This window comes from Diplotaxodon limnothrissa, linkage group LG3, assembly GCF_057381915.1.
Source record: "Diplotaxodon limnothrissa isolate DT_005_m linkage group LG3, D_limnothrissa_male_GT1.1, whole genome shotgun sequence".
Classification (NCBI taxonomy): Eukaryota; Metazoa; Chordata; class Actinopteri; order Cichliformes; family Cichlidae; genus Diplotaxodon; species Diplotaxodon limnothrissa.
Window position 1 is genome coordinate 45,130,863 of NC_140598.1, and position 60,948 is coordinate 45,191,810.

The window sequence follows — 60,948 nt, forward strand, 5'->3', positions numbered from 1 at the left end:
TAAACTTTTTCTTAAATGAATAGTATCACCAAATGGATTTTAGTTGAACAGTGTCAAAGTATTTCTGGGTGGATTTTCCCCTCAGAGTCCAGACTAGGCCGGACCCCAAGTGAAGCGGTGGCTGCCCTCCTGATTTAGCCTGTTGAACACAAAGTGGGACCACTGCATCTATCAGACCTGAACCATGAGCATTTTGTCAGGCAAGGGGAGGCAGTTGTACTCACTGCTATGACCTGTGGGTAATGGTCTTTCAGTGTTAAATTGAGTGAAATTATCGGCCATGAATGTTTAATCGCCACTTACCATTTCCTGTGAAGAGATCTTTTTTTTTTTTTTTTTGGCATGTGTTTCCACTGTTGTTCAAAAAAAGTCAGCAAACGAAGATTAGAAGATTTTTTTTTCTCTTTATTTATTTTTCAACTGCTTTTTCAACAGCAGTTTGTGGATTTAGATGTATGTGACTAAGTGGCTTTTGTTTTTTTCCTCACTCTCAGAATTTAAGTAAGCAATGGAAATAAAACTATGTGGTAGTTTGTTAGTAGTTTGAAATAAAAAAATCAAACTGTCTGATGTTCTAGCTCCTGATTATAGCTTAATTTAAATGTTTTAATTGAGGTTATTCATAGTCAGCAACCGAAATGTTGCTGTGCTGCACCCTTTTGTTGTTTTTGTGCTTTGTTTTTTTCTTTTCCCTTAGCTTTTTCCTTTGTAGCCACCGGCACATAGTATTTTAACATATCAGTCACAAATGATGTCAGATTTGGATTTCCATGTACCAAGTGCATATCAACTTACTAAATGCTGCAAAAGTTTTAGCCTACTAAAATACTTGTCTATTTATGGAAAATTCACAATTATATACATTAGTATGAGTGAGCTCAGAAAAGAGGTGGACATTGTGAAAGTTTTCAGCATGAAATGCTAACAGTCAATTAAAATTTATTCAAGAAACTTTTTCCCTTTAGGACTTATTTTTTTTTGTCTCTCTCTCTTTTATTTTAATAGGTTGTAAATATGTATTTTGAATATATATCACTGTGTTGGGATTTAAATTGATTAATTTATTCAATGCCTATATATTGTTGTTGTTTTTACATATCCTGATTTTGTTTTACTAACTGGAAACAAACCAAGGGGATGAACACATTGTGCTTAGTTAAGGAGATCACGCATCAACGTTTTTTTTTTTCTAATTCGTGTTATTCTCTTCATTTATGTTTTGCTGTTACAGCTTTGGGTGAAGTTTTTATATATTAAAAAGTGATATTCATTTAATTGTATTTACTGATATGTAACATTATGTTTTACTGTGTTGTAATTGATCAGGTGTGTTGTGGTCACTGCTTGTAAAATAATTGGATTCAGAGAGTTTCCAAATCATGACAAAAGACAAAGGTCACAGTATCACATTCTGCCATTTTGTTCACGTGAGGTATGTTGTCACTTCGAAGTTGCAACACGAGCAGGACATATAAAAGGTGCGGACATATGTAAATGTAGGTGTATACAAATTTTACAAATGTAGACCCGAGTTTTGTGAGTTATCCTCTCATGAGGGAAGTAGAATGAAGCTAATTAGCCCAGCAACTTACCTAGATCTACTATTTGGTTTAACCAATCAAATTGTTCTTTGTGATATTATTTAATTCTACTCACAAAAAGCAAACAAAAAAAAAACTTGGTGTGAAAAACAGCTGAAAACTGTCATCAGAACAAACAGCAGCTACTGTAGTTTTTTATGCAATTGGCTCGATCAGAATTCCTGTTTCTGCCATAGCCAATGAAAATTGACTACATTTAACAGCTCTGTGTAACAACCTGGTGACATATGATTGGCTGCAAGGGAATTTTAAGCAAAGATTTCTATAAATATAATGAGTCAAAAGATATATAACATCATGATGAGGTGATAATGTATGTTACATTCATATTTTATACAACGTAGTTTTTCATTTATATCAAATAATGGTCTGTTAACCTATTTAATGTTCACCATGTGAGGCTCCTGAGTTTTATTTCCTTTTTTATGTTTAAAGTCAAGTTTTAATGAAGGGTTAAAGGTGCTTTTGTGGGGTGATAGATGGAGAAGGTGCACAGTAGTTAGTGTAAGTAGTGAGGAGTAGCTTGGTGGTTTGTAGCTGTTTAAGATAAAATGCAGAAGTGTGAGCACATCTAAATATGTAGGTTCATATTTGATGAAGCATCTCGGGGGGAGGGTGTGCAACTCATGTCCACATCTAGTTCTATCAGATCACTCTGAATGTGGCACGTGTTGCACAAGAATGCTGTACAGAGGTGAGATGTCGTTAATGACAATGAGGCTGTTGTTACTGTAGGAATGCTGAATGTACGGTGAGTGATGTAATGAAGTTGTGCAGCAATGTTTTCTTTGTTGTTGTTTTCCATTGTACCTTTGAACTGTCACTAGAAGAATGAGTTGCATTAAGTTTGGCTTTCCTGAAAACTGTGCTTAAGTTTTGTTTTTTGTTTTTAACCTCGTGTGCTGCATTTCTCTAGAGCTGCACAACAAAAACATGTTATTGCTTTTGTTGAGACAAATAAAGTTTACATTTCATGCATAAAAATGTTCCCATCTTAGGTAAAAGTGCCAACTTGATTCAGTTGCAAACTGCTGGAGTGAATGAACTTGAAATTGTGACGTGACTTTGAGCAATTTTCCATGATGTTCATCCTGAACAATCATTATCTCTAGGCATGTGTGTTTTGTAGTAGCAGACAATGGAGGTTAAGCACTGAAGTAATGGAGTCCTTTCCTGCTCCACTGTGGGTAAAGGTCTAACTTACAGCTAAGAAAGCTTCCTACGGTTTTAGTTTGGCTTTTGTAGGCTTCTAACAGTTCAAGCTGACATGAAAGGTTTTGGCATTTTTTATTTTTATTTTTTACAAATTCTATCAGTAGTGTCATACCTTTAACTTATTATTAACCTCCATAATAAATATTCATTTCTCCAGGTATCTAGTTTGGATCCATTACCACAGGAAGAAAATGTAAACATTTAAATTGATGTGTTTCTCAGTTAATTGTTGGGCTCTGTGAGTTGCCTGTGTGTTACTGCCTTTTGAGTCAGTCGGTCTGTCAGTGGGATGTTTTGTCTCATATTCTGCATTTATCTAATTTTTGTAAAGTGCATAGTTCTTACTTGATGTTACAAGTGGCAGGTGTGGCTGTTTCATAGTTGATCTAATTCATTACATTTGTCAAGAACTGTTGCTCTTTAATAGATACGATTAAGAGTTCTGCCTGTTATGTGAGACATTGAAGTGATCTAGTGTGACACTGACCTTAAGAGTGCAGTGAGGAGCATCATTACAACCATTAAATATTTCAGCTCACATAAGTAACCCTGTTGGATCCTATGGGCTCAATGCTGTTAGACACTTTTGCTAAGGATTTCCTCTCATGGGGCAAGGAGTACTTCAGGATTCATGATTTATTTTGCAATGACTGCAGCAAAACATCATGAGGTATTCAAACACATATAAAGGTGTGGCTTTTTGTCATGATTTAAATGAGACTGAACTGAAATTATGCCATTTTGTCATTGTGCTAAAATGAATATACTATTATATATTAAAATATATTTGCTAACCAACTCTGTGTTGCCCGGACGTCTCCTTCAAAGACAACTAAGAAGTTATAAAATCTGAAGATGGAGAGGTGAAAATGTCACTGGACTAGTACCAAATGCTTTATTTGTCTTCATGCTGAGTGCAAATAATCCTCAGCAACTTGTAATTTCTGTTACCACAATCCAATTTTAGGATGAATACATGTCCATCCTAGAGATTTTTAATGATAAAACCTGTAGACTTTTGTCTGTAAATATTGACTGTTGAGACAGTCAGCAGCAGTGTTAGTGTTACGGCTGGGCACCCGGTGTGTTTGAAGAGCAGACCCAACCCCAGATGCAAAACTGAAGTGTAACGAAAAGCGAGCTGTTTATGCAGGATAATAGCAAAAAACAAAACAAAGGCAAAGACTAAATGATAACCTAAACTGGGAATAACTAGAACAAAACATGGAAACTATGACATGAACATGAACCTGAACATTATGAAACTATAACATGAGCACAACATGAGCATATCTAAACCTGAGACTCTAAGTGACATGAGAATCCATGGACATGAAGCGAGATAGACAGATAACCTGACACTGAACCAAGGAAGACAGAGAACTTGAATACACACAAGGATAATGAGAGAAGTGGAAACAACTGGGGAAACACAGCTGACACAAATGAACCACAGGAGAAATACAACTAAACACACTGAACATGGCAACACAAGACTTTCAAAAAAAAAACAGGAAACATGGTGAGACGTAGGCATAACAGCACAAATTTGACTATAGGATTTGGAACACACAGACATGAAATACACGACAGACTGGGGAAACAGAAAGGAATACAAGGAGAGGAACATGGCTACAGCTAAGGGCTGCAAGACACAGACATAACTAAAAGTTATACATAGAGGACAAGACAGAAATGACACATAAACCAGAGAGCATGAATGACAATGTTAACTAGACTAAACCTACTAATAATAACACTAGAACTGAACATTATCCACAATACATCATAAGAAATCAAAAATGCAAAATAACTCAATAGGCTGAGTCTCAGGCGCTGACAGGTAGGTTTCATTATGAGAATGAAGGAGAGCTTAAATACCTTACAGTAACTATGCTAATAGCACTTTCTTCTTTCACATGGTATTTGGCCTGTTGCCAGTGAGTTCATATAGGGGGTGAATGTCCAACCTTTCCAGTAAAACGATACTGCTGGATCAAAATAAGAAAAAACTGACCCAAAATATTGTATACAAGGAGGGATATTAGAAGGGGTTTATGACCCGCACATGTCACGTGATTAAAAAAACTGTTAAAATTTATGGCATGCCATACAGCTGTAATAATTAATTAATAACTAATTAAAAACTAATTAGAGTTTTGGATTATAATTCAAACGATAAGTATTTAAGAACTAAATGGATATAAATGTAAGATTATATTTGAGTTATGTAATATTTTGTTCAGAAATTGGATAAATCATTAATGTTTTTTAGAATTTATATGTGTGTGTGTGTTGTTAATATGTTATTTATAATTAAGTGAGAGTGTGATATACTTGTCGACTATACTTAATGGAAATCTCTATTTCATTTTACTTGTGTATGTTTAATATGAAAAAAATCACAATCAGAAAGAAGGTCTCACTTCTTCTTGTTCGACGTCGTCACCATTGTCATTGGCGTGAGTGAACATATTGCTGTCAGATTTCTTGATAACTTAGTTTTGAATTTCAAGGTGGATGATGTGGTGAGATTTACATCCAGAGTTAGAGATGACAAATAAAAACGCTGATGAACTTTACACTAAAAATGAATAAATTCCTCGCATGCCCCTGTTTGTAAACTTCAAAATTACAAAAGTAAAGTTATTAAGTGCAATTTTTACAAGGAAGAAAACTTGCCGATGGAGACATCAGAGGAAGAAATGAAAAAGAAGGATTTGTGACTGAGCCACTCGAACAATAACCTAAATAACTGAAGTACTTGGCCATTTCTTGATATTACTCTCCTGCTTGGTCCAGTGGCTTCCAAAAAGGTAGCCTAAACCCATCTGCAGCAGTTATATTTAAATACATTTTGGAGACATTTTCAGCATTACGTTTTTTCTTGGAATAGTATTGTTTGGTTCTTCTGGCAACTAAGCAATCCTAAAAACATCCTCCAGTTTGCCTCCAGGACCTAAACAAAAACCTCTGTCAGTACCAGAAAACCCAGCAGGCAGGTTTACAGGTTAACAGTAAGAACTGAAAGTGAAGAAATGCAGTTATAGGTTTTGTTATGACAATGAAAGAAAGTCAAAGAAATTAAATAAAAGTAGAAAAAACATGTTTTAATAACATGGAAAAATGAAACTTTACTTCACTGAGTATTTTTTTTCTTTTTCTTTTTTTTTTTTTTACAGTTACAGTGTTACAAATATTAACATTTCCATGGCCTCTTGTCAGTAACATTTCTCTTCAAATGAATTCACTTCAACCTTTTACGGGTTAATCACCAACCTTGTCAGTACACAAGATTTATTGTAACTGATAAAACCAGACAGACAGGCCTACAGAGACAGTCAGAATCAGTGTTGAAGAAATGATAGGTTTCATTATGAGAGAGAACAAAAATATTAAATTCCTTACAACAAACATGTTAATAGAACTTTTTTTTTCAATTTAGTCGTAGTTTCAAATGAATTTACTAGTTGACCTTCATTTTTTACACTGTACTTACTGTGTTACAAAGTTATGGGTAAAGAATGTAACTGGCCTGTTGCCAGTAAAATTTCTGTTCATATGAACTCACCCCACCCTTTACCAGAAATGTCCAAACTTTGCAGTAAAAAGAGACTGCTGCAAGAAAGTGAGAAAACAATAGCCTAAGTCAATGTAGACATTCTTCCTCATGAAGTTCGAGGGACATCAAGTATACAATATTATACTCTTAACATAGTCCCTAATTTTTCTTTATTAGCTTCATTCTTAATTTTCTTCCATCTAAATATCTTAAATATACCCCATTCCCATTTACCTTTTTATGTGACCATATATATTACCTAAAATGATTCCTTCTAATATTTTGATCATAGCATACTACTCACTTTGATTTTCACATTCTACGGGTCTTTTGGTGGGTGTATACATATACCCACAAACGTTTCCTGGGTGTGGCATGTGGCTGTATACTATATATAGCAGCTACCTGGTACAAGAAAAATCTGTATGAATTTTCATCTGCAACAATGTTAAACTTTTTATGAATGTGATGCTGTAAATGTATATCTTGACATAAAGAGTGCTGCAGATAGTACGGTCACTCTGTAGTTGCACATGGAATAATTCCAGGGTTTAGGAGATTCCTAAAGATTTTATAAATACAACAATGCATTGAGATATTGCCATATGATTAGCTGACAAGATGTTCATTTTAACAAGCAGTTGAACAGGTGTACCTGAAAATCCAGTCAGTGAGTGAATGTTTTGTGTATGAAGGTAAATTTAGGGGTTGATATTGTGGCTTCATATACAAGTGCTTCACATTTCATAGGGTCAATGTGCAACCCCAGCATACAAAACTCTTATTAATGTTGTGTCTGCTACTATCTAGACTACTCCTTTAGGATCAAATAACAGTTCAAACTAAATTACTTTCATTTTCTAAAACTTATTACAGCACAGGACAGCTAAAGCTAAAGATGGCAAACGGACCAGCCCTGTCCACTGCTAAAGGTGGGGAAGTATATGTACGGAGTGAATTCAGAGATTCCTGCACAATGTTGCATGTTCTCCATGCAAATCAGTTTGAAGGAGAAATTTTTGATCCAGCACTCACTGGGAAGACAGAAGAGAATTTTTACAGAGGGGCCCCACCTCAGTGGTTAAACTTCTACATCAGTGAACAGGCAGAGTCCCTTGGGACTGCTTTTATCAAAAGAGATGGATATGAGAAACTCAGGGAACAAATTCAGAAAAAGAGAACATTTCCAGGGATATCAGCTGTAAAACTGACACACCAACCAGGATGTGGGGGAACTACAATGGCCATGCAGGTGATGTGGGATTTGAGAAAAACCTTCAGGTGTGCTGTTTTAACTGGCTCCACCTCAGACATGGCAAAAGTTGCAAAAGAGGTTGTCCAACTTTTCACAGCAGGCAGTCGAAACAACCAGAACACTGTGCTGTTGTTAGTGAATGAAAAGAAAATCCTGGAAGATCTTGAAATCAACATTATGATGACAGTTGCTGAGCAGAAGATAGTTACTCGTATGCCTGTAGTCATTTTCCTCAGCTGTGTGAGAAACAATGCACCTCAACAGAGTGACCACGTTGTCCTAAAGAACACACTCTCAGACAATGAGAAGAAAAATTTTGATAAGAAGAAGGAAGAGCTTCAAAAGAGGTACAAAGATAAATGTGAACAATTTCATGGCTTTAACATAATGCAAAGTAATTTCTCTCAGGACTACGTCAGGGAGGCATGTGCTGCATTAGAAAACAGCAAAAAAACAAATCAGTCACTGAAGCTTGCTGCCTTCCTGTGTCTGCTGAACGCCTACGTACCAGGTTCATATCTCCTGGAGTCTCAGTGCCTGGACTTCCTCAGACATGAAGACTACGATGACCTTTCACTGGAGGATCAAATGCAGCCTTTCAGTCATCTCATCATCACATTCCAAGAAGATGGAAGAGCTGAGAAAAAGGTCCACATGGCTCACACTATGATAGCACAATATTGTACTGAACTGTTGGCAAAGGCAGGTGTGACCAGAAGTGACACAACAAGAAACTTCGTGAACACTTTTTGCAGAGATCCGATTCCTCTGTGGTTGCTTGGTTTTGTCAAAGAGATGTTAACCAAAAGAGAAATGAAACAAGAAGTGGACCAAGTCAACAGCACAGACATCAAACAGAAAAAGTTTTCTAGACTGATTCTAGACATTGAAATGATGGAGGGGAAAGAGCAGTGTGCAACAGTTTTAGAAGTGGCCTCAAATACATTTGGTCAAAATCCATTTTTTCCACAAGCTCTTGCTCGTTTTTATTATATAGAACTAAAAGACTACAATCAGGCAGAAATGTGGGCACAGAGAGCAATAGAAAGAGATCCTCAAAATTCATTTGTTGCTGACACACTTGGCCAAGTCCATAAAAACCACCTAATGAACAATGAGGTTTCTGAACCAAGAGACATTTTGAGACTGGCCAAAAAAGCCATTAAAGCTTTTGAAGATGAAGAAAAACTTGCTGAAGATGAAGATGGACCAGACATGAAAAAACATGGCAATATAAAAGTTTCACCTTTTTATAACTTCAGAGGGCAGTTTGGTTACCTGCAGGTCTGCAAAACTCTGCATAAGAAACTTGTCAGTCAAAATGAAACCTGGGAAAAAGTTCTCACCAAAAAAGTATCGATGGGCTCTGTCCTCGAATTACTTGGAGACAACAAACTCCAAAGATTCAATGATCTCATATTAAGCCTGCAAGATGACATTGAGAGAAAATGCATGTTTTTGGAAAAATTTCAGACTTACTCAAAGCCTAAAATGGAGAAAGATGATCCTGAATATATATCTGAAGACACCTCAGAGTGCTACCAGAAGTATGTTGACAACACAACTGCAAAACAACTCATCCAGATGTTTCAGGAGGGAAACCTAGATGACCAGTCTGTGGAAGTGCTGTCATTTCTTGTCAAACAATACACTCAATCAGAGCTCGAAGACATATCTACAAAGTGTAGAGAAATGTGTCCAAGTGCAGATTCAGAAGCAGCTCTGGTCAACAACATCCTCACACTATTTATAGGGAAAATGCCATCGAGCAAGAAAGACCCACCTGAGCTGCACATGTTCTCCCTCCTCTGGTACTGGGCTGGAAATCAAGGCCAATGTGATTATGACCTCAGTGAGTTAACTCAGCAAATGTACAAGTCTTATGAAAATACATATAAGAAGTACTTTCGAAACAGATACCTCCTTCCTGTGTTTTTCATTGGGAAAGGTGAAGGTGTGAAGAGAATTGTTCACAGAAATGTTATTGAGAAACATCTGAAAGTGATTGAAGCAGATTGGAGCGATAACTGGAAGAAAGAAGAAATCTTCAGAAATCCTGCTGTTCAAGAGCTCCTTCTCAGACTTGATGGAGAAGTAAGAAACTACAAAGTGTATACAAGAGTTGGTGGCAAAGAGATTGAGATCGATGCCAATGTGAGAAACAAAATTTGGAAACCACGCTCAGTTACCTTTTACCTTGGATTCACCATCAGAGGTCCTGTGGCCTTTGACATTCAGCGCAAAACTGCAGACACAGGTAAGAAAGCATAACAGTTGAAACTACAGTGAACTGTAGCTGCTTGTTATTAGTTTATAGTTCTATAGTGATCGTGTTTGTATTATGGTCTTGAAGACATCATTTTTCAGGTTGAAAAATTATTTTCGAAACACATTTTGTAAAACTACCAGTTTAACCAACATCATGTATTTATTTGCAAAACAACCAGCAAGTCCAGGAAATTACTCTTCTTATGAATATTGGTACATATAAAATAAAAGTCCTGTCCCCTCGCCATTAGTGTTTTGTTGCTCTTAATAGCAATAATATATGTTTGGAAGGAAACATATACCAAACAGACAACTTTTTATATATCAGCAGAAAGACACCTTGGACGTAACAGCAAGTTCTAAATATTAACATGCAAATATGTTTACTAACACATTATATCTACTAAGATTACAACATCAGCTTGTATACACCTTAGTTTCTGTTGTGGAATAAGATTTTTTTAACATCCATTATTGTGTTTTTCAACTTATTTTATTTTTACTGATTGCCTCAGATCACAGCGTCATGGATCTCAGTGGAACAGCCCTGACCAACGATGTGAAAGACACCAAAGATAATGAGGGACATTAAAGTTTGTGCTCAGTTACCCCATGGGAAGGTGATTCTGAGACTTTTCTTTGTGTTTATGTGTTTACATGTAGGGGCAAAAACGAAAGGAAAGGGCTCTGTAATGTTTAAAACCAATGCAAAAGAAGTATGTGTTATGGTCATTTTTCCTGCTGCCACAGTTTTAGTCATAAATATATTATTTCTGCTAACACCTTAGATTAAACAACAGACAAACAACAAAAAGTTGAGTTCCTAAAACTTTTTTGCCAAGTGTCTATTTAATACTTTGTTAGTGGATTTGTCACATCTATGTAAGCTTTTATGTAGTGAAGTTTAGAAACTTTGTGAAGAAACGTCTCAAATGATTTTTTACATTGTTGTTTAATTGTTTTAATTGGAAGTTTTAAAAACATGATATTACAGAATTGTTTTGTCATTTATAACATGACACGAGTGAAGCATAACCAATGAAAATGTTTGACATATTTTAGTTGCTGCTTGATATATTGTACTGTTTTGATTTTTTTTCTAAAACAGTAGATTTATGAGATATAAGTTTATTTGTTGTTTTATTTGTGCATTAAAATGCAGTTCCGTGCATGTGCTATTACCTTCATGGATTTATTAGGGATTTATGCAATTTTAAAAATAGAAAATAGGGTTTCTTTGTTCTTATTGTGTTGCATTGTGTTGTGAGGTTTTTTTTTCACATTTTTAATCAGACCTTTGTAGTTTTATCTTTGTTTAAATTAAGATGAGTATTGCTGAATTTATCATTACTCAGTAGGTAATGTTTTGTTTCTGCAGCACAGAATCCATTTGAAAATTTGCATACTCAAATTTGATTATGTGAATCAATATTAAAGTTAGGGTTAGGTACAAAAGATGATCCTGAATATATATCTGAAGACACCTCAGAGTGCTACCAGAAGTATGTTGGAGACACAACTGCAAAACAACTCATCCAGATGTTTCAGGAGGGAAACCTAGATGACCAGTCTGTGGAAGTGCTGTCATTTCTTGTCAAACAATACACTCAATCAGAGCTCGAATACATATCTACAAAGTGTAGAGAAATGCATCCAAGTGCAGATTCAGAAACGTCTCTTGTCAACAACATCCTCACACTATTTAGACGGAAAATGCCCCCAAGTGACACAGACCCACCTGAGCTGCACATGTTCACCCTTCTCTTGTACTGGCCTGAAAATGAAGGCCAGTGTGTTTATGACATCAGTCAAATAATTCAGCAAATGCAGAACACTTACGAAAATGCATATAAGAAGTACTTTCGTGCCAGGTATCTTCTTCCTGTGTTTTTCATTGGAAAAGGTGAAGGTGTGAAAAGAATTGTTCACAGAACAATTATTGAAAATCATCTGAAAGCAAAACCAGATTGGAGCGATAACTGGAAGAAAGAAGAAATCTTCAGAAGTCCTGATGTCCAAGAGCTCCTTCTTAGACTTGATGGAGTAGTAAGAGACTACGGAGTATATACAGGAGTTGGTGGTAAAGAGACTAAGATCAATGCCAATCTGCAAAACAGCTGTTGGAAAAAACGTCAAGTTACCTTCTACCTTGGATTTACTATCAGAGGTCCTGTGGCCTTTGGCATTCAGAATAAAACTGCAGACACAGGTAAGATAACATAACAGTAACATTGCAATGAAGTAAAATCCTTAACAAGGTAATAGAACAACTACAAACTTGTTTTTTGTTTTGTTTTTTTGTTTCTTTGTTTCTTTCTTTCAAGCTACAGGAATAGGCAGAGAAAGCTATTCTTCTTGCATTTTTGCAAAACAAAGCACTTGGACAGTGATGTCCAAACCAGGCACACTTTACAATGCTTAAAAATGATTTGCATCTATTATTAGCACTTGGATTTCAGTTCATATCATTGCCTTATTTAATATTATATTGTATGAGTGCTACTTCCAACCTATTGTTTCCACCTAAATTCAGTGAGGTGAGAACCAATCTTTAAATAATCTGTTTCCATCCATCAGCGCTACAGTAAAGCAACATAGGTACTTCTGCAGTCAGCATCCTGGAAAGAGAAAAACATGCTTAACTTTTTGGTTTTTAACTATATTGACTATATTTCTTTCCACAATGATTAATATGTTTCAAATGAAAACTAGTTCAATTGCAGCATGGTGTATACAGTCTGCAGTGAGCATCTCTTACCCGTCTTCTCCATAGTTTCCAACTAACGCTGAAAGACACTGCCATTTTTATCACTTTGCCAGCTGAGTTTGAAATCAGCCACCCCTTGATCTCTCAGGATGGTCTCCAACTTGAAGAAAAACATTATAAAAGAAAAGAGCTGTTTTTCATACTTGTTAGATTTACCACACATAGCTTTATGTCCCTGTTATGCAGGTAATAATCATATTTAAATGTTTTTAAATCATGTTAAAAGGGAAATTTCGTTATGTTTTGGAACAAAATAAAAAACTTTTGCTACTTTTCTTTACCTCTAATATTTTTTTCTGTAGATATTTTGTGTTTGTTGTGATGTGTTTGGTGTTTACTGTTGTTTTACGAACTCTTGCTGCACAACCTGTTTTCCATAATGCGACAGTAAAGATACAAGGAACCTAGAATCTACGTTTGTACCTTCATTAGGATTTGACCGGAGGCAGCGGAGTCAGTGAGACCCACATCAGACTTCACCTTCATCCTTATGACCATCTTTTTTAGTTTGGCATCTGTAGAACACAAATAAAGAAATATGTCAGAGAGATACTCCCATACAGCTTATGACAAAATTTGATCCGATGTGATTGATGGCCCTAATCATGACCTTTTGACCTCCCCCCCTCCCCCCCGGAAGTGTATAATTTAATCCCCTAAGCGTGACGAATTGCATCCGGGTTAGGGAGGAGTGGGAAACCCCCAGCATCCGGAGAAGGGGGGTGAACCCCGGAAGCGCGCCACCTGTCCCTAAGCATGTCGAATTGCATCCTGAGATGGGAGGGGTGGGAAACCCCCGTCATCCGGAGAAGGGAGGGGAAGCCTCCGGAAGCACGCCACCTGTTGTTGGGAAAAAAAGTTTTTTAGAGGGAGGGACTGCGGCAGGGGAGGGGAATAAAAAGCAGAGAGGAGGCGTCACAATTTCTAAGTCACAGACACACAAGATGGATCCTTTCATTCTGCAGCCCAGCAGCAGTTGACTCTGTGCTGTATAGAGAGACAGAGCGGCAGTTAGTTTTCCGCAAACTCATAGTTTGAATTCTGTTTCAATATTATGACAATTTTCTCTGTATTTTTTTTTTTTTTTTACAATAGCGGATGTAATTTTACTTTCTTAAGCTGCACCGGCGCTTGTAATGGGAATAAAGAGTGACTTCCTGTAGAGAACCGTTTCTTTCAATAGTATTTTATTTTCCTATAATACAGACGCAGTAAAAAACCTTTAAGATGATCAGCCTAGCAACAAATTGCATTTTTAGGCTACACCATAGCTTGTGATGAAAAGAAGAACTTTCTATCCGCTTGTAACCTACAGGCTGCCTACCCCGTATGTGTAAAAATGAATAAATATCCCTTAGTGAATACTTTTCTTTGAATACTACTTTTCCTTTTGAGAGTCCCTTTTACAAGGGACTGAAAAACAAACCATAATTACCGTGACAGGCGATCTTGTTTCACACACACACACACACACACACACACACACACACACACACACACCGCGGGTCAAGGAGGAATGAGACAGCGGTAGAGTTTTTTTCTTCAATACTTTTACAATGGGTTTTCTCAATAGACAGAAAATGATGACGCTGAGGAGTCAACAGTCGATATTATCGTTGCTTGTAACCCGGTAAATAATTTCGTACATCTCCCCATAAAATAAGCCTTAGTGGAAAAAAGCTCATATTCGAATAAGTTTATTCCCCTCTGTGGGAAAGAGTTTTTTTCTCAGAGTCAACCATGAGGCGAGTTTTGTCAACAGCAAGAACAACTGTTGCCCATAAAGTAAAACAAATATCCGCCTCTAAGTCGTATTTTACCGTTGCAGAATGTGGAAAACAGACAGCCCTCACAGGAGGCACCCAGGGGCCCACCTCACACACCATAGTTAAAATATTTAAATTTCAACTAAATTTGTAGTAATGATCGGATTTCCTCACTTATCTACACCACACTCCTTGTCCTTGATTTCTTATCGTTTCTTATCGTTCCTCTGTCCCTTAATAGAAACCACATATATAGAAACTATCCTCCCTTTCAGTTGTCTTTTGCACTTCCATATCGCAAAGCAGTTACTGTAGGTTATTTTCTGCTTATGCATTAATGTAATTAATTAACTTATTTATCCTTAAGTAAGGTAATGACTTGAGTTCTAATGCTTTTTGTCTCTTGAGTTAGCTGTCAATGTGGGATTTTTTTCCCCTTTTGTTCAGTTAAAGCTGCCTTTCATTCTTCAACACAGCTTAAACTCTAATAGGTAAGCTTTCTTGTAATTTCTTAGTTCTGCAGGCTTCTTGAAAGACATCCGAGACTCTTCTTTGGATGCTGGCTGCCTTTTGTTTTGTTTTCTGTCAAGATGATCCCACACTGCTTCGATTATCTTGAGGTTCGAACCCTGGAGAGATCAATCCATGACTGATGCGTTGTTTCATCCAGGCATACTTTGACTACATTGGCAGTATGTTTGCGATCATTGTCGTACTGAAAAATGAAGTTGAAGCCAATCAGACACTACGTGGTATTACATGGTCGATCAAAATCTGGTGGAACTTTTCTACATTCATAATTTGATTAATTTGGATAAGAGCTCCAACAACACTGGCTGAAATCCAGCCTCAAAGCACGGTAGAGTATCCACGCTGTGTTAAAGACGGCTATAGACATTCACTGTTGTATCTCTCTTCGGACCTCTTCCATGCATATTTCAAATTTGGATTCATTACTCCATAAGACATATTACAGCTGATTTCTTTTTCCAGTCAATTTCTTGTGTAATTTGGCACACCTCAGCCTTATTTTTCTCTGTTCTCCTTCCTTAAGAATGGCTTATTAACAGCCACCCTTCCAACTCAGATAACTTTTGATGAGGTTTCATGAAATGTTTACAGCACTTGAGTTACTCGCCACGGCCATCCTAAATGCTAAAAACACTAAACTTTAATTCTAAATTACGTAATTAACGTTAACCAGAAAAAACAAGCCAAAGTCGAAATGTTGCTGAGCTGACCTGTGGTCATGGATTGATTGATCTCAAAGAACAAAGACAAGGACAAAGAAATTACAAGAAAGCTTACCTATTAGAGTTTAAGCTGTGTTGAAGAATGAAAGGCAGCTTTAACTGAACAAAAGGGGAAAAAAATCCCACATTGACAGCTAACTCAAGAGACAAAAAGCATTAGAACTCAAGTCATTACCTTACTTAAGGATAAATAAGTTAATTAATTACATTAATGCATAAGCAGAAAATAACCTACAGTAACTGCTTTGCGATATGGAAGTGCAAAAGACAACTGAAAGGGAGGATAGTTTCTATATATGTGGTTTCTATTAAGGGACAGAGGAACGATAAGAAACGATAAGAAATCAAGGACAAGGAGTGTGGTGTAGATAAGTGAGGAAATCCGATCATTACTACAAATTTAGTTGAAATTTAAATATTTTAACTATGGTGTGTGAGGTGGGCCCCTGGGTGCCTCCTGTGAGGGCTGTCTGTTTTCCACATTCTGCAACGGTAAAATACGACTTAGAGGCGGATATTTGTTTTACTTTATGGGCAACAGTTGTTCTTGCTGTTGACAAAACTCGCCTCATGGTTGACTCTGAGAAAAAAACTCTTTCCCACAGAGGGGAATAAACTTATTCGAATATGAGCTTTTTTCCACTAAGGCTTATTTTATGGGGAGATGTACGAAATTATTTACCGGGTTACAAGCAACGATAATATCGACTGTTGACTCCTCAGCGTCATCATTTTCTGTCTATTGAGAAAACCCATTGTAAAAGTATTGAAGAAAAAAACTCTACCGCTGTCTCATTCCTCCTTGACCCGCGGTGTGTGTGTGTGTGTGTGTGTGTGTGTGAAACAAGATCGCCTGTCACGGTAATTATGGTTTGTTTTTCAGTCCCTTGTAAAAGGGACTCTCAAAAGGAAAAGTAGTATTCAAAGAAAAGTATTCACTAAGGGATATTTATTCATTTTTACACATACGGGGTAGGCAGCCTGTAGGTTACAAGCGGATAGAAAGTTCTTCTTTTCATCACAAGCTATGGTGTAGCCTAAAAATGCAATTTGTTGCTAGGCTGATCATCTTAAAGGTTTTTTACTGCGTCTGTATTATAGGAAAATAAAATACTATTGAAAGAAACGGTTCTCTACAGGAAGTCACTCTTTATTCCCATTACAAGCGCCGGTGCAGCTTAAGAAAGTAAAATTACATCCGCTATTGTAAAAAAAAAAAAAAAATACAGAGAAAATTGTCATAATATTGAAACAGAATTCAAACTATGAGTTTGCGGAAAACTAACTGCCGCTCTGTCTCTCTATACAGCACAGAGTCAACTGCTGCTGGGCTGCAGAATGAAAGGATCCATCTTGTGTGTCTGTGACTTAGAAATTGTGACGCCTCCTCTCTGCTTTTTATTCCCCTCCCCTGCCGCAGTCCCTCCCTCTAAAAAACTTTTTTTCCCAACAACAGGTGGCGCGCTTCCGGGGTTCACCCCCCTTCTCCGGATGCTGGGGGTTTCCCACCCCTCCCTAACCCGGATGCAATTCGTCACGCTTAGGGGATTAAATTATACACTTCCGGGGGGGGAGGGGGGGAGGTCAAAAGGTCATGATTAGGGCCATCAATCACATCGGATCAAATTTTGTCATAAGCTGTATGGGAGTATCTCTCTTATGTCATTTATTGTTGTGATAATTATTATTATTATTTTTTAACCCACGTTTTGATGCTTTAATGAAAACAACAGTTGTATCACACTTATAAAGAAATTGATTTATTACTTGTCCATTTAAGGAACTTACCTCCTTGACAGATAAATGTTGCTTTCTTGTTACAGTCAGCTGGTATCCAGCGTCCCGTCTGTGATCCTTCCACAGAAACACAGTTTCCACTATAACTTCCGCCTCTTTTCCAGTACCTGAAGGAGGTCTTTGTTCCATCTGACCAAACCCAAGCATCTTTAAACAGACCAATCCACGCTTTGTTGGTAACTGCGGCAATCGCTGCATTTTCCTTGTCTGTAAGCACACATGCCAGATCAGTGTGCTTCTGCCTGCACAGATCTTGACTGCTCTGCCAGGTTTGCCCCTGTGTGTAAACCACATACTTCTTGCTGCCATCCTGCTGAACTAGAGACACACAAGGGGAGAGGAGTAAAAAGGAGTTAGACTTATTTTTTCTGCCAAGAAAAATAGTCAGGTAAGTGATTTAGAGCCAAATTGCTAACAGCAGAGCCATGATGTTTCTGGTCATAAACACTTGGACCTGTTGTCCATATATGTGGACATCACATTTTGGGGTTGTCTAGACCAAAATCTTGTTTTTTTTTTATACAAGGGCCTGTTATCCACTTACGAGGACATTATACTGCCACAGTTTTATCAAACTTTAAAATGAATCAGGCCCTTGAAGAGCAAAATCAGGTTAAAAGATAATTCTTTGTTTTTACATTCATCAAGTCCCAATCAGCCCAAATAGCAAGGAGAAATTAAAAATGCATGCCATGAAAGAGTTCAGGTCTTAGGAGGTTAAAATATAAAGTGCCTTGAAGCAACTTTTTTTTAATGATTTGTTGCTATATAAATGAAATTAAATTTAACTGAAGTACAACTTAGGCTTGACCTGTATTATTTTGGTCAGTAGATCATTTGCTCTTTCATTAAGTCTGTTTGGCCACTGTAAGAGCCAATTAAAGGCTAGTTCACTGGTTCTGGTAAAAGGGGTTAAAAGGAGAAATATACATTTTTTGTTGTTAAGTATAATTTTCAGATGATTTTCAAATACTGTTATGTTAAAAGCATATAATACAGAAATGTGAAATTCTGATGCGCTTTTTGGTAATTATGTGCTTAGATAGTTGGAAGTCGGATAAACTGGAAGCAACACAGTTTTTTCACCAAGTCTTGCAGTGTTAATTTACAGTTTCATTAAACATCTCCTTTGAAAGAAAAGTACCTGGTCTTGCCCATGTTTCAAATGCCTGTTGCTGGACTGACTTCTAAAAGAAGATGAGTGAAAAGGAGCCGGAGTGCCACCATTGTAGCCACTAATCTACTGGTTTGCTCAGCCATTGTTTGGACGATGTTTGTCATTACTGAAATAAACTTGCTGTATCTTTGTTACATTAAAAATATTTTATATTTATTTTATTTTGGTTTTTTTTTACTGGAATTCATCCTAAAGTTCACGCAAAAGCGCTGAGATGAACCTGAGGAGAAAATACAGACCTACCCAGAGAACAGCCAGAGTTGGTGGGATATTTTACATCCTTTTGGAAACATAGCTGTTGAGTTACTTCAGTCTGGACCACAACTGTTCGAATCAGCACAGTGAGTTCTCATAATCTCACCGCTAGCAAATTATCATTTTGTGTGCTAGTCACTCGGTCACGTTTTCATTTTTGTTTTTAAATATTATATAGATTAAATTGATTATCATCAATAAAAATTTCATATTAAAATTATGATCAATTATGATCACTCACAACAGTTTCAACTGTAATTGCAATTTACTCACTTTCATAACACACATAAGCTCTGGTTAAGTCACATGGAATATCATTCCAGAGGCCGTCATCTTGTATCTCTGCACACGACTCTTTCCCATTATAGTTGTCTGGTTGATCAAGGCTCCATTTGGTGAAGTCTGCTCTGCCACTCCCATCAGACCACAGCCACCTGTCGTTCTGTCCGTTGTAAAGTCCGATCCATGTGGCGGTCTTGTGACTGTCCAGTGTACTGACCAGCTGGTTTTCTTCATCCATGTTGTTTATGGTTGCCAGGTCAGTGTATTTTAATCTGCAGAAGCTCTGAGCCTCATACCAGGTTAGGGATTCATTGATAAAGTGGAACTGCACTAAAACACAAGATTATCCAGTCTTACACACAGACGCCAAGAAATAATTCCCAATTTGTTCCAATGACTTTATGTCATCATGGTCTTATTAAATAATTTTTTTTCTGAAAACATTTTCGAGTGTTGCCATATTTGTGCCAACGCAACTTTGAGAGATGAAGATAATGATGTAACCTGTACTTCCCTCAGGGGAAGTACAGGTTACGTCACCCTGGACAGGTTGCCACTCCATCATAGAGACACACCTAACCATTCATGCTTAAGTTGGCCAATTTTGTATGTCTGTGGATTGTGGGAGAAATCCAGAGTACCCAAAGACAGTACACACAAGCACAAGGTCAAACATGAACACAAATTTTCATATAACAGAGAGCCCCAAGTGCCTGGGGATTCAAATCCAAAAACCTCTTGACGTGAAGCAATAGTAGTAACTGCTGTCTGCTTATCTAATCAGCCAATCACGTGTGTGTATCTCAATGCATTTAGACATGCAGAAATGGTCAAAATGACCGGCTGAAGTTCAACCTGAACATCAGAAAGAAGAAAAGGGGGATTATGTAACTTTGAATTTTGCATGGTTGTTGATGCCACGTATTTCAGAAGCTGCTGATCTACTGAGATTGTCCCAAAGAACCATCTCTACTGTTTAACAGAGAATGATTAAAAAAAGAAAACAAAATTCAGTGGGACAAAGTTTTCTGCTGGGAAAATGCCTTGTTGATACGAGAGTTCAGAAGACAAAGGCCAGACTGCCCACAAAAACATTGAATGCTGAATACTGACCTGAAATACATGTATACTAAAATATTAACTGTATCAATGATTGAAAAATGCAAAATGCAATGACAACAAAATAAAAAGCAAACAAAAACACCAAAAACAAACAATGATCATGTGTGCTTATTTACCTGTTTTACTGGACCCTGTTGAAACCAGTGCCATCCTGGTGGTAGTCATCAAAAGCATTAGGAAACTTCCTGCAGCCCAAAACATGCAGAATAATAACTTGCTGTCATCCACTGAATGCACAAATATGTCATATGTTTTGGTTATGTATAATAAGGTGTACTATAAAGTTACAGAAGCAGTAGAAGCTGGCTAAATTATTTTAAAAGCAAAATAGGTAAACTTCCATCCCAATGACACAACTATAACTCTCTGTTGATATTAATGACGCCAGTTAATTGGACAACTTTAACATTTCCATAAAAGAAAAATATAGAAACAGACATTATATAATTTTTTCTATAGTTATGGTATTAAGGCTTTGGTATTATCTTTATTATCTGCCTGAGTGCAAACTATCATATCAATTCTGTCGTCCACTCATGCCTGCTTGTTTGTTTCCCAGGTTGTTTCCCAAGATGCTTTTTTTGACAGGTCATTTAAATATACGAATTGCAATTGATTCATTTATTCTTGGATGAATTTAAAAAAAAGTGATTTTGAGTTCACTAAATTTCTTCTTCATATACAAGATTTTGTATATGTAGACAAATTAGTCTGGAAACAAGAAATACACAAGCACTTTTTTCAATATACCAACTTTGAAATAAAGGCATACAGATTGGTTTTACTAAATTATATAAAAAATGATACATAGAGTTAAACTAGTGCCTGATGTGTTCCACTGTATCTGGTGTAGTTGATCTATGCACCTACTGTAGATCTGAAGGTCCATTTACTTGTACATTATGCAAAGCAGTTTTGGAGAAACTGAAATGCATTTGGTTAAAAGTGCGTCATAGGAGATTTAAAGAACCACTGACAGTCATCAGGTGAGTCTAAGTGGAATGTAAGACATTAAGAAAATGTTACTACTATTTGGCTGAGGGTAATTGTACATTCAATTATACATTCAAAAGTCATTAGGATTCTTAAACCTGCTATATAAAGTTTACATACACAATGCTTAGACCACCTGTAATGCAACAAAAGTCCATTTCTATAAAAATGCCTTTAAAATGTATATACTCAATGCTCAGTATAATAGATATATGCATTAGCGGTTCGCTCGCTAACACGCTAATGAGCTAAAGGTGCTAACGCATTGACACTGTGCAGCCCCATGCACAGGGCGATCTGCGCTAACCCATTAACGGAGATTTACCATTAATGCGGTTATGGCGTTAATGTCATTTTAATGAGATTAATGCCGACAACACTAATGCATACATAACTTGGATTTAAGTCTTTAAGTCCTTTGACAAACCAAGTACACCCTATGATTTAATAAAATGGTCTGGCACTGATACGGCACCGTTCTAAATGATTTACGACAATCTATGCTGTGGAGCCATAGTCTAAATTAATCTATCTTGCACTCAGCTGTTATGTTATACTGGATTATCTCAACGACATCTCTGCACTGCCTGCACACAAGAGCTTGCCTGGTGTGATAGACAAAAGCATCCATCTATCTTGTGCTCAGAGCTAATTCTAAGCACCATTTTTAGGATTCCATGATGGTTCTTCTACTTGCTCCTCTTCTTTTTTACTGCTTCCAAGGTATTCATTAAGCATGTGGTCAGTTGTGGCCATGATATTTCATCCTGGATACTGTTCTGACACTCACTAGTCCTAGGCCTCCTTCCTTCTGCTGAGCATAGTCTCAGGGTGATGGATTTAGGATGAAACCATCCAAGGACTTTTCTTGCCTTGATGGCCTCTAATGTTGTTTTCCACTTTCACATGGAATTCCCGGTGAAGTTTCTTAGTGTCCTAAAGCTCTTGTACATTTCCAGGCATTCCAGAATCCAAGTGCGTCCTGTATGACTGGGATTTTATCTGAATCAGTTTGCAGGTGCATCAGTCTAAGCCAAGTTGCCAAGAACTTTTTCTTCTGGAAACAAAGAAGTGTTTCGTTGCTTATCTAGAGTAACTTGTTTTTTAACTATAGTGATTTTGATTAATAAAACAAATAACAAAGTTGGGCTGTACCGAATTGGGTCACTACCTGCAATCATTGGAGCCTTGCTACTCATTAGCCATTCGTGACACTTTTCCAGCAATCAGTCATTCTTAATTTGCCCTGCTTGGTTTCATTAAACTTGAATGTCTGCTGCCATATGATATTCAGCTGAGTCATCAACACATTATATTTTTGAAAGACTTAGTCTTAAAGGCCATAGGGGGTGTAACTGTACTCAGTTACCTGTTGAATGTGACATTGTGGTCTCTGGAGTCAAAAGCCCAAAGAACATTCCTGCAATTCACAGAAAGAATTTAAATATGGCTGAAGTCAAATGCAAGAATTTCTTTGAATGGAAAATTATCCTTATTTGTTTACTCTCAAAGCCTACCAGGCAGATAATTGTTGTGTCATGCATTGCACCTACTATATTTACTTAAAATATAACTATGAATAAATTCACAAAAATATGTGGTCATTTATTATTTGATAATAAAATGGTTTACAAAAGCACCATAAAAACAATGAAGCCAGCTTCAGTAAATTTCCGTTGTTTACATGTTGTGATCAGCGACTGGTTGCTCTTTGTAGATTTACACAACTGAATTCAGGAGGTTTCATAGATATCTTGGCTGATTTCCATTACTCTAACAGTATACTGTATAGAAAGACAGTATACAGCTGGCATAAAAGTGAATTCCACTTATGTCCGTAATAATATCTGTAACCATCAAATTAATCTACTACAGTTGATGTAAACCACCACTGACCATGGGCACCACAGTCACTGTTACAATAAATTCACCACAGTACAACAAGCTAAGCTCTTTCCACCCGTACAAACTACCGAGTAGTTTCAGGCAGAATTTGAGTAACACATAGATATTATAGCCGAATTTGTTTTGCAGGAATAGCTACTATGTGATCAGTTCATTTCAATTCCACTTTATTTATACAGCGCTAATTCACCAAAATAATAAATACAGAGAAAAACCCAACAGTCAAAATGATGACATTACATATAAGGTTTAAATTTGCAGTTTATCAAGCGTCACTCAGCTGTCCTTTCCTCTCTCTCCTATCCTGTCTTTTCTCAAATCTCCCTGTGTACAGCAGCTGGACCTTAAGCTGACAACACACTGTGCAACAAACTACACACAACAGTTTGTGTGTTTGCTAATATTTGTTAAAATGTTACATTTGAAATGACCTGACACTTAAAAAAAAGGTGACTCCCTATATGCGCCCTCCTCTTCTGTAGGGTGGGCTAGATTCTGAATTTACAGATGCCTGCACTCTTTCTGGCCCACTTTGAGTCCCAAATATAAACGTTATAAACGAACCTAAAGTTACAAGTTGATTTTAAAAATACAAGAAGTAAAAAAATACTTGTTTAAAAGTGTAGGGAGTAAAGGCAAAAAGTTGTCAGAAAAATAAATACTCAAGTAAAGTACAGGTACCTGAAAAGTCGACAGTATTGAAGTACTTGTACTTCTGAGTATAATTATAATTGTGGGTTTATGTTCTAAAAACCTTACGAGAATACGTTCCAATTTTGAAAGCCAACAATTAAAGTAAAACATTAAAACTAAAAACAACTATTACTACCAGTAAAGCAACTAATAGAAATAAATAAATATTTGTACATGTAAAATTTGAATTTATAATCAAAGTTTAGAAAGTACCTGATCTGATGTGTTGTGTACTCTGTGGCTTCCCTGTAACATCTGTGGTGCAACGTGCCAAAACATTCACACCGTATGGAAATCCATCACAGTGAGATGGATTTGCATACTCTGGTCTGGTGAGGTGATGTTGTTGGCACGTGCATTGTCTGGTAACCACTAAACTAAAGGTTTAGTGGTACATCTGCTGTGTTTTGCCTGTGAATCCTTCTGTGTAACTAAAGGTCCATTTATTCGTACGCAATGCAAAACAATTATAGAGAAGAGTTAAGGGAATTTGGTTACCACTTCCTGGCCGAGTTGTTGTCATTCCTAATTGCTTCCACTTTATTACAATACTACTAACTACAGGGGTTTTACCTTAAAATATAAAGCAGCTTTAGGTGGCTGTTGGTGGTATATAAATAAAACTGAACTGAATTTCATTTAATTAAATTTCACTGAACAATTGACTATGGAATATTTAGTAGTGACCAGTGTTGCTCAAGTTACTTGAAAAAGTAATCAGTAACTAATTACTGATTACTTCCCCAAAAAGTAATCCCTTTAATTTACTGATTACTTATTTTCAAAAGTAATTAGTTACTTAGTTAGTTTTTAAAAACATGATTTACTACTTGAATAGGTAATAAAGCGATAGATCTTTCAGCTCAATTCGACTTTACTACTTTCTACTACTTTCTGCATAATCCATTATATAAAATGCAATCAAATGAAAAAAAAGTCTAAAATTTTTTTATTAGTTTAAATCTTAACTTTATGCATCAAGCAAAAATCAAATTATATGCAACATTCTCTGACCGGAAGAAATTTGTTTAACATTTAAACCTATTTTCTGCACATTCCAGCACATAAAATAAAATATTTTTTGTGTTTACACTCAGTCTTTCAAATAGATGCAAGTAAAACACAGCAGAAAATAAATAAAATCAAAGACTCAGCGGTCCTGTTGCTCTGTTTTCACCTGTATAGCAGGCGGAGGTTTGTCCTGTAAAAAGAAGTTTTCTTCGCACGCAGTGAACAGCAGACACTAATGTTTTTGTCACTTTTTACGGAATCAAACTCAAAGTAAGGTCAGTACTTCCACGCTTTAAACATGGCATGGTCATACTCTCTCTAGCACTCAATATATGATCTATTGTTGATCTGCACACAGCTGTTGTCACGCACGTCGCACTTGCTTACATCATTGTCATGAGACACTCACAAAAGAATCATGGTTTTAGTAACGTAGTAATGCAGCATGCTTACGGGTAAGTAACGGTAATTTAATTACCGTTTTTGCAATAGTAATCCCTAACTTTACTCATTACTTGAAAAAAGTAATCAGATTACACTAACACGTTACCGCGTACTGTATTTTCAACCCCTCATAGTACCATATGAACCCAATGAAGCACTTTGCTCTCAGACTGCAGGATTACTTGTGGTTTCTGGGGTATTTAAAAGTAGAATGGGAGGCCAAACCAGTTCCCAGTTTGGATTTGGGAGATAGACATCCTCTCTACTTTTAAGATTTGGCTCAAAACTTCTTTTTTTTTAAATACATATATTTTGAGTCGGATCAGCTGACCTCCCTTAATTAAGCTGCAGTACACCTTCCACTCTATATGTGTTTATACAACACTCTGCATTTAATCATTGTGTGCCTTTTGGCCTTACTCCCTCCCCTCACCCCAACCAGTCGCTGCTCCTGCCTGAGGCTTCTTCCCGTTAAAAGGGACTTTTTCCTTCCAACTGTCGTAAAGTGCTTGGTCATAGGAGGTTGTTTGTTTGTTGGGGTTTTCTCTCTATTATTATAGGGTCTATTAGATGCATTGAGGCCAATACTGTAGTACTGTTGTGATCTGACACTATAGAAATAAAAAAGGAATTGACCCATATTTACTTTATTCTCCTGTTTTAACTTTAAGTAAGAGAATGATAAAGCTCAAGAAAATGCACTTATTTACATGTAAGTCCTTATTTGCAAATGCAAATTTGAAAATGCTTAAGATTACGAGAATCTCCAAAGTGTTTCTAGTGTGTTGTTATTCTGCCTTTCTTTCATCTTGTCATTTCCCTGTGTATAAACAATTAAAGACCAAAGTGAGTTTATGAACCCCTTTTAAACTAGAGGTACATGTTTAATTGAACTTAATCTTCTGTTTTAACTTTCAGCAAGAGGATGATCAAGCTTAAGATAATACTTTTATTTACATGCAAGTCCTTATTTGCAAATGCAAAAGTTTAATATTTAGATTTATTGCAAGTGACTATTAAGATTACTTGATTGTCAAAAGTGTTTTTATTGTTATTCTGCTTTTTTCCCCCCATGTCGTTACTCTTCAGTGTGCAAAGTCAAGCTGAGTTCTTGAAACCACTTTAGAGGCTGATGTATATATACATCAGCCTCTAAAGTGGTCTAACCACACTTGGATATGCATTTTCATACATGTAAAAAGGACCACGCACACACACACACGCACACACAGGTGACTGCCTCCATCTAGTGGTGAATAATGAAACACCGGTGTAGAAAATCATAACAGTCTTTTTTTCTCTTCTTTACTACTGTCACAAAACCCTGCACGTTCATTATATTTCAGTATGACAAAAATTAATTTCTAAGCCAAAATTATGCAGCAGCTCAGAACAACCTCCATAATATTTTTCACTTAATTTTTATTCTGAGGATCATCAATACCTGCATTACACACTGTGAGAAGAATTTAGATTTCAGTCAGATCTGAGAAAAGCCACACAAACAGTGCATGGGATTAATGAGTATAGTGATGAGTTTACACTATACTGTGGTCAAATCTTCTCTTTGGTCCTCTTTTAGAGTAATTTGCTGTTCTCCACACATGTGTCTGCCAGAGGAAGAAAGAGATGTGTGAACCTGGTTAGAGATACACTGAAATCCAAACAGTCTAACTTCTAATTTCGACCAGACAACTTACATACTGTTTAGCTGTTTTGTTTTTATATCTTAAAGAAAACAGGACCTGATATTACGAGATTATTTATGTTTTTTTCTCTTAAAATAGGTTGTAAAACCGTAAAAAGTCCCCTCTCCCTGGCCTCAAGGATTAATCATCACTTGTTAATGTCAGATAGGATATTTGTGCATTCTTAACAGATCTGTAGCTCAAAATGAAGATTAGACACTGAATTAATCAAAACATAAAACTGGTCCAAAGACATGCAGCTTGTGGGGATAGGTTAATTGGATAATCCAAATTGCCACTAGGTGTGAATGTGCGAGTGAATGTGAGTGTGAATAGTGTCTGTCCCTGTGTGTTAGCCCTGCGACAGACTGGCGACCTGTCCAGGGTGTACCCTGCCTCTCGCACTATGACAGCTGGGATAGACTCCAGCGCCCCCCGCGACCCTGAAAAGGATAAGCGGAAGCGAATGGATGGATGGATAAAACTGGCCATGAAATTCTTCTAGTTTCCGAACATTTCTCTCTTTAACATATGGATGAAATAAAACATAACCATATATGGGTCACTGGTGACATGGTGTTCACTGTAAGTACGTTATTCAGGATCTGTACCTTCCTTTTGTTGATTTCCATTTTTTTTAAATCAAACCAAAAGGAAATGCACTGATGGACTAACAACAATAAGACTTATTTAAGTTTATTCATATTCTACATAATATCTTTTGAAAATTAAACACATCGACTATTCTTTGTCATTAAGCATTGCCAGATTTTTCATAGCTTTACAAATTGAACGCTGTTGCTTCTCACAGCAAATAACCAAACTCAATAAGTTATTAATTACTACATTATTAATTATTACATTAATTGTGTTGTATGTGCAATATGCACATGGGGCTAATAATTAACATGTTATATAATATGTTATACCTTGCATAGGAAATGTCAGTGAGGCTGTAGTTGTACCAGTGTTGTTACTTATGGTATCTAGTTTGAAAAGAGCAGAAAAAGAATGACAAGAAAAAATTAGAAAACTCAAAATTCCAAATATCATATCTGAACCTTAATAATTCCCAGTGTGCAATAAGTTCATGTTACTCACAAATGGAATTGTAATTAAATAAAATAATAATAAATATTTTAATCTGTGAAAAAAAAAGTTTTGTATCAAACCAAAAGTAAAAGAACTGATGCACTTGGTATGAATAAGACTTATATAAAACCAGAAGCTGCAGGTGGCCTGTTACCAGTCCTCAGTGGAGGGAGGGCTCTCCTACTGTCCAGGTGTTTGGGACACAGGAGCCTCAACTGAGAACAGGAAGGATACACAGAGGGTAATTGCAGAGCCCAAAAGATCATTGGCTGCCACCTCTGTTCGCCATCATCAGATGACACAGTTTTTTCAGGCTCCTCAAATCTAGCACGCCTTCTCTTTGACATGAAAAGACCGTGATTGAGCAAATCAACGAGGCCTGGAAAGCTGGTGGAGTCTGCTGCTCTGTTTTTTTGTGTAGTACTCATAACAGAGTGCAACAACCCCCCCAGAAGAAAGGCGGCTCAAAGCTGCTCATGCCAGGTTTGGAGTAGGTTAGATACCATTTGCCTTTGCCCTTTTTAAAATGTCATCTTTATCCTTACTGGCTTGAATTAAGCGTTTCTTATAAACTTGTCCAAGAGTGTCGGCCACGTAAGAGTTAATTGGAGCTCTTGCAACCACTGTCTTGACCCATTTTTCAGCTAGTCTTAAATTCTTGGTTTTTGTGCAATATAGACGAGAAATTTTTGGGGGGGGAACAAGAATTTCTTGGAATTTGTATGTTGCAGATTTCAATACAGAGACAGCACGGTGAAGCTTTTCTTTTTCCAAAATGTCTGTTATCAATCCTGAAAACTTTTTTTGTTTGTTTTTCCCATTTCTCTCTTTTGTTAACAAATCTTTAATTAATTGTTTATACACATGGTTCAGTTTGAGCAACACAAACTGAATCCATTAATTTCTTCACAGTTTTACTTCAGTTAAACCCAAAGTCATTGAGTTTCTCCACAGCTTCCCGTGCTATCTCCTGGTCCATTGAAACACCTTATTAATGAAGGAGATAAAAGGCTTCATTCGTTCTTCAAATGGGGGTCCTCCATGGATTGGATCAGGTGGTCTAAGGATTTGTTGACACTGTTGCATCGGGAGGTGAAACTCAGGTACGTAAGCATTAATCAGTGCCAAGAAAGAGAACAGCTCCCTGGTTCTGGACACAGTAGGATTATCTGTGATGTCAGTCTCCAAAACTCCTGCTACATTTTCATTTTGTTCCATGGCTTTAAGCTTAGACTTCAGAATGAAGAGGAACGTTTTGTGTCTTTCTTTAAATCCCACTGGACTAGTTTCTGAAGCAGAAACAGATACCTGAAGAGATGTGGATTAGACAGATAAACATAACATCATTACACTATCATGCATAGTGTTCACCCCATACTGCCTTCTTAGTTTATGCTTTCTGACATGAAGACTAACAAAACTAGATGCTGCATCTCTCCCAAAACACAACAAAAAACAAATCAAAACAAAAACACTAACCATAGTTGCAGCACAGATGTTATAATTTGCTATAACATTTTTGACAGATCAGCTAATGTACAGGTAAACCCTTTGAATCAAAACCTCATTCTTCATTGTGCTTTTTTTCACATAGCTCAGTCTGATGTCAGTGAGAGTGGATATGCTTGATATGGTCAAGTCAGGTGCACAGCCTACCTGCCGGGGTGCTTTTTCGCTACCTACATTTAGGGCACACTGCCCTCGAGTGCTGGTTGGTTGCAATACCTGTACCTATCCAGCTGGCTTGCTCCAGTTTCCATAGGGAGCTGTGCAGGATATTCCTCTTCTTCTGAGGGCCCACGATCAATATTTTAACAACCATAACCAGTACTGGCCACTGTTTACTTGCATGGTGCAAGTTCAGCAGTCCGTGTATTTTGTTTTAAGTGTATGTGTGCATGCGCGTTTGTGGTTTCTTGTTTTATTAAAATGTACACTTTCTCAAGACTGTGAGCCACGAGCTTGGTGCTTGGTGTCCTTGTAGAGTTTTTCATTGACTTTTAACATGTTTTTAACTTGAGAGACAGATTTTGTTTTTAAAACAGCAAACTAAAGACACACCAGTAGCCGTCGGACCTTCAGTGGTGGGTCACTCTTTTAACACTTAATATGACTACTTCATGTTATGGATGCACAGTGTGAGCATTCAGGTCGCATCAGAGCATTGGGCCGTATGGTGTGAGTACCTGCATCATGACCTACAAACTTCTAACCTCTGCAATTCAATTGTACAGTTTGAGCAGGAGCTGAATCACACACAAAAAATGACACAGTGCATGCCAGCTTAACTCCTGTCCATTGTACAGTTTTATGTAATCCAAGACAGGTTGTGCCACAGTTAGCTTTATTGTTTGATTCTTTGTGTTATTTTGACCAACACAAAGACATACGAATATTGGAGCATCCTTGAATCTCTACAATCTTTTCTGGTTTTTAAGATTTTGTATTTCCTTGGAATGGAATTCCCCTAGATAGCGTTGTCATTTTATTTTTATTATAACCCCTTTTGATTGCTTTGTCACATCTGGACATTAAATTATCAAATCACCAAATAGATTTATGATTTATTACAGCTTGGATTGTTAGGTTCTTAACTTACAAATTTTAAATAAAGAGAAAATTTAACTGTTTTTCTGTCTTTCAAAAACACAAGAGATATTTTAGCTTACTCACCTTTTAGGAGACCTGTTAGAGCGGCAGCAGGTGTGTGATGACAGGAGAGTCTCAGCCACGCCTGCTGCATACTGCACATTCCTGTGTCTTTGGTATTATGTAATATGTTCCATTGTGCTGAGCGTGATGTCATCTCTTCCTGGGGATCAAGCATGTTAGTGAGACAATTGTATTAATCTTTGTGCATTAGTAAAATACCTTCAATCATAGCTTCGTTCATTTCAGCAGAAATGAAAATGAAATGAAAAGTACTGCTTTCCTGTATATAGTCAGTTTACCAGAAATTTGTCTTAATGGTTTCTAATTACAGTGATATCATGCAGTATAATTAAGCTGTTGGTTTTATTATCAAATCATTAAGATCCAATACCAGCGTCTCTTAAACGGAGAAGAATGGACTGCACGGCAAATCACTAAAATTAATAAAGTTCATCCGCTGAAAGGTCCTCACAATGATCAGAATCGACTGATTTCTGTGATTTATTTATTGTAATAACGTTAGTATATTCATTTGAACAAAACAGAATATTTAACAGGTCAAATTGATATCATTCAACAGATCTAGTAAACCCGTAGTTCAAAATTAATTAGGGCCCAAGCACTGAAGTGCAAAGGCCCTATTGGTTCCGTTTATTATTTTTCAGTGAAATTAATGGCCTTTAACATGTTGAACTCATTAAATTTTGTACACGTATCAGGTCTGGTGAAAAATTACATATTTTAATGGTTCACATATGGGCGGTGCAAATTTGCTCTAGAACACCACCTATGCATTGTTTAATGAAGTCCTACAAACACATAGTTTGAGTCACATAGATTAGATTTGGTAAACATGTGTAACATGGCGAGACAAACAAAAGTCAGTAGACCGATTGATGCAAACCCAACAGGAAGTCCACCGTTTTGAATTGAAAGTGACATTTTGGTGCTAATTTTGCCATTTCCAGGCCCTAAACTTGTGCGAGCTCCTCCTAGGGATTTGATCAGATCACCTTCATATTTGGTCAGTGTCAACTACACCGCTGAGTTTTTGTCATAGGGTGTGGACATGGTGCCACAGCAAATTTCAATCATTCACCATGAAAATCTTAATTGCTCTCCCTTCCTACATGCATCATTCCTACGTTGATCGTGGCTCAAGAGTTGGGTGTTCACCTGGTAATTAGAAGGTTGCCGGTTCGAGCCCCGGCTTGGTCTCGATCGTTGTGTCCTTGGGCAAGACACTTCACCCGTTGCCTACTGGTGGTGGTCAGAGGACCTGGTGGCGCCAGTGTCTGGCAGCCTCGCCTCTGTCAGTGCGCCCCAGGGTGTAGCTTGCCATCACCAGTGTGTGAATGGGGGGATGACTGGTTGTGTAAAGCGCTTTGGGGTCCTTAGGGACTAGTAAAGCGCCATACAAATACAGGCCATTTACCATTTTACATTCTTCAAGCTGGACCAAACTTCTCACATGTGATAAGGCTCCCTTGCTGAACATATTTAACTGCTATATTTAACATCAGCAACAGCGCCAACTAGTGGGAACAGAAAATGTCATGTTTTACACTTCTGGTATAGCATAGAGGTGGATGACCCAAGCCACCTTTCGTCAAAAGGCGTGACACGTTTGGAAAGATTGATATTTGTAATCAATGGTTAGAGTCCCACCCAGTGGGAAGAGAAATAAAATCTATCAGTGTGACACCAGATCGGACTTGCTGGGTGTAGGTGTTGGGAGCAGGGGCAGATCTAGAAGAGTGGCATGGAGTGGCAAGTGCCACCCTAAAATGATCCTTTGCCACCCCAAGTGCCACCCCTGTTTTGCATATGACAATGTTGTTTATTAAAATAAGATAGCATTAACAGTTTGAGCGTAGTTACAGTCAACATTGAATATAAATGCTAAAACTGAATATATTGCATAGTGTCCTGGATTTTGCCACCCTCATGCCACTCTAAGAAAATTTCTCTAGATCCCCCCCTGGTTGGGAGTAGCTTAACACGCCCTCTCAACACTGCTTGCAGCTTTCATTGTTTAATTGTTGTTGCATTCCATGTTTAGAGAATAAAGGCTTGTTTTCACGTTCACTTTTGCGTCTGTGTAAGTTTCGCTTCTGAGTCCTTCTGTCTTCACGGCCTCAGCCATGACAGTCCCACATCTTTGAAATGATTTTGCTAATCGTCTTTCTTAAAGACATGAGAGAAGATCATGAACCCTAAATTGTCCTCTAATTATAGAATGACTCATAACAGGGTTCAACAACCATTCTGCAACAGCCCACACTATGTAACAGCGATCCCGAGCGGCGCAATCACAAACAAATCGCGCAGTACGTATAAAATACAGATTTCCCAGGCACAGTGAAGGCAGCATTTTCCCCGCATCAACCTGCTCGGTCTCAGTCCGCCAGCTGTCCGTTTGTCTTCCGCACAGGTTTGTGTCAACTCGTCCTTTTGTGTCACATCCAGAAAACTCCAGATGGGAATCTAAATGCCGGCTGTCTGGAATATTTCCCCGCGGACTAACCTGGACTGTGTGCGGACACAGAGGGAACAAGGGGGGAAAAGCGGCAGCGCTAACGGGCGGTAATGTTAATACGTTAGCCACGGCAGGTGCACCACGGCCACGACTGACAGGCTGTCAAACCGCAAAAATCACCGTTTCATCTCTTCACAAAGCTACCTTGGATACTCTGTCGAGGTAAGGGGACTTTAATGTCTGTTTGTGCCGTTTTTTGTTTTGTTTTTTAACCTATTCCCCGGCATCTCGACGGGGAGCGGGAGATTAGTGTAGCCAAGTTAGCTAATTGTCGGTTTAACACTTTAACGGACAGAGGCGATCGCAGGTTTTTAAATCCGTGACACATTAAAGGCCCTCTGTTTTAATCAAGGGCTGGACGCTTTCATGGCAGCTTTCCAGGCCTGTGTGTGTGACGGGTGCGACACTGGAAACCAGTGCTGACCACTGGGAACTGCACTTTTTTTTGTGTGTCATGTAAACAGCAGACTGATTTTGTTAAACGTGTTCAATAAACAGAGGAAGACGGGACAAGTGACTTTGCCCTGTGGTCTCGACAAGCAGGAAGTTTTACTTTCAATTCCAGGCTTTATTATGCAGCATGTACAATTAGGAGGAAGCGAAAATGATCACGTGACACTCTCAAGCGTACTTAAAACAATAACATAAATATTTAAGAACGTTGCAAGTGTTTATAACACCTGCTCTCCGTGGAAGTGCTCAACTTTGTTTGTTTTGGCGGTGTTTTTTTTTTTTTGTTGTTGTTTTATCAGTGAAAGCCAGATCTGCTCAAGTTTGCCATCACGAGAAAAGGAAAAGTTAGCACATTTTGACATTTGAGTCTCAAAGAATAATTAATACTCGTGATTTCTTTTTTTTCTGACTGTAAATGACTGGCAGCACATTGAAATTATGCAAACCAGCTGCAAAAAACTGCATTTGCCTGGTTTATTTGTTATGAAAAGCATAACAAGTAAACTGTTTTTCTCTAGGCCTTGTATGTTTATTTTTGTGTTTTTAAGCTATTAATTTGACAGAATAATATTTGAAGACATTCATTAGCAATAAACTTAAACTTGTTTCTTCTGTTTTCAGCAGCCTGCAGAAAATTAAACCACACTTTAGGAAACGCGTGGAGTCCTTTTTTCCTCCTGTTTCTTTTCCTTTTACTCTCTCCTATCCCGACCACCTCACCCTCTGTTTCCACGTCTGTCCCCCCCTCATCATTGCATCTTTTTCCTATTTTGGGAAACGTCCATCTGTCTCCGGCTCATTTCCCCTGCCCTCACATCCAGTGACATGGCCTCGGCTGAGTCACCGCAGTCCAGTGTCCTTCAGGATGAGCTCACCTGTCCGGTGTGCTTGGACTTGTACCGGGACCCTCACTTGCTTCCTTGCGGGCACAACTTCTGCAAGACTTGCCTCGATCGCCTGAAGCGGCAGGCAGAGCGGAGTCACTTCCGCTGTCCAGAATGCCGTAACAGCCACCAGTGTAGCACCAAATTTCAGAAAAACTTTAAACTTGCCAATATCGCCGATGACTACCGTCACAGGCGCAGGGTTCGCGCCATGCCTCCCACAGCTTTAAAATCAAGGGATCTGCCGTCGTCCTCTCTCGTGCTACAACCTTGCAGGAATGGGATCGCTGTGCCATGTGACTACTGCCCTTCAGGCTCTGCCGAGGCACCGGCTGCCAGTGCTGCTGTGGACTGCTCTTCTGCTGCTTCTGTTTCTCAACAAGGGGGTGATAGCGAGGGAGCAGCAGCTCCTGCTGCTGCCGCTTCGATGTTTGCAGTAAAGACCTGCTTGAAATGCGAGGTGTCGATGTGCCAAGAGCATTTAAAGCCACATCTGGAACTGCCGGCATTCCGCATGCATCCTCTCACCGAGCCGATGAATGACTTCTGGAAGAGGAAGTGCCGTGATCATGATGAGATCTACAGGTAGGGAGGAGGAGGAGATGGCCTTTTGACTTTTTCATGAAGAGTAGCTGAGTGCCTGTAAAACATTTATTTATTTACTAGTGAGGATGTCGCCCCCCCCCCAGGCTTTACTGATTTGCTCTGTTGATCAGCTTTTAGTGTTCATTTTTATCTGAGCCCTGTTATTCTTACTCCAGATATTACTGCATTGATGACAAGATATGTGTGTGCAACGCCTGTACCATAGAGGGAGGACACTCAGGACACACGATCAAGACTCTGAAAAATACAATGAAGGATTTAAAGGTACACTCTTTACCAAAATTAGAGTTTCTCCAGTCTGTAATGTTATGATGATAAAGAGGTTTTGTTTTTTTTAATGGCTAAACACTGAATATACACGCACTGGCCACTCTATTAGATACATCTGTTCAAATGCTTGTTAATGCAAACATAATCAGGCATTAACTCATTTAGGTAAGTAGAAATGCTGAAATTCTAATTGAGCATCAGAATGAGGAAGAGGGTACTTAAGTGATTTTGAATGGTTGTTGGCATCGCATGGTCTTGTCTGAGTATTTCAGAAACTGAGATTTTCCCACAGAACTGTCTATAGGATTTGTAGGAATGGTCTGAAAAAGACAAAATGTCCTATGAGTGGCAGCTGAGAATTTATTTAATTGTTTAAGCTGAATGAAAGAACCACAGCAGACCCGTCCACATTTTAGCGCTGTCCAGCGTATACTTTATGCCCTCAGCTGTTTCAACACTGCTTGGCTGTAGCTTTGCAGCTCCCAGTCTCACACACCACCAACAGCAACAACAACATATTGACAGGACGCACTTCTTATTTTACACTCAATCTTGGAGTCCCTTCATGTTAAACGTGAAACCGTTTTGTGCCTTCATTCGCTTTAAACTTACTCGGCTGCTCTTGTTTGCCAGGGGGTGCTGGACAAGCAGCTGTACAGGATAGAAAGGAAGTACAGCATGGCTGAGAAAAAATTCCAGGAGCAGAAGGAGAAGGAGCGGCACAGTAAAGTAAGAGGCCTCACATTTCACTATCTAAACATAACTGATACATTTTTTTTTTTTTAGTATGTTACCATTTGTCCTGGGGTTTTGTTTTTTTTTTAAACTACTATTATTTTGCACTTTTGTCTTTTCAATCCCAGTTCTGGGAGGCCTGTACCTAAACATAAATACTGACTCAGCATAAGCATGTGCCAGTACTACTTCTAGTTCTAGATGAAGCCTTTAAGAGACTTCTGTAAAGCTCATTCCTGAGGAAAGCAGGGATGATCGCACTGGTGGCTGGAATAATTATTAGTGAGGGCTGTGTGGTATCAGGACACAGGTACAGTTTTTCCAAAGCTCCTTATTTATTCAGATAAGGCTAACACAGCACCTTTTCCTTTAGCCTAAACTAGAGATGGACTGATCCGATATTCGTATCGGCATCGGTCTGATACTGACCTAAATTACTGGATCAGATATCGGAGAGAAATAAAAAAATGTTATCCGATCCATTAAATATCAAAAAAGCACCTCACAAAACTTGCAACACGGCGTAACTCTGCTCATAACTGTAGCACGTCGGAGCAGTATGCGTCATGTGATAGAGCGGCTGTGTGTTTTTGGAGCCTCGCTACCAAACCGGCATTTCATCTCCGAGGAAGTTATCCCAGAGAGAAGTAAAGCAAGTGTGTAAGTTCATCTCTTAATGTTTGTAAAGCATTCCCGCGTTAAGCTTAACAACTGATATATGGAGCGACTGCCTCTTCTCTCCCCCTCCCTCTCCTGCTGCTACTTCAATCATGAAACTGATCAGTGATCAGCTGATCAGCTTTTCTGTCGTGACTCCCGTCTCTTGTTTGTTTTTCGCCCACTTCGCGCCAGAAAGAGGAAACCAGCGGCTGAACAACAGCAGCACGTTTAAGCTTGATAAGCTGCTGTTAGAATTTATTTAATATTACTTTCTACACCAGGATCTTTTTCTATGCAGCTGACGGCTGGTAACTGTGCAGGGGCGGATCTAGCAAAGTTTAGCCAGGGGGGCCGATAGGGTATGAACAGGGAAAAGGGGGCACAAAGACATACTTTTCTTTCTTATTGTCATTTTAAATGTCGAGCTTTTAATAAATAATTATTTGAATCTTACACCCAAAGTTTTAATCTGATGTAAAATGTATAGAAGTCCATTACTGTATATAGTAACTGTTAAGTCTAATATACCCTAGTAAGCTATAGTACTTTTTTCCTTTGGAAAGGTACCATCTGTTAAAGAAAAATGTTTAATCTATTTAATTGTGGAAAAATAATTGATTTCTGTGCAATTTTTTTTTTTTTTTTTTTTTTTTTTTTTTTTTTTTCCCCTTTCCCACCCTGCATCAAATTAAAGTTGATTACGTCAATTAAGCCTCATGAGGTGGAGGGTGGTTCCCTTTTTTTGTTTTGTTTGTTTTGCTGGGAGTTTTAGAACCCTATTAGTTAGGTTGCTTAATATTTCCGCTAAGTACTCTGTAAAATACCAGAATAGGGAGGATGGTGTAGGTTTAAGTTTATTAGATTGATCAGTTTTTGCTCAACTATGAAATAATTTGGGTGCAGTGTATTTTTTGCATACAGGTATAACACAATAGCTTTAGTGTTTTTGTTTTAAACTTCAGTATGAACTTATACAAAATGCAGCAAGATATAAAAAAACCCAAAAAAACCCCCAGTTCTATTGATTAAAAAACACTATCGGCTTCATATCGGTATCTGCAGATATCCAAATTTATGATATCGGTATCGGACATAAAAAAAAGTGGTATCGTGCCATCTCTAGTCTAAACCACACCAAAGTTTTATGAATGTAAGGCCTCAGTCATCCCAAAACTAGATAAAGTCCACCCAGGCCTCTGAAGGTGCAGATTGACGCCTGTAGAGGTGCTGGGTCATCATGTTCTACGAAGCTCTGCTGCACGTTACTTTAGAGTTAAATGGAGCCAGAGACCTCTAAACAGAAGAAACCGTTACAGCTCACAGGATGTTCATGAAAACCACTTTGAAGTTTGAAGTTTGCAGTTTCATTTGTTTTAGTGTTTTGTATATTCCATGCAGTGATTGGGGAGGGGAACCTTTTCAGCACCATGGAGAGCAATCTGGAGACTTTTTCAACATTCATGCCCATGATGACTGTATAACCACAACTGTACAGTACTGTGGCAAGAGGCTCAGCCACTGTCAGTTCTCCTCTGCATAGAACAGCTTGTTCAGCTTTGTAAACAGGGCGCTCAGGGCACGCGCTTTTTAAAAGTCCTTCTCACTGTGTACGTCCTCCTTGTATGACTTCCCCTTCTGCTACAGGTGTGCCTCTTGCCTCACCTGATACTGCGCTCTGAATCAACCAGCTCCACCTTTCCCATCAGCAGTCAGGCAAAGCGCACAGCTCAGCACCACCACTGTTTAACAATTTACTAACACAAAATTTGAATCCTAAAAAAGAAGTAATATGGCCAAAGTTGAGAACTTGAATGGGTTTAAAAAAAATATAAAAATTATAATTATAAATAAGCTTAATATGGTAAGGAGTATAATAAGGAGGGGTTTTTGTTTCTTTTCTTCTGCTCCCTTAATCACTTAGGCTTGCTGATTGATTTATTTTTAGTACCCAGGATGCCTTTGCTATGGGCACTTGTTTCTGCTTCAAAAAAACAAAGTCAGGCAATGCTCTGACTCAAGCTTGAGTAACTCTAAATTTCAAGATGCCTAAATAAAACTTTTGAGTTATTAATTTGAAATTTTAACATTGTAACACAAAATTTGGATTTACAGATCCTGGGAAAAAAAAATCTGTGGCAGAAATGAGCTTCCATACCTTCCCGACGCAACCCCAAAGGGGACGGTCTCATCTGGTTAGGTTAGGTGAATGTGTAAAGCACTAGACCGTTTACACATCACTTATTCATGTTGAGTAAATTAAATTCTTGCACTTTTGCACCATCATCCAGCTGATTGACTTTTTCTTCTTTCCGTCGCTTCCCTCGTTAGAAGTTTATGGACGACACCGAGCTGTGCTTGAACCGACTGGGAGACGAGATGAAGACCAAAGTGCAGAGCTTCATCGGCAGATTGCGAGACTGTGCACGCGCTCACTGTGACATCAACAGCCCGACCATTCAGATGAACATCATCAAGATCACCAAGGACCAGGCGCGCTTACAGGAAGTCCGCTGCGGCATCGAAGGTCTCATGCTCGAGAGCGACCCTTTCCGCTTCATCGAGGTGAGACTCTAACGCGTCACTGTCAAACTGCGGCCGCGATTTTACTCTTAAAGCACGGAACATTTTCTTGTGACATTATTGAACTGATCCAAAAGAAAGTTTATCCTGCTGAAGTTAAAAGCTGTAAAAATACCAACAGAATGCTGTCATCAAACTCTCAGACTATCCTGCTAGGATGATGTAAATGTGATGGTTTATATTCCAGGGCTGCCCACCAAAGTACAATCTGTGTGTGGAGATACGCATAGATTTGTTTTAATAATTGATTTATTTGTGTTGATGTCTGTTTTGTTTTTTTCAGGCATACAGGACAAAAGGAAAATAGTAAGTTTTTTTTTGTTTTTTTTTTTAATTTCTCAGTTCATCTTTGCTTTATTCTCACATCATACAGACAAAATAAAGTTTAAACATCCTAATATTTCTCACAGCTGAAATTATCTGTTAGCTTATTTTTTTGTGGGGAGGAAAAAATAAACACTCAGCAGCCACTTTTTTTTGAATACATCTCATTGGTGCCAGGTTCTTAACTACAGAGCGACTTGAACAGGTTGCTTGAAATGTTTGAGAGATTTTGGTCCATGTTGACATGACTGTATCACACAGTGGCTGCAGATTTGCCGGCTTTACATGCATGATGTGAATCTCCGGTTCCACCACGTCCCAACGTTGCTCTATTAGATTGAGATCTGCTGACTGTGGAGATTGTTGGAGGACAGTGAACTCACTGTCATGTTCAAGAAACCAGATTGAGATGATTCAACCTTTGTGACATGTATGTTGCTGCCATGTGATTGGCTAATTAGATATTTTCATTCAGCAATTCAACAGGTGTACCTAACAAAGTGGCTGCTGTGTGTGTATATCACGAAAAACCATTAGAAGCATGATATTTAAGGAGTTTTTACCAGTACATATTGTAGTTTTACTTAAACTGATTATTATAGACTGACCGAAGTGCTTAGTTATGTGTCAGCATGGTTGCAAACAATTAGCGATTTAAGACGTGTATACATGGATGAAGGAAGCAAACTGTCACTTCTTTTGTCTTTGTGCACTTTAGTTACCGCAGGCAGCTAAGGAAAAACATGTTTTACCCAGAGTATGTCGACATGGAGACTGAGGGTGTGGGAATGACGATGGAAGAGGAAATGAGAAAATTTCTGGAAGATGAGCTCCGGCCTCACATTAGCGATGCTATCAATTCCCTGTGTAAGAAATATTCAGTCATTTGCTGACACTCGTCACTGTGTCTGAAACCGCTTCACAAGCCTCTAACCCGAAAACATCTGGCAGCGTAACGATTTGTGCTGTTTCAGCTCTGCTCAAACTTCTGTTTCATTTTCTCCATCAGGCTACATTTCTGATCCTGAGGAGGAGCAGGACGAGAATGAGGAAGAGGCTCCGGAGGAGGACGAGGAGGAGGACGATGAAGATGAAGACGACCTAGATGACAGCAGCGAAGAGGAAATGAGAAGCGAGGGGGAGGAGGAGGAAGACGATGAGGAGGAAGATGGGGTGGGACCACATGATGATGATGATTACAGCCCGGAGGAGGAGGAGGAGGAGGAGGAGGATTTTGAAGAGGAAGAAGAAGAGGATGGGGATGAGGAAGAGGATGACGAAGAAAGAGGAGTTTAATAGCATTATTTTCCACCTAATGAAGCACTTTGAAGTTGATCCTCGACTGTGGACGAGTGCACAGTCACATGACAAATCGCTCGTCTTCATGTTCGCAGAATGTGAAGATTAAGACTCAAGCCCCACAATTTGCCTCTAACCCTCACACAGCATTCAGACACATGCTGGGCAGTGAAAGCCTCCAGTTCAGCTGGACTTGAAACAAATCAAGGGCTGAGAATGTGCTGAAGTGACTCTCACCCTAAACATGTGTCGCACACTGGCAAACCTAATTCAGGTGCTTTCCTTTAGAATCATTCGCTGTACATGAATGTGAATGTATAACGGCTCAGTTTGGGAAACCTTTGCACGTCTGTGACACCAGATTTTCGAGCACTTTGCCAAAAAGATTTTTTAGAAAGTGAGAATTTACTCTTTCACCTTGTTAGCTAGATTTGCTCTAGCTTGATTGAAGAACTTTCTGCAAAACGTTTGATACAACAATAGCTCCAAAGAAAGCCCTTCGATCAGAACTTCTGCTGAAGGCTCTGAGAAATCTGCTGGAACAGAACCTGTGTATGAGCTTGTGATTGTTTCAGCATTGTAAGCCAAAGAGAAAAGGTTGTGAGTGAGAGTGTGTGTGCATGCATACTTTAGGAGATGTTTGTCTGCTTGGCATGATGTTTAAAGAAATGTGCTAACAGAAGTTTACTGCAGAATGACGTTTTGCTTTTTGTGCTTTAAAAGCAGTTAATGTATTTACAAACATGTAAAAACAAAAATAATTGTTCCTATGCACAGTTCATACATTCTTCTTAAAATACCAGTTTTAGGTGATGTGTACTTTCGCACTTTACTACTGTTAATGCTGTGGTACACCTGAAACCTTTGAATGTCGACAGCTGATTTCCATTTTGATAAAATTATTTGAGGGGCCAAACTTCAGGAATTGTAAAAATTAAAAATAATAATAAAAAGCCTGGTGAATGTGCACGGTTGTCACGGTGTTGTTTATGTTGCTGGAGAAATGTGACGTAAGAGTTTATATTTTTGCTTTGTGTACAGGAAACGCATTACTGCAGTTTGATTAGGACATTTAAAGCTAACAGGCTGAAGACTTTAAACACAGGAAAATGGGCAAGAAAGAAAATAAAACAAATATCACATATCCCTAGCATCCTCCTTTTCTGTCACACCAACCTTCTGTTTGTACTCCTCCATTAAATCCATGAACCTCATCTGTGCTCTTCCTTTTTGCCTGGCAGCACCACCTTAAACATCTTTAGCTGTCCCTCCAAAATCCACATTACTATTCTTGTCCTTTCTGGTCACTCCCAGTGAAAATCTTAGCATCTCCAGCTCAGTCGCCATCTCCAAACCGCACATCTAACATCTTGTAAACCTTCCCTTTCAGTCTAGCTGCTATTCTTTCACTCAGATACTCTTCTCCACCCACTCTTCCCTGCCTGCACTGTCTTGTTCACCTCTTTGTTAACTGTCTGTTGCTTTGGTTGGCCATAGGTATTTAAATTCAGTCTCCATTGCTCTCTCTCTTCCACCTGCTCTCACTACACGTCGCAACATCATATGCAAACATAGTCCACAGACACCCCAGCCTGACCTCATCGGTCCATCGCTGCAGACTAATAATAATAAAATCTTAGTTTAGGCCTTTAAGTGGGATAGTTTAGAGACAGCTTTCAGTACAGGAGTAGCCTGTTCAACCACGCAAGTCATGGGGCGCCAATATATTTCACTACACTGTAGAGGAGAAGCAACCACCTGCTCTAGTATTTAAACTGTTGTGTATTATTGGCCTATAACATGTCAAGCTCATTCTGAGCCAGAAAGAAAATTCCTGTCACAAAGTGACTTTTGCATATCCATATTTATCTGGGTGAAAGTGTCACTGACATCAAAAGTCTCTTCTTCACGAGAGGTGGAGCCAAGAGGGAAGCATGGATTGTATTAGCATGAATCACAGTTCTACAAATACAAATACATTTTAACTGCCCCAAGGGAGTGCATTTTAATGCAGAGGACAGAGCAGCAGTGCCAGATCTAGAAAACTTTACATCATGAGGGTGTAAAAGAGGGGCAAGATGTCCAGAATGGGAAGAATGTGAAAATCCCTTATGGAGTCAACAAAATATCCACTAAAATAAAACATTTATTGTATCATTATATCTTCAAAGAAAATAAACGTTTTGGACAAACAAGCAATTAAGACAGCTGAATAAATATCAAGAAGAATATATAGAATATAAAAAAACAACATCAAGACGAGTACGAGTTGAAGTGCTTGAAAGTAGTGCAGTGGTCTTAGTTTATACTTTTAAAACAGGCCAATTCTTTATTCTACATATAGCCGCTTTGTAAATCATGTTGTCTACAGGTTATTTACCAATATAAGGAACTATATTAGGCATTAAAAAAACAGAACACACAGAAACATCTGTAATCACGTTTTGCCACGACACCCGGAACGGTTGTACTCCCGTGTTTAACCGACGGACAAAAAACAGCACGGACTTCCGGCGTCTGCACCAGTGCGTGTGGTATTGCATGTTATTCATCCTAAGCAGATGCAGTTCTGTGAGGAGTTTCGTCTGAGCATATCTGACATTAAATATCGACAGAGAGAGGCGCAGTGATGAATCCTGTCTTCCGGAAGGTGACGTCCCGCTTATTTGTTTTTTCTCTGCTACAGGTTTGCTGACTTCACAGAGGTCACAGCTGTGCTGGAGCTAAGTTAGCTTCCTGTCAGCCAGCCCCGTGTTTGTGTCGTTGTCTTTTCTGGCTCCTGTAGAGGTAACTGGAAAAACAGAGGATGTTGTAGATGGAGCTGCCAGGCAAGGAGGAAAAGAGGAAGACCGCAATGGGTGTTTATGGTTATACTGAAGGAGGATATCCAAATACTGCTGTGCTTCATAATTGCCGGGATACACTGTTAAATTTAAATGAGTGTGATAAATAGTGGATTTGACAGGTGATGTTGTCTCCAGGTGCAGGCGTCTGTCGCACAGCAGGCGCTCCTGCTGAATAAAGCGCTGACACCTTGCCGGTAAGTCTTTGCCTTGCTTTTTCGGTTGTCCCAGTTGTAGACATTATATGTTTAATTTAATTAAGCAATTAGGTTAAATTTGTCAGTTTTTAAAACAGATTGAAGCACAGACATTTACAACAAGTCTCAATTGTTAGACCGTAGAATTTGTTTTATGTTTCTAAACACATCGCGGTGAGATGATTTCTCCCCTTCTGATACTATTTATGATTAATCTGTGTTCTGTAATCTTTAAAGGGCTGCACCGTCCATCCAGCATCCTGTTTGGTGTAAGTATTTGTGTCCTGTGTATGCAAACTCAATGCAAACTGCTCGTGGTGCTGCAGAATATTTAAAGTGTTGTTTGTTCTCTTCTTAGGCACACACTCTGTAAATGAACGACAGTACAAGGGCATGCCAACCCACGGCATTGGGAGGTGGAAATATCTGTTACCTAAGCAAGCGGTAAGACTCCAAGTGGAGAATAATCACGCCCATTTCATCTTAAAGACCTCATACCACCAGAGTGTCCTCACAGAACTCTTCAGTGTCAGACTGCTGGCTTACTTGTGGTTCCCAGAGTGAATTTTAAATTGTTTGCAGGATAGAGTTAACTGAAGACACTGTCTGGCCCTTTGCTGTTTTGTTGCTTTTAGCCGAGGAAAAAGAAGGACAAGCACCAGATGAAACGGATCATGTCTGCGACAGATACAGCGTACGGCACTCTGAATGTGAACGTGTCAGGATATGACATGACTGTCGTGGAACATTACTCCCAGTACATCCATAACTTCTGCAACCGGCTTGGCATCAAAGTAGCTGACAGGTGAGGATGTTTGGATGGCAGGTCTGAGGTTTCTGATCACTGCAGGTCAGCAGGTAACATTTAACTGAGTCACTTAAGGAGCTGAGATGCAAACCATGTCAAGTTCAATAGGAACATTTCCATTTTCTGCTATAACTGCCCCCTGTTCATTAAGATTAGATGTTTGAAGTTAAACTGTTTTTATTCTTTTCCATATACGAACAACATTAAATATGATTTGGTTTATTTTATTGGTAGACCGGGTATCAAAGGTCCCCCGTCTTCTCTCTTATGTGTGGGTAATTAACAATTCACTCAGCAGATAGAAACATAGTTAGGATGAACTGCAGGTATAAGTTGTTTTTCCCTGTAAAGGATGGAATAAAAATTATTTAGATATGCGTTTCACATGAAGGGACTGACACAGTTAAACTGTCAAAGCAACAGTAAGGATGGTAGATGATCAAGTTTTAAACCTTGATATAGCAGACTTTGGTCACTAGATGGCAGCAGAGTTCCTCTGCATCTGCCAAATATATTACAGTGAGTTGTTTTGTTTTTCTTTGTAGTAGACTTAAGCTTTAATGCTCTTTAATGCTTCCCACGTACAGCTATGCTTTACCAAGAAAGAGCACAGAGGTCATGCTGATGCAGGAGCAAGGCACCAAGACGTACGTCGATGCTGTCCTCACGACTCACCACCGAGTCGTTCAGGTAAGACCTGGCTTGTTGTGTTTTTTGGGGTTTTGTTTGTGCTCAAACTGCAGGTGCTGCAGGTGTACTGAGAGGTTTTAAAGACCTAACTGTTAACGGTGTTATTACTTTTTGTCCAGCTGAGCACTCTGAACGCCGCGCTGTGTCCCGTCTTCATGGACGTCCTCTTAAAGAATCAACCAGAGGGAGTTCAGCTCTCTGTGACGGAGGTGAGTAAGCTGTTGCATGTTCATCTTTTAGTCCATAACTGTTGGAGAACATTAGAAGTGCTCACTATAACAAACCAAACTCCATCTTACTCTTAAAAGCAATGTGCATGTGTAGTTTTTGGTCATATCATAATTTTTAAAACTAATCCACTTCTCTCCCTCTGAACCTCTCAGCACACCGAAGCTGATTTCCAAGCACGGTTCAAGGCGCGTCCAGAGCTGGAGGGGCTCATCGCTCAGATGAACCAATAACTTTCCACCTCATTATGTACAAGTCTCAGTTTGATCTAATTTATTACCCATCATTCCTCAGTAGCATCCTGTATAAATGGATTATCTGAAATGGAAAAAAAACTGTGCACATTAGTCTCATTTTGTGACCTTTGGGAAATAAAACCACGCTCATTTTTCCATCTTAAAATATTTTCATATTTATTTTTCTGGTTCTTCTGCTTCATTGTAAACTTTGTTCACTTTAATACACATCATGTCACTGTACTTTTTTCAACCTTTGGACACAAAATGTAGTATTTTAAATTTCTGTGACTAAAAGTTAGAATTGTAGCAATCAGGTATTTTTTAATTTAAATATAAAAGTTCAGAATATTTTATTTGCCTGTATTCTGAGTAAACATTAACATCTGTATCCCATGTTGTAGAAAAACATAAAAGAAATTAAATTACACAGATAAAAACAAGATAAACAATTAAAAAAAAATAAAGGTAGGTTTTTTTTAAACAAGAGAAAAATATGTATTTGGTTGAGTTAAATAAAAAAAAAAAACACAACTTAAAATGTGGTTCATATTTTTACATTCCCTAAACAGTACATTGAGATCACTCAAGCTCATAGATGAGAAACCTCAGAGACTTTATCCCTTGGACTTCATAGAGCTCATCTTTGAATAATCTCTCATTTAAATTTCTCACAGCATCAAATTTCTCATTGGAGATCAAATCTTTTTCCTGGAGTTTGTCTAGAACGGCTGCTGCCCCTCTCACTGTCCATCAGAGCCGTTGAATGGCGATCCATGAAATGCTGTCCAGAAAAATAAAAAGCAAATGTAAAACATAATAAAACACAGTAAGTTGTAATGCTCTACAATATAGTTTTTCATAAATATATAGTCCTGAAAAAAGAAGCTGTTTTCAGTTATAAGGTTTTACATATCAGCACCTAATGAAAATCTCCTGGTCTTTACAAGACTGTAAAATTACTGAAACTTTAGATGAACAGCAACATGACGTCATTATTTAGTGAAAATTAAACCAAAATGCTAAATAACTAAGCACACTGCTCCCTGTGCAAGTAACAGCCAGGTGCTGATACAGAAATGCACTTGATTATTGATAATCAGCACGTGTGAGCAACCCATACGAAAGCAGTCATTCAGTAGTTCCCTAGTCTGGAGCATTCAAGTGTGTGTTAACACAATTCCAAATAGGAAAGCAATAATTTTTAAAAAGAAATTGCTGATGTTCTTCAGTCTGGGAAGAAAGATCATTCGCAAACAGAAAACATTCAAGACGGCTTCCAGTCAACACAGGAGTCACTATCCCAGTAAATTCATCCCAGTATCAGACCATGCCCTGCTCAGAGAAACTGCAAGAAACCCAAGAGCTACATCTGAGACTCTGCAGGCCTCAGCATGTTAAAGTTAATAAGAGTACAATTAGAAAAAGACTGAACAAGTTTTGAACAGGCTTTTTTTGGAAAGAGGGTAAATATCTTCTATCTAAAAAGAACAGCAGTAATGCTGCATGTGGAAAAAAAAGCAATATATTTTGGATAGGTGAGACCTAAGTAGGCATGTTTGAACAAAATACACAGCACTACCTTTGGAGAAAACCAAACAGCATATCAGCACAAACACCTCAAACCAACTGTCGAGCACGGCGGTGGAAGGGTGATGGTTTGGGCTTTGTTTTATAGCGACGGGATCAAACTGGAAATCGTGCAAAGAGACAGTGATCCAGACCACAGCGAGAACTTTACAGCAAATGGGTGAAAAAGAAAGACTGCTTTTTGTTTCTCTCAGGTTTGTTTTTAGGTTGTTTCAGAACCCAGTTTTCTTTTTAAATTATGTCTTGATAAGCAAATCATAAGATTTGAAAAAGGAATTTACTTTATAAAATAATCATGGATTAAAACGAACCTCTTACCCTGTTCTTGGTGAATGCTTGAGTTTAATAGTCATCTGGAATAAAAGGGTTCAAGCTGGTCAGATGGTGGCTGTTTATAGTTTAGATGAGCTGCGTTAGGGTAACAACATATAAAACACTAACCTGTTCCGATAGCGCACGTCCACACGGTGTCCTTTTCCTTTCCTCCCCTGCGCTCAACTTCAAGTTTCAGTTTCATGTTTCCGAACTCGCTTTTTTCATTTCCAATGACCACCTCAAAGAAATTAGTGTCGCTCCACTCCAACATGAACTGCTGTTTCTGCAGAGAAAACGTTTTATGGAAACTTGAGGATTTTTGCTGTTTCTATGTTATGGTGCAATGAACAGAAGTGCAGCTTAGTCCAAACCTCAGGGCAGATTTGTGCTGTGTCCCAGTCTGTTGAGAGGTAGAAATAACTCTCCAGCTGTACAGGGTCAACAGGACTTGTCTTTCGGATTTGTCTGAATCCGTCAGATTTCTCCTTCTTCTCCACTTCCTGAAACATGGAAAAATGGACCATTCTTCACATACAAGTAATGATTGGAAATCTTTGGGAATCGTGTTCACATCTATTCATGTCTTTAAAGAACATATGTGTTTGTGTTTATATCAAGATGAGAACATTGATTTGCACTACTGCAATCCATGTAACTGAAAAGGGAAAATGCTAAGAAAACACAAGTAACAACTACAAAGTTTAAAAAAAGCTCAAAGCTGTTCAAAAAACAGCTTTTGAAAGAATGATTAAATTACATTAGCATAAAGATGGCTGTAAGTTCTTAACTTTTAATGCAGTTTTCTCTGCCTGAAAGTCAGTAATGTTGTCAGTTGGGTTGTCAAAACATTTAGAGACCAAACTCTATTAATTTGCTGCCTTGTAGTGTCACTGTGTTTTTGTATTTATCAATGAGAGCATTTTATTTCTCTGTGTTATTATATATTTTTCCTCACTTCTACTTTATATTGTTGCTCCAGTACGTGGCATTGTATTACCTGTTGTATTAGAGGATCATGTGGGACCAGGTAAACGTGCAGAGTGAGGCCAGATGTGATTTGCATGTATATCAAGACATCAGCAAAAACTTTTAGATATAGGCCCAGTTTCTTTAGGATCATGGCTCCTCTTAGAGAGAACTCCGGCTTGTTTAACTTCACATGGGATGATGTCATTTCAGACACTTGCTCCAAATAACCTCCACTGCTGTCCACATGCAGAACTCGAAATATGTCTGACATCGCTGCATTTTCACCTGCAAAGCACAAACAGTCATGTGTGCATAAATATCTTTATTACTGTAATAAAACAATCATATGCGTTTTACGACTGCTCACCTGTACAGATCCAGTGCGGCAGACAGACTTCCTCTAGCTTCCCATCTGTGACTTTGATGTCCATTAGGGGTCCTGCTGGTATGTAGTCCATGCATACAGGTTTCCTCATGAATCGCTCCCATGAGCTAAACTGGTATCTGAAGCTGACGGTTTCCTTACAAACCCACCGCAAGGCAGACTCGCTGCATTCATATTTGCCACTTTCAGACTGCAGGCTGAATTTGAATAGACAAGACAAAATGCTCTGTTATGCTCTGTTCACATGCACGAACAGAAACAGCAAAACTGCAAATAGTACAAAGTGGTACTTTAAACCCAAACCACTTCATTGTGTGTCTTGTAATTAGTGATAACCTTCACCTGTAAGTATGAACCTTGTCCATTATCTGGACTTCAGGTTTCAGCTTCGTCCACGGACTGGAGTCCTGTTGTACAAGATATTTTTACATTGTCATGGTCATTGAAATTGTAAAATCTTTACAATTATTGTAAGATGCAATAAATGAGTAGAAAAAAATCCACAGAAACAGAGACTTACCATTTCATTGCCAAAAGCTTTCAGAAGTCTCTCAGAAGGTTCTTCTTAAAGCAAAGTTAATGTTTAAAGAGCTAGCTAACAAAATCCAATAATTCTAGCACAATTTTAACGTTACTTTAACTTGTGCGAGATTTCTATATGATATAAGTACATAAAAAACATGCTTTTTAATCTTAGCATCTTTAAAGCAGAAAAATGGAGGAAACACCATTTGGTCATGTAAAATTATCAACCTAGCTGTATTAAAACAACTATTGTCATTATAACATGAAAAAATTTAATACTCAAAGAGGAAAGCATTTAATTTGTTGAGGGAAAGGATTTTAATAGTTTCATTTTCTTACCCTCAGTTCTTCTGTGAACGTTGTAAGCAACAGGACCACTGATTGTAAATCCAACATAAAAGAACACATGGCCTGCTTTCCAGAGGCTGTCTTTTTGGTTAACATCCAACTTGATCTCTGTGCCGCCAAATGTTGCATACAGCCTGTAATTTCTCACCACCCCTTTAACCCTGAGAAGTTTGTCTTTGACTGTTGGATTTCTGAAAACATCGTCGTTCCTCCAGTTTGTTTTTGGGTCTTCCAGTGCATCTTGGGTCCACAAGATTTCAAGGTTGCGTCTGTGAACAAATCTGTTCAGACCCTGACCCGGTCCAAGAAAAAATATGGGTCGAAGGTACCTTGACTGAAAGAGTGACTTATATTCTTGTTCATAGGATTGCAGAATATTTTGGATTAAATGAGGGAGGTCAGAGGACAATTCGTGTTCACCATCTGTAGGCCAACACAACAGCAGAGCTAACATGTGAAACTCGGGTTGCATCTCAGGAGCCAATGGCATTTTCTCTGTAAAGCTGCTTTGGTAGTCGGAGCTGGACGGAGGTTCTTTCATATTTATCAGCATGATATTGGCCAGAACGTAGTTGAGTAAGGCATGTGTAGCAGAATGTTTGTGTTGGCAGATTTCTCTCCACCATACAGCAATGTCCTTGGTGTCTGATCTAGTGCATCTTTCAAGACATGAAAGTACTCCCGGAGAAGTGACAGCCAGTTTTTGTTTAAGTTTGTGGAAGGTTTTCTGGAGTTGATCATTTGGTTCTGCGTCTCCAACATACTTTTTGTAGCATTCTATTGTCTTTCTGGAAATGTAGGATGGATCTTCTTTCTTTACAACAGAATATGAATAAGTTAAAAAAGTGTCGAAAAATTCAGATCTTTTCTCAACCAAATCTCTGAGGCTGTTTATTAGCTCCTTAAACCTGAAAAGTTTCTCATCTCCGAGGGATTTCAGGACAGAGCCCAGAGACACAGTCTTTGTGAGAACTTGCTTCCAAAGTTCATCATGTCTGATAAGATGGTCATACAACAGGGTGCAAACTTCCAGATAACCAAACAGCCCTCTGGTGTTTAAAGCACGCAAGACTTTTTTATTGCCATCTCCTTGTTTGCCTTTCATGTGTTCATTCTCAGCAAGTCGTTCCTCATCTTCAAAAGCTTCAATGCCTTTTTGGGCCAGCTGTAAAATTTCTCTTGGCTTGGCAGAAAGTTTTAAGTTCTTCAGGTGGATCTTATGGACTTGGCCTAGTGTATCTGCAACATATGAACTCCAAGGTGCTCTCTGCTTTGCTTTTTTTGCCCAAATTTCTGCCTCATTGTAGTCTTCTATTTCTATATAATATAAACGAGCAAGAGTTTGTGGAAAAAGTGGGTTGTCATCAAATTTCTTTGAGGCCACCTTCAAGACTGACAGACTCTGACTTTTGCCTTTCTTTTTGTCATCATCTTCTGTCTTTGTAATATCTTGAATCAGTCTGGAAAACTTTTCTTTCTTCTCATTAATTACACCAGTTGGGTCCTCTATTATTTTAATTTCTCTTTTGGTTAGCATGTCTTTGACAAACCCAAGCAAACATGGGGGAACATAACTTTTGCAAAAACTGTTCAAGAAGTGTCTTGTTGTGTCACTTCTGGTCACACCTGCATCACCCAACAGTTCAGTACAACACTGAGCTATCATATTGTGAGCCATGCAAACCTTTTTTTCAGATCTTTCACCTTGTTGGAAGGTGACGATCAGATGACTGAAAGGCTGCATTTGATCCTCCAGTGAAAGGTCATCTTCATCTTCATGTCTGAGGAAGTCCAGGCACTGAGACTCCAGGAGATATGAACCTGGTACGTAGGCGTTCAGCAGACACAGGAAGGCAGCAAGCTGCGTCTTCAGTGGCTTATTTGTTCTTTTGATATGTTCTAATGTAGCACATGCGTTCCTGATGTAGGCTTGAGAGAAATTAGACTGCAGAATGTTAAAACCATGAAACTGCTTGCATCGATCACCAAATCTTCTGCCAAGCTCTTCTTTTTTCATATCAAAGTCTGCTTGCTCTCTGTCTGAGAGAGATTTTTTGAGAATAATAGATTTTCTCATTTTCCTCTTGAACTTTTGTTTCAGTTCATAAGAACGCGCCTTTTGGTGGATAATCCCGTCACTGCTTCTCACACAGTTCAGTAAAATTACCACAGGCAAATCAATTTCTAAATCCTGTTCAGCAATCTCTTCCATAATCCTGTCCTGGAGGATGTCCAATATGAACTCATCATTTAGTAACAACAGTACCGTTTTCTGGTGGCCATGGCTACCTGCTGTAAAAAGGCTGACCACATCTTGCGCAACTTTTGTGATATCTAATGTTGAGCCTGTCAAAACAGCACATCTGAAGGTTTTCCTCAAGTCCCACAGCACCTGCATAGCCAGTGTGGTCCCCCCACATCCTTGTTGATGAAACAGTTTAATTGTTGATGTCCCAGGGCCTTTTCTTCTCAGGTGAATTTGTTCTTTAAGGGTTTTATATCCATCTCGTTTGATAAAAGGAGTTGCATTGCCATCTGACACTGCTTGTTCACTGATATAGAAGTTTAACCAGTTCGGTGGGGCCCCTCTGTAAAAGTTTTCCTCCACTTGCTCAGCGTGTTGAGGTTCAACAAACTCTCCTTCAAACTGTCTGGTGTAGAGGACATCCAAAAATGAGAAGGAATCACTGATTTTACTCGTTACATGTATTTGTCCACCTTCAGCAGTGGGCAGGGCTGGTCTGTTTGCCATCTTCACACTTTCACTTTGCTTCACCCTAATGAATGTTAAACAAAACAAACATGAGTCCGTCTTATGTCTTAGCTTAAACTATTTGTAATTTAGGTCCTACATTCACTTTATGGAATGTGATACATTTAAATAGCCATTTCATTGCTGGTCAATCACATAAAATAAATATAGCCTTCTCCATGTAAAGAACCAGACACTAACTTCAATTAAAACTTCCATTTGTCATTTGCAGATCTTAAGAGATTTTTCTTACCTTCTCCCAAATTACACGGACAGCTCTAAAGACCTGCTATTATGTGTGTGTTCAAGCACTGGGACCGTGAATGTGTCATGTAACCCGGAAGGTAGTCGTCACACCCAAAGCAGGTTGGGATAATCAGGTACAGACATGTACACCTCTACAGTTTGAATGTTAGAGCAGTTCCAGTTTCAGAGTAGTTTAAAAAAAGGAATGAGTCAATTTAACAGCACATTTTCTTCCTGGTTTTTAAAAAAAGCAGAGGCTACGCTTGACGTGTTCAGTTAATAAACACGTCAAGCTGGCATAAAATATTGCACAATCAGACGCTAAAGATTGGAAATTTGCAAATTTGGCCAACAAAATAATAAAATATGTGATATATGTTAATATTGTCCTATTTTGAAACATTACCTACATTTGTTTAAAGGGCAGGGTGACTTCATTTGATTAGGAAATGCTTGTCACAACAGGAAATACTAAGGCTTTACTATGAACGGTTTAATGATGAAAGATAACAATTCTTTCTGTCTCTATTTCACTCATGTGGCTGCTGTTCAGGTCTCAGTTTGCAATTAAACAGTGCTTGAGTATTTGGAAACATTTAAACAAATAAAAGGAGGGCATTAAAATAGGTTAGGATGTAAGCAAATGTAAATAATCAATGAAGAGTGTTTGGAAGCGCATCAAAAAAGAATATTTATGTGGCTTGATCACAGACAGCTCTCTATTATCCAAAATGTTTTTCACTCTCTTTTTCTGTCACATTCACTCTCTTTCACACACACACACACACACACACACACACACACGCACTTTATCTTTAATGAATGCTGACCTATGTTTTATAAAATCATGTGTACATAACCTGGTTCTGGTCTTAAAAAGGGTAAAAGGACATGACAGACTTATATAGAGGTCACTCTATAAAAACAAACTCCTCTCACCCCTACTGGTGGTCTATGGCCACCACCACTATATCCGGTTGGTTAGCCACCTCCATCCGGAAGTCCCACAGGATCTTAGCTCAGTCATTCTCCACCACCCTAGAGGATGTCTCCCATTTTGACCTCTGGACTTCCAGGCCATATTTGGCACAGATGTTTCTGTACACTATGCCGGCCACTTGGTTATGGCGTTCCATGTATGCCCTGCCTGCTAGCATCTTGCACCCTGCTGTTATGTGTTGCCATCTTCCTGATGTATTTGTGGATGTTTGTTGTCTCATCCTGGACCGTGGTACTGACACTCACCAGTCCCCGTCCTCCTCCTTTCCGCTTAGCATACAGGTATCATTCTTAGTGCTGCAATCACATCATCTAGTAGATCTTCTGAGGGTACTTCACCTAGTCTTGGTAACTGGCTACGGGGGATCCAGGTTTCCCCACTTCTCATCAGGGTGCCCTGGTACCTAGACACCTGTCTCGGACTTTGTTGATTAGGGTGACGTCCGAGATGGCATGACTTTATATTTCTCTCTCTCGTTCATGTCGAGAATGAGAGGGGGGGGGGGGGGGGTCTAGCCTAGGACTCTTACTGGATACAGATGGTAAATGGCCTGCATTTGTATAGCGTTTTTCTAATCCCTAAGGACCCCAAAGCGCTTCACACTACATTCAGTCATTCACACACACATTCACACACTGGTGATGGCAAGCTACATTGTAGCCACAGCTGCCCTGGGGTGCACTGACAGAGGCGAGGCTGCCGGACACTGGCGCCACCGGGCCCTCTGACCACCACCAGTAGGCAAACATGGGGTTAGTATCTTGCCCAAGGATATTTGGTATGCAGCCAGGAGGCAGCCTGGGATCGAACCACCGACCTTCTGATTAGTGGCTGACCTGCTCTGCCATCTGAGCTACAGCCACCCGATGCCCCAGGTGCCCCAGGTGGGAATCAGATGCCCCAGGTGGGAATCAAACTTATGACTCCTGCTCCAGAGATGTACATATATATGCAAAAGTATTCCCTTGTCTGCCTTCACATACATATGTTCACTGTTTTCTTTATGTTGTTGTTGTGATTTGGTGCTATATATAAAATAATCGGCTTGCCTTAAGTGAGATCCTATTTTTAATCCATAGAGCTTAATATGCAGCTATATCCAGAGGTGGGAAGCAATGAAGTACAAACACTTTGTTACTGTACTTTACATGAGTATTTTTTTCCTGGTATCCAAGAGGCTTCTTCAATTCTTAAACCAAAAGGTGGAAAGTCCCAGGCATTAAAAGTGGGGATTGTCAGTGATTTATTATTAATTAATGTTAATATTATTTCACTACTAATCATGTCTCAAAATAAATTAAAAGCATGTTTAACAATTTATGGTATTATGTGTGTTATTAAATGATGCCAATATTTCACTTTGAAATAATTTTATAAGACGTGGCACTTCACAAAACTAAAGGCCAGACGTGCAAAACTGTTAGGCTGGGCTTTAAACAACTAACTGTTTCAGATGTACTAAATAATCTGCAAACAAACTTTAAATTAATAGTAAATATAATTTACTAATTAGGGTGGCTGGCCTCTTCCTTAGAGATAGGGTGAGAAGTTCGGCCATCCGGGAGGGGCTCAGAGTAGAGCCGCTGCTGCTCCACATTGAAAGGAGCCAGCTGAGGTGGTTCAGGCATCTGACAAGGATGCCTCCTGGGCGCCTCCTGGCTGAGGTGTTCCGAGCATGTCCCACTGGGAGGAGGCCCTGGGGCAGACCCAGGACACGCTGGAGAGATTATATCTCTCAGCTGGCCTGGGAACGCCTTGGTGTTCCCCCGGATGAGCTAGAGGAGGTGGCGAGGTCTGGGCTTCTCTGCTTAGGCTGCTGCCCCCGCGACCCGGCCCCGGATAAAGCGGAAGAAGATGGATGAAATATAATTTTTCAAATATGTCTATGAAATCAGTACCAAATGTGTGTAAATGTGCAATTAAATACTTTATTGAGTAAACTCGGATAATAAAACAAACAGCCCCCCAAAACTAGACAAGAACAATAAGTAAAACGAAATCAAACACTGGTTAGACAGGGGTACAAACAAACAAACAAACAAACAAACAAACAAACAAACAAACAAACAAACAAAAGCTGAATATAAATCCTTTTCACATTTAAACTTAGATAAATCCATAACATTATCGAACCTTTATTTAACAGCATGTACATCCTCTTTTATACTTTAGAATCTAACACATAAAACAAACACAAAAAGGCAACCTTTAATTGAGAAGACCCAAATGCAGATGCCTGTATACGGGACTTAACAAAAGCAAGCCATTTAGAGGTTGCACAAAATACAAAACAAAAGGCAAACGTAGACTAAGACTTTGCCTGCAGGAAACATAACCTGGAAAGTACTAGCATGGAGAAAGAACCTACGTTCCAGCACCAGACAAGGGCAGATTTGGCCAGTATATACACAGCGAGGGTGATCAGGGAGGTGAAGACAGCTGGGAATACAGGAAGGAAAAAAAACAGGAGTAACAAGACAGGAAGCAAAACAACAATTTAAAACGATACTTTGAGGAGACATTTTTCTTCAGATGTTGATTAGCAAAGTCTTTAGAAATGTATAAACAAAATATTAAATAGACACTATGCAAAGAAGCCAAATTTTAGGAAGTAAATCATCTCTAAGAATCAGAAAGTCTGAAAGTCTGTTGTTTAGGTGTTAGCATAGACAATACATACATGACTAAAAGTGCTGGATCACATGCATCACATCAACGCTACAGCACAATTTTCTCCTTTTAGTTTTTGCCCCTACATATAAAAAGACATAAATACTATAAAGGAAGCTTCAGAATCACTTTCCTATTGGGGGGGATGTTGAGCAGGATTCACAAACTTGGATGTCCCCCATTATCTTGTATGATGTTTAAAGCTTAAGGGGCAGCTTTGGTCTCTTTCACACTGTTGGTCAGAGTTTTCCCATTCTGATCTGCAATAACTGATGTAATCAGCAAACAAAAAATAAAGTAAAACAACAGAAAAATGGATAATACAGGTTAAAAAACACAATACAATATTATGCTATGGTGTAAATCTAAAAAGTCCAATAAGTAACTATTACTGTAATGTAGCCAAATAAATTCTCATTTGCACTGTTTAATTTTGTAATATTGCATTTATGTGTATGTACTTTATGTTATTATTGCACCGTGAATCATGTCAAAACTTGTAATAGACCTGCCGGTGCACCGTGTCCATTTCACGCTTTCCCTTTCCAAACCATGAAAAAGACACACATGCAGAAGTTGCAGTAGGTTGCACGCTGTAGTAACTGCAGAATGAGATATTTTATTTCAAGCTAACATGACAATAATCAAGTGAAAGTGTTCAAATGGACATTATTAACACATTTACATCTATATACATAGATGCCACCTAGCTGAAATTTACTCTATGTCTTTTTGTTCAATCCTGACTTCTTGGCTTAATATGTTATCTCGCCCTGCTGGTAATGCAACTTCTACATGTGTGTACATTTCACATTTTGGAGAGGCAAAGCATGAAACAACTACTAACTAGTAGTGAATGTTTGCAGAGCATTTTACTTCATTGCAATGTTACTGTTATGTTATCTTACCTGTGTCTGCAGTTTTATTCTGAATGCCAAAGGCCACAGGACCTCTGATAGTAAATCCAAGGTAGAAGGTAACTTGACGTTTTTTCCAAAGGCTGTTTTGCAGATTGGCATTGATCTTAGTCTCTTTACCACCAACTCCTGTATATACTCCGTAGTCTCTTACTACTCCATCAAGTCTAAGAAGGAGCTCTTGGACATCAGGACTTCTGAAGATTTCTTCTTTCTTCCAGTTATCGCTCCAATCTGGTTTTGCTTTCAGATGATTTTCAATAATTGTTCTGTGAACAATTCTTTTCACACCTTCACCTTTTCCAATGAAAAACACAGGAAGAAGATACCTGGCACGAAAGTACTTCTTATATGCATTTTCGTAAGTGTTCTGCATTTGCTGAATTATTTGACTGATGTCATAAACACACTGGCCTTCATTTTCAGGCCAGTACAAGAGAAGGGTGAACATGTGCAGCTCAGGTGGGTCTGTGTCACTTGGGGGCATTTTCCGTCTAAATAGTGTGAGGATGTTGTTGACAAGAGACGTTTCTGAATCTGCACTTGGATGCATTTCTCTACACTTTGTAGATATGTATTCGAGCTCTGATTGAGTGTATTGTTTGATAAGAAATGACAGCACTTCCACAGACTGGTCATCTAGGTTTCCCTCCTGAAACATCTGGATGAGTTGTTTTGCAGTTGTGTCTCCAACATACTTCTGGTAGCACTCTGAGGTGTCTTCAGATATATATTCAGGATCATCTTTCTCTGTGTTAGGCTTTGAGTAAGTCAGATATTGTTCCAAAAAAAAGCATTTTCTTTCAACTTTATCTCTGAGGCTTTCTAGTAGTTCAATGAATCCGAGGAGTTTGTAGCCTCTAAGTGATTTCAGGAAAGAGGTCGCCGATACTTTTTCTGTGAGAACCTTTTCCCAGGTTTCATTTTGACTAACAAGTTTGTCATATAGAGTATTGCAGACCTGCAGGTAACCAAAAAGCCCTCTTGAATTAAAAAGTCTTGAAACATTCCTCTTGCCATGTTCTTTCATGTCTGGTCCATCTTCATCCTCAGCTAATCTTTCTTCATCTTCAAAAGCTTTAATCGCTTTTTGAGCCATTTGCAAAATTTCTCTTGTTTTGGCAGAAACATTTTTCTTCATTAGGCGGTTTTTATGGACTTGGCCAAGTGTGTCAGCAACAAATGAATTTTGAGGATCTCTTTCTATTGCTCTCTGTGCCCACATTTCTGCCTGATTGTAGTCTTTTAGTTCTATATAATAAAAACGAGCAAGAGCTTGTGGAAAAAATGGATTTTGAAAGATTTTACATGAGGCCTTCTCTAAAACTGTTGCACACTGACATTTCCCCTCCATCGTATGAATGTCTAGAATTAGTCTAGAAAACTTTTCCTGTTTCATTTCTGTGCTGTTGACTTGGTCCACTTCTTTTTTCATTTCTCTTTTGGTTAGCATGTCTTTGACAAAACCAAGCAACCACAGAGGAATCTCATATCTGCAAAAACTGTTCAAGAAGTTTCTTGTTGTGTCACTTCTGGTCACACCTGTCTTTGCCAACAGTTTAGTACAACATTCTGCTATCATAGTGTGAGCCATGCGGACTTTTTTCTTACAACTTTCATTTTGTTGGAAGGTAATAATGAGATGATTTAAAGGCTGCATTTGATCCTCCAGTGAAAGGTCATCGTACTTGTCTTGTCTGAGGAAGTCCAGGCACTGAGACTCCAGGAGATATGACCCTGGTACGTAGGCGTTCAGCAGACAAAGGAAGGCAGCAAGCTTCAGTGACTGGTTTGTTTTTTTCCTTTTTTCTAATGCAGCACATGCCTCCCTGATGTAGTCCTGAGAGAAATTACTTTGCATTATGTTAAAGCCATGAAACTGTTCACATTTATCTTTGTACCTCTTTTGAAGCTCTTCCTTTTTCTTATCAAACTTGTCCTTCTCATTGTCTGAGAGTGTGTTCTTTAGGACAACGTGGTCACTCTGTTGAGGTGCATTGTTTCTCACACAGCTGAGGAAAATGACTAGAGGCATATGAGTAACTATCTTCTGCTCAGCAACTGTCATCATAATGCTGCTCTGGAGATCTTCCAGAATCGACTCATTGTTCAGCAACAACAACACAGTTCTCTGGTGGTTTTGACTGCCTGCTGTGAAAAGTTGGACAACCTCCATTGCAACTTTTGTAATATCTGAGGTGGAGCCAGTTAAAACAGCACACCTGAAGGTTTTTCTCAAGTCCCACAACACCTGCATGGCCATTGTAGTTCCCCCACATCCTGGTTGGTGTGTCAGTTTTACAGTTGATATCCCTGGGAATTTTCTATTTTTCTTAATTTGTTCCCTGAGTTCTTCATATCCATCTCTTTTGATAAAAGTAGTTCCAGTCTTTAGGGACTCTGCCTGTTCACTGATGTAGAAATTTAACCACTCAGGTGGGGCCCCTCTGTAAAAGTTTTCCTCAGCCTTTTTTGTGCATTCCAGGAGATCTTCATCTGAATATTTTCCTTCAAACTGATCTGCATGGAGAATATCCAACAATGGGAGGCTTCCCATATGCAATTCCCCTTCCTTAGTGGACCATGCTGGTCCATTTGCCATCTTTAGCTTTAAGTGTCCTGCAGCATAATAAACGTGTGAAAAGATTTTTAGTCTGAACTGTTCTCTGAGGCTAAATGGCAGTAGCACACACACATTTGAAATGTACATTACTAAGGGTTAGGATTTTACATTCATCAAATTATACCTACTGCGTTAGTTTTATTCTTGATTGTTATTATTCACTAGCTGGGCCCACGTCCTCATTTTAGGTTTGACAGCGTTTTAGTAGGTAAAAGTGAATGCTTTGACATGAATTGAGCTGCGGTTTGGGGGAGGACTTGAAGGGGACTGGCGATGGCTCCCGGGCTGGGCAAATCCCCATGTACTAAATAGAAGTGAAGAAGTTAAAGAATGGAGAACAAGGGATCAGCTTGCAGTACTGGGGGGTACCTATATAGATGACAGCCGGAAGGAGCGTGTTTGGAGGTGTGGTCCTGCTCCTGAAATTCCGATACATAATCTCCAATTACTGGTTTTAA

At 38.7% G+C, this 60,948-nt stretch overlaps 6 protein-coding genes across 8 annotated transcripts; 3 read left to right on the forward strand and 3 right to left on the reverse strand.

Moving 5' to 3' along the window:
• The first annotated feature begins 7,276 nt into the window (after positions 1 to 7,276).
• Positions 7,277 to 12,685, forward strand: LOC146636073 (sterile alpha motif domain-containing protein 9-like). The gene is made up of 4 exons (XM_085350257.1): positions 7,277 to 9,890; positions 10,417 to 10,460; positions 11,339 to 12,110; positions 12,675 to 12,685. Exons 1-4 carry the CDS (start codon positions 7,277 to 7,279, stop codon positions 12,683 to 12,685), a joined length of 3,441 nt encoding a protein of 1,146 aa, XP_085206383.1.
• Positions 12,682 to 24,976, reverse strand: LOC146636074 (macrophage mannose receptor 1-like). The gene is made up of 6 exons (XM_085350258.1): positions 24,966 to 24,976; positions 20,437 to 20,501; positions 19,190 to 19,528; positions 17,476 to 17,802; positions 13,092 to 13,183; positions 12,682 to 12,768 (listed from the first exon to the last, which is right to left on the reverse strand). Exons 2-6 carry the CDS (start codon positions 20,492 to 20,494, stop codon positions 12,682 to 12,684), a joined length of 903 nt encoding a protein of 300 aa, XP_085206384.1. The 5' UTR covers positions 20,495 to 20,501; positions 24,966 to 24,976.
• An 8,217-nt stretch (positions 24,977 to 33,193) lies between these two features.
• On the forward strand, positions 33,194 to 41,802 carry LOC146636075 (E3 ubiquitin/ISG15 ligase TRIM25). Of its 2 annotated transcripts, none has more exons than XM_085350696.1 (8): positions 33,194 to 33,499; positions 34,412 to 35,259; positions 35,436 to 35,544; positions 36,184 to 36,279; positions 39,274 to 39,507; positions 39,809 to 39,831; positions 40,568 to 40,716; positions 40,859 to 41,802. In XM_085350696.1, exons 2-8 carry the CDS (start codon positions 34,616 to 34,618, stop codon positions 41,143 to 41,145), a joined length of 1,542 nt encoding a protein of 513 aa, XP_085206822.1. In that variant the 5' UTR covers positions 33,194 to 33,499; positions 34,412 to 34,615; the 3' UTR covers positions 41,146 to 41,802. The 2 variants fall into 2 exon arrangements, with proteins under 2 accessions (XP_085206822.1, XP_085206823.1); XM_085350697.1 differs by having other exon boundaries at positions 34,415 to 35,259.
• Positions 41,803 to 43,664: 1,862 nt separating this feature from the next.
• Positions 43,665 to 46,301, forward strand: mrpl48 (mitochondrial ribosomal protein L48). Its single transcript, XM_085349442.1, has 8 exons — positions 43,665 to 43,798; positions 44,130 to 44,188; positions 44,426 to 44,457; positions 44,547 to 44,632; positions 44,824 to 44,993; positions 45,584 to 45,686; positions 45,806 to 45,895; positions 46,070 to 46,301. Exons 1-8 carry the CDS (start codon positions 43,778 to 43,780, stop codon positions 46,145 to 46,147), a joined length of 639 nt encoding a protein of 212 aa, XP_085205568.1. The 5' UTR covers positions 43,665 to 43,777; the 3' UTR covers positions 46,148 to 46,301.
• A 1,749-nt stretch (positions 46,302 to 48,050) lies between these two features.
• On the reverse strand, positions 48,051 to 53,054 carry LOC146636077 (sterile alpha motif domain-containing protein 9-like). Of its 2 annotated transcripts, none has more exons than XM_085349435.1 (8): positions 50,274 to 53,054; positions 49,930 to 49,970; positions 49,752 to 49,816; positions 49,392 to 49,606; positions 49,053 to 49,309; positions 48,427 to 48,555; positions 48,182 to 48,338; positions 48,051 to 48,093 (listed from the first exon to the last, which is right to left on the reverse strand). In XM_085349435.1, the coding sequence occupies exons 1-8, from the start codon at positions 53,032 to 53,034 to the stop codon at positions 48,083 to 48,085; spliced, it is 3,636 nt and encodes a 1,211-aa protein (XP_085205561.1). In that variant the 5' UTR covers positions 53,035 to 53,054; the 3' UTR covers positions 48,051 to 48,082. The 2 variants fall into 2 exon arrangements, with proteins under 2 accessions (XP_085205561.1, XP_085205560.1); XM_085349434.1 differs by having other exon boundaries at positions 49,930 to 49,973.
• A 3,869-nt stretch (positions 53,055 to 56,923) lies between these two features.
• On the reverse strand, positions 56,924 to 60,483 carry LOC146636078 (sterile alpha motif domain-containing protein 9-like). The gene is made up of 2 exons (XM_085349441.1): positions 57,859 to 60,483; positions 56,924 to 57,219 (listed from the first exon to the last, which is right to left on the reverse strand). The coding sequence occupies exons 1-2, from the start codon at positions 60,467 to 60,469 to the stop codon at positions 57,155 to 57,157; spliced, it is 2,676 nt and encodes an 891-aa protein (XP_085205567.1). The 5' UTR covers positions 60,470 to 60,483; the 3' UTR covers positions 56,924 to 57,154.
• Positions 60,484 to 60,948: the final 465 nt, after the last annotated feature.

What these genes read in the sequence shown, in the direction of transcription:
- LOC146636073 (XM_085350257.1), top strand. Translation starts at nt 7,277, where the DNA reads ATGGCAAACGGACCAGCCCTGTCCACTGCTAAAGGTGGGGAAGTATAT. An exon ending in GCGCAAAACTGCAGACACAG is followed by an intron (nt 9,891 to 10,416) that starts GTAAGAAAGCAT and finishes TGATTGCCTCAG; the next exon opens with ATCACAGCGTCATGGATCTC. An exon ending in GAACAGCCCTGACCAACGAT is followed by an intron (nt 10,461 to 11,338) that starts GTGAAAGACACC and finishes TCAATATTAAAG; the next exon opens with TTAGGGTTAGGTACAAAAGA.
- LOC146636077 (XM_085349434.1), bottom strand. Translation starts at nt 53,034, where the DNA reads ATGGCAAACAGACCAGCCCTGCCCACTGCTGAAGGTGGACAAATACAT. An exon ending in GACAAGGTTCATACTTACAG is followed by an intron (nt 49,607 to 49,751) that starts GTGAAGGTTATC and finishes ATTCAAATTCAG; the next exon opens with CCTGCAGTCTGAAAGTGGCA. An exon ending in GCCGCACTGGATCTGTACAG is followed by an intron (nt 49,310 to 49,391) that starts GTGAGCAGTCGT and finishes TGTGCTTTGCAG; the next exon opens with GTGAAAATGCAGCGATGTCA.
- LOC146636078 (XM_085349441.1), bottom strand. Translation starts at nt 60,469, where the DNA reads ATGGCAAATGGACCAGCATGGTCCACTAAGGAAGGGGAATTGCATATG. An exon ending in GAATAAAACTGCAGACACAG is followed by an intron (nt 57,220 to 57,858) that starts GTAAGATAACAT and finishes TGATTACATCAG; the next exon opens with TTATTGCAGATCAGAATGGG.
- LOC146636074 (XM_085350258.1), bottom strand. Translation starts at nt 20,494, where the DNA reads ATGCTTTTGATGACTACCACCAGGATGGCACTGGTTTCAACAGGGTCC. An exon ending in AACAGGGTCCAGTAAAACAG is followed by an intron (nt 19,529 to 20,436) that starts GTAAATAAGCAC and finishes CTTGTGTTTTAG; the next exon opens with TGCAGTTCCACTTTATCAAT. An exon ending in AACATTTATCTGTCAAGGAG is followed by an intron (nt 13,184 to 17,475) that starts GTAAGTTCCTTA and finishes TGTGTTCTACAG; the next exon opens with ATGCCAAACTAAAAAAGATG.
- LOC146636075 (XM_085350696.1), top strand. Translation starts at nt 34,616, where the DNA reads ATGGCCTCGGCTGAGTCACCGCAGTCCAGTGTCCTTCAGGATGAGCTC. An exon ending in TACAGGACAAAAGGAAAATA is followed by an intron (nt 39,832 to 40,567) that starts GTAAGTTTTTTT and finishes TGTGCACTTTAG; the next exon opens with TTACCGCAGGCAGCTAAGGA. An exon ending in CGATGCTATCAATTCCCTGT is followed by an intron (nt 40,717 to 40,858) that starts GTAAGAAATATT and finishes TTTCTCCATCAG; the next exon opens with GCTACATTTCTGATCCTGAG.
- mrpl48 (XM_085349442.1), top strand. Translation starts at nt 43,778, where the DNA reads ATGAATCCTGTCTTCCGGAAG. An exon ending in CATCCAGCATCCTGTTTGGT is followed by an intron (nt 44,458 to 44,546) that starts GTAAGTATTTGT and finishes TTCTCTTCTTAG; the next exon opens with GCACACACTCTGTAAATGAA. An exon ending in TTCAGCTCTCTGTGACGGAG is followed by an intron (nt 45,896 to 46,069) that starts GTGAGTAAGCTG and finishes TGAACCTCTCAG; the next exon opens with CACACCGAAGCTGATTTCCA.